Source organism: Pistacia vera, unplaced genomic scaffold (genome assembly GCF_008641045.1).
Source record: "Pistacia vera cultivar Batoury unplaced genomic scaffold, PisVer_v2 Contig62, whole genome shotgun sequence".
In the NCBI taxonomy this organism is placed as follows: domain Eukaryota; kingdom Viridiplantae; phylum Streptophyta; class Magnoliopsida; order Sapindales; family Anacardiaceae; genus Pistacia; species Pistacia vera.
This window is the reverse complement of record NW_022196468.1, coordinates 1,937-66,606: the sequence shown is the minus strand read 5'-3', so window position 1 is coordinate 66,606 and position 64,670 is coordinate 1,937. Positions and strand designations below refer to the sequence as shown.

General features: G+C 35.3%; 5 protein-coding genes and 2 long non-coding RNA genes across 9 annotated transcripts in view; all 7 read left to right on the top strand.

The window, feature by feature from the left end:
- LOC116110917 (lipid phosphate phosphatase gamma) overlaps positions 1-1,213 on the top strand; it is a 3,715-nt gene extending 2,502 nt beyond the window's left edge. For both annotated transcript variants that reach the window (XR_004124983.1, XM_031397137.1), the window contains one exon: positions 864-1,213. The gene's annotated coding sequence lies outside the window, so the exon portion shown is untranslated. The remainder of the gene's footprint in view (positions 1-863) is intronic.
- Positions 1,214-15,672: 14,459 nt separating this feature from the next.
- LOC116110920 lies at positions 15,673-19,718 on the top strand. 2 transcript variants are annotated; one of them, XM_031397140.1, is made up of 4 exons: positions 15,673-16,500; positions 17,908-18,368; positions 18,947-19,166; positions 19,448-19,718. In XM_031397140.1, the coding sequence occupies exons 1-4, from the start codon at positions 16,080-16,082 to the stop codon at positions 19,582-19,584; spliced, it is 1,239 nt and encodes a 412-aa protein (XP_031253000.1). In that variant the 5' UTR covers positions 15,673-16,079; the 3' UTR covers positions 19,585-19,718. The 2 variants fall into 2 exon arrangements, with proteins under 2 accessions (XP_031253000.1, XP_031252999.1); XM_031397139.1 differs by having other exon boundaries at positions 18,911-19,166.
- Positions 19,719-22,283: 2,565 nt separating this feature from the next.
- On the top strand, positions 22,284-23,706 carry LOC116110914. The gene has a single exon (XM_031397132.1). The coding sequence runs from the start codon at positions 22,512-22,514 to the stop codon at positions 23,463-23,465; it is 954 nt and encodes a 317-aa protein (XP_031252992.1). The 5' UTR covers positions 22,284-22,511; the 3' UTR covers positions 23,466-23,706.
- Positions 23,707-33,266: 9,560 nt separating this feature from the next.
- Positions 33,267-34,103, top strand: LOC116110881. Its single transcript, XM_031397095.1, has 3 exons — positions 33,267-33,563; positions 33,645-33,832; positions 33,980-34,103. The coding sequence occupies exons 1-3, from the start codon at positions 33,482-33,484 to the stop codon at positions 33,998-34,000; spliced, it is 291 nt and encodes a 96-aa protein (XP_031252955.1). The 5' UTR covers positions 33,267-33,481; the 3' UTR covers positions 34,001-34,103.
- Positions 34,104-50,433: 16,330 nt separating this feature from the next.
- LOC116110902 (cell number regulator 8-like) lies at positions 50,434-52,470 on the top strand. The gene is made up of 2 exons (XM_031397113.1): positions 50,434-50,933; positions 51,637-52,470. The coding sequence occupies exons 1-2, from the start codon at positions 50,618-50,620 to the stop codon at positions 51,951-51,953; spliced, it is 633 nt and encodes a 210-aa protein (XP_031252973.1). The 5' UTR covers positions 50,434-50,617; the 3' UTR covers positions 51,954-52,470.
- Positions 52,471-52,553: 83 nt separating this feature from the next.
- On the top strand, positions 52,554-55,852 carry LOC116110888. The gene is made up of 3 exons (XR_004124981.1): positions 52,554-54,694; positions 54,960-55,105; positions 55,539-55,852. It is a non-coding gene; the product is annotated as an uncharacterized LOC116110888 (long non-coding RNA).
- A 1,431-nt stretch (positions 55,853-57,283) lies between these two features.
- LOC116110889 lies at positions 57,284-58,777 on the top strand. Its single transcript, XR_004124982.1, has 3 exons — positions 57,284-57,619; positions 57,885-58,030; positions 58,464-58,777. It is a non-coding gene; the product is annotated as an uncharacterized LOC116110889 (long non-coding RNA).
- The last annotated feature ends 5,893 nt before the right edge of the window (positions 58,778-64,670 follow it).

Below are 64,670 nucleotides of genomic sequence, written 5' to 3'. Positions count from 1 at the left end.
CTACTTTCAACCAAACAAGGTAGGTACTTATAATCTCTGAGCATTCTTTTTATCTCTTTCTCCGTTCTTCAACTTTCTTCATACCAAACAAAATAATAGAATTGCATACAGCGGATGGAGTACTTTTGTAGGTTATATGTGAATTTGATTAATGTGTTATAAACTAAAGGAAAAGAAGGAAACTTATCAAAATATGTATAGAAGGACTATTTAATGTTTATGGACCTCAGTACATATAGTTAGGTGGCTAATAAATGGCATTTATATATGATGAGTGTAGTTTAAAATATGTCGAGATAGGTGTGCTAAAAGTAAATGGAATATCTAAAATGAACATTTTTAATGTCATTTATATAGAAATCATTTCTAGAATGGTTAATTACTTTGATTATCTGAGTTACTTTTTCCTTTCCAATGTCAATTGTACAACATATGGTTGTTTGGTGAGATCAGAGCAATTCATTTTTCTGTTTCTTTTGCTAGAACGAATATCACTTTTGACAGGGGTTAATTCATTTTTGTTTCTTTGGTTAGAATGTATATCACTTGTGATAGATATTATTGAAAACATTGTTATGTGACCTTCAATTTATAGCTTTAGTCAGAGATCTCGCTCTGTGCTGATGTTGGTATTGCCTTTATTGCGAACATTGTTTACTTTTCCTCATTGTCCATTGTTTTTCTCTGTAAATTGTAAAAGACATCCTTACAGAATTGCTCTTACAAACTTTAATTTGCAAATTTTGATTAGTTACTTTTCCCTCTTCCTAGCATATTTGTGCACATGAACAAAATGATTTCCGTTTTGAAGGTGATATTGGAGATACCCTTTGATACTTAATTGCTTCTGTTTCTGTTGGCAGGTTGATCGCTGCAAATTTGTGTTATGGATCCTACTATCGTTTGTACGGATGATCTGATTAGGCGATAGTCCTTGTTTGGATTACTTGACCCTGGAAATTGTATGCAAATGAGCTTGAGAACAGGCTTCGGAGACTAGACTGTGATACAGTAGCAAAGGCAGCAGATTATAATCGTTGCGGTGGTTTCTATGTGAAAGATGGAAGAACAGTTATAGAAAACGATGATTTAAACTGCTTTTACAAATATATATGACACTATATTTAGTGATAACTTCAGCATCTTATAAATAGTTCAAAAATTAATTCCTTGGAAGAAGAGTTGGCAATATTAGTCATAACGTTTCTTTAAAGTTCGAATCTTCGATGCTTGTTGGAGTTACCGATTTTTTTCTCCTGAAACTATCTTGGATGACCTGATGGTAAAAAAAGAAAAAGAAAAGGTTTTATGAGCTTTTTTGAGTTTAGGTACCCATAGGCCCTAATAAGGGTAACCATTGAGAGGTTTACTTGATCGTTAATTTTTGGGTACTGAAAAATTAATTAAGGTACGTGCAAGTTGGTTCAAACACTTTAGATGACCAGGAAAAGAAAAAATTTCTAAACGTGTAAATACAATACAATTTTCTTTCTGATTTTTAGCTGCTTGACATTTTACTGTTACGAGTGCTAAAACTGTTTTGTCTTTTATGTTTTGGGAAAACCTTTTTTTCTTCTTCTTCTTCTAATTATTTTGTCAAAACAATATGAAAAATGAAACACTTTGTGATGTAGTTAGAGAAAATTAAAATGATCCAAAAATAAGGTTTTTAATCTTCTTATAGGATTTCCATTGAGTTATTATGGGTATATTAGATTTTATAACTTGAAACTAAGATGTGTAATGTTAATAATTTATTATTAGAGAAAGGGTACAATATAAGTCCTTTTGAATCTTGGTATAATTTTTATTTTCCTTTTCTGAACAATCTCAAATTATGACTTAAATGCATGAATTTTATTGTGAAGATATAAATGACTCATAATATAACATTTGTCTTACCAAATCGTTGTTTTTATTTTTATTTTTAATCAGATATTATTGTAACAATTTATCTTTTACCCTAAATTACTGTATAAGAAATCTTTGAAAATGAAAACGCGAATGTATCATTTTCTTAAGATAATATATATATATATATATATATGTCTAAAAAATCAGGGCTAACGTTAGCCTATGTTAGTAAGCACCAATTAAAGTTCAGGTTGGCTTTGCAAAGTCTAGAAACTACCACGTTACTCCATGACAAAAAGAATATGGTTGTCACCAACTTAGCAGATTCAGGTTTTGTCTATGAATGATTGAGGACCGCACACCTGTCCAAGCCCTAGATAATTTGACGATATTTCCTAAGTTATCAGCCAATGAGAGGCAAAGAAGGACTTGCACGACACCTACCCACTTGCAGATTTGTAATCATTACCTTGAATTCTTTTACTATAAATAAAGGACTCCGCCTCTCATTTTGGGGATTCTGATACTAAACCTTCATTCTGATTGTAATCTTTATTTTCAAAACAAAAATAACCTACGAGAAAGAGATTGACTTGATATTCTCTCTGAATAATCAGTTATTATACCTCTATTCACTATTCGTTTTACACGACCTCTTGTAATCTCTCATATATAAAAGGATACATTTTAAGCATCCGAACCACTTTAAAAATCATATCTCTCATTTATTACTCAAGTCTTTGTATCTAATTATAACAGTTCACGTGTAATTTCTAAGAACAGATTAGCATTTTGCACGTGCAAGTCATTGGTGTCAAAATCACGCATCAACAGTTTGGCGCTAGAAGGAGGGCACATTTTATATTTGCTCTTCATTCAAAATCATTGACCAATCAGTTCTACTTGTGAACAAATGGCTCGTGGTCTTGAAACCGAGCGAACTAGCACCAACAACGAGGAAATCCCTTAGGTACAGGATGTTACTTCTCCTGAAGTGTCTTCAATTCCTCAAGGTACCGCGACGAACATTCCCTCGACCTCTCAACTCGATCCAGTTGTGATGAATTACTTGGAGAGGTTCAATAATACCCTTAAAACGGTTAACCAAAGGTTAGATCATTTGGATCAGGTCATACCACCCAATTCTGACAAGACGGTACTACCTCCAAAAACGTTTTTAGGTCGCGCTAAAGCGTGGAAACGGGCGAAAGCTCATACCACGCGCACTATAGGATGTAAAAATAAGGGAAAGCAGGTGGCTTACAATGGGCCAAAAGCTCAAAGGGGCCAGTGAATACCTGTAGTGAGGCAAGTAGAATACCTGTGGCTTTGGCGGTATGTCACATCATGAATCGTCTCACGCCACATCGCATGGGCACCCCCACAAGAGAGCACGACATGGAGATTCTCACTATCCCCGGAATGATGGTTCTAACCATCACTGGGAGGGAAATACCCATCGAACACGGGTCAGTTCTGACCACCACGGAGGTAAGGATAACTCCCCCAGCTATTTAGTGCCTTTACATGGCTCCAGCCAGCATGTGTTAAGGTATGTCAGAGGCTTTGGCCGAGGCAAGGAAGAGTCCGATCTGCGGTCTTTCCTCAATCACAATCGTGGGGAGCGAACCCACATTATAGAAAGTGATCCTCATGTGGCTCTACTTCCTCAAATTGGGGAGTTGCAACGAGCTCTAAATCAACTTAGAACTCAACAGAAAGAGCGTCGGCAGGTGTTGAGGCATCTCCCTATTCTCTAACAGTTTTGACTGCTCCTCTCTCGTCAAGATTTAGAATGCCCGATATGTGAGCATTTGATGGGAATTCTGATATGTAGGATCATCTCTATGAGTTTAATGACCTCATGGAGTTTCACCAAGTTTTCAACTTGGCGAAATGTCGCTGCTTAGTAGTGACTTTGACGGCCCATGCTAAGCGTTAATTTAAATCTCTTCCGCCAAGATCTATCAACTCATGGTAGCAGATGAGTTGGTCGTTTTTGAGGCACTTCCAAGCTAATAGGAAGTTCTCAATGCCATTGAGTTATCTGAGTAACATACGACATGAAAGGAATGAATACCTTCAGTCCTATATTGACAGGTTCCACAAGAAGCTAAACAAGGTGGCTAATACCCCTGAAGATTCAATTCGAACTCTTATTATTGCGGGAGTTCGCATGCAACCGACCTATGGAAGAAACTAAGGACTATAATTCCCTCACCCGCTTCTACAACCTCACTAAGAAATATCTTAGAATTGAAAATTCAGTGGTTGCTTTGAATTGCCACGACCTCAGTCCTTCGACCAGCGTTCCCAGTCAGAAGGAGGAAAACCGAGGAGAGAGTAGTAGAAGGCCTGATCGCAAACGGGCTAATGACGATCAAAGAGAGGGAAAAAAACAGCGGTTTGAGCCCAAGAAATCTTATGCCCAAGTTTCTCATCGCGATCGCGACAAGAATCAGTACACTCCATTGAATGCATCAGTATTAGCTATTCTGGATAAATCAAAAGAAGCTAATCTACTCGAAGAGCCAGAGCCCATGAAAAATCCCACTTCAATAAGAAATAACAAGAAATATTGCCATTATCATCTGGACAATAGGCACCATACCGAAAATGTCGAGCTCTTAAGCAGGCTATTGAAGACCTCATTAAAAAGAAACACTTCAAAGAGTATGTTGATGGTTCAACTCCCATTTGGGAGAAGGGTTAAAAGGACGATGGGAAGAAGCATCGTGGTTGCAAGGGTCTTCATTTTGTAAGGATTATATTTGGAGGACCACACCTCGTGGCGAATTCTTGAGGCGTTCAGGAGAAATAAGCTTGGGAAGCTCGCCATGACCCTATGAGTGTGTTAAACATGGCACAACGATCTACTAAGGTATGCAGAAAGAAGAAGATTACTTTCTCAGAGAAAGATCGATTGCATCACCCTCATGAGGATGCACTCGTCATTGCTGCTGAAATAAGTTGGTGCGAAGTCCACAAAATGTTCGTGGATAATGGAAACGTTGTGAACATCTTATTTCAGCGAGAATTCGAGGAAATGAAATTAAAAGAGGCAAATCTGAAACTTGCCTCTATCCCCTTTTATGGCTTTACAGGGGATCATCTGATTCCCAAGGGAATGATTGCAGTTCCTATCACTTTAGGTGAGACCTATGTGACCAAGATGACAGAATTTCTAGTGGTAGACTGTCTATCTGCTTTCAATGGCATATTGAGACTTTAGAACTTCAAAGTTGTCACCTTCATCTATCATCTGAAGATGAAACTTCCCACTCCAACAGGGTGTGGGGAGGTCAAAGGGTCAGCATGAATCTCGTAACTGTTATGTAAGAGCAGTGTAGATGACATACAGGGAAAGGGAAGCCAGTAAGGTTTCTCGAGCAAGCTATGGCGATCAACAGGATCGAACCACAACCAGGTCTAGTGGAAGACAACATAAATCCTTGTGTGCAAGAGGAGTATTCCCACAGTGGGCATATTGAGACTCTATTTGAGGTATCAGTTGACCAAAATGAGTCGACTCGTGTATTGAGAATCGGAAGTAATCTTAGCATTCAACTCGCTACCGACCTAATGAGCTTGCTTAGGCATAATATAGATATTTTTGCATGGATTCATGCTGACATGATCGGGATTAGCCCAACCCAAATGTAATATGTCATGCATTTAACATCGATAGTGAGGTCAAACCAGTTTGCCAGAAAAGAAAAGTCATGGACCCAAAGCGTTATGCTGCTCTTAAGGTTGAGGTGGATAAGTGTCACAGCCCCATCTTACCGGAGGCACGGTCGGGTGGAGTTCACACAGCACCAACCCACTCTTTGTGACTCACTAGGAATATCTTCCCCCCCCCCCCCCCCCCCCCCCCCTCCCTTAAGAGCTAGCCTGATGGTACTCACCATGCTTCCCAATTGACTATAGCCCCTTGGTCTTGGGTTCGAGTGGTGGGGGACGCGAAAGGGGGGAGATATTCCTAGTGAGTCACGAAGAGTGGGTTGGTGCTGTGTGAACTCCACCTGGCCATGCCTTTGATAAGATGGGGCCGTGACAATAAGCTCCTCTCAATTGGGAGGCTCATTACCCGAGTTGGGTTGTCAATCCTGTTTTGGTGAAAAAACCCAACGACAAATGACGAACATATGTTGATTTCACGGATCTCAACAAAGCTTGTCCACTGCCACTTCTGTGCACGAGTTGTTAAGCTTCATGGATGCCTACTCGGGGTATAATTAGATCTCAATGTACACGTCTGATGAGGAGCATACCTCGTTTATCATAGATCGAGGACTGTACTACTATAAAGTCATGCCCTTCGGTTTGAAAAATGCTGGGGCAACCTACCATCATCTGGTTAACTGTATGTTTTTTGAGTAGATCAGAAAGTCAATGGAGGTCTATGTTGATGACATACTGGTCAAGTCGCATGTCATTTCCGATCACATAGCTAACCTCACAGAAATGTTTGATATACTCCAAAGGTATAGAATGAAACTTAATCCTCTTAAATGTTCATTCAGATTATCTTCAAGGAAATTCCTAAGGTATATGGTTAACCATCGAGGAATTGAAGTCAACCCCGAGAAAATCCAAGCTCTCTTAGATATGAAAAGTCCCGCAAATCAAAAGCAAGTTCAGAGCTTGAATGGGAGAATAACAGCTCTTAGTCGCTTCATATCGAGAGCAACAGATCGTTGTTTGCCATTCTTCAATATACTTAATACCAACAAGATATTTGAATGGACTCCAGAGTGTGAGCGAGCCTTCCAGAGCATAAAAGAGCATCTCGAAAAGCCACCTCTTCTGTCCAAGCCCCTTCCTAAGGAAATTTTATTTCTCTAGCTATCCGTTTCTCAGTATGTAGTCAGTGCAACTCTCATTCGAGAAAGGGCAGAATTCAGTGGTGTGACGCCCACTTTGAGGTACATAGCTTATCCATGTTTACTTGCCTTTAAATGTTGTTGGTTAGCCCTTAGTTAAGTTGGTAGGGTGATATTGTAGTGTGGTTGCCCTGCATTTGGTGAAGACTTGGCGAAGTAGAGAATTATAGACTTTGCCGGGGCAATATACGCTCTGTATTTTTTCACCGAGGTGAAGAAAAATCTTTGTTGGGGTAAAGAGTCGGCTGAATTTTATGTGAAGTTTCTAGAGGGATTTTCCATAGGGGTAAAGTGACCATTCTACCCCTAATTAGCAGGAAAAGTAAGGAGTGAAATGTACAAAAATTTTATGGAGAATGCATTGGAGATGGGGTTGTATTTGTAAAGAATTAAAGGGTAAAGATGGAATTTTCAAGAAAGTGTAAGGGCAAAATGGGAAAGAGTGCTTATTTATATGAGCTAGTAAGGGTTTAGCCTTACAAACCCTCCCATTCTCTACACCCTATACACCACTTCCACTCTCCATTCCTCTCATCTCTCCACCAATTTTCTAAGGGAAGTTGAGGGCTTTTGGTTTGATTTTGATAAGGATTTGATCCTAAGCATTAAAAGGTAAGGATTCTTGCCCTAGTTATGAGATTAATTTATGTTAGTATGGAATTCTTATAGAGTTTATGCTTAGGGTCTGAGAGAAAGAACAAATTACCAAAGATCAAGAGCTTTTCGTGGAACTACTCAAGCATAAGGTAAGTAAATCCAACCTAAGCTAAGATTTAAGTAATCAAATGATTTGATATGCATGTATATGCTTATGAGTTTGAGATTGATTGTTGAGAATGATGCTATTGTTAAGTATATGGCTTTTGATGAGTAGATTTAATCCATGAGAAGTGGAGTTGGTATGATGGTGACCAAGTGAAACTTGGTTGAATTTAGAAAGAATTTGAGTAGAATATTTGAAGTGTATTTTGTTGGCCAGGATTTGTGATGACTCAAGGGAGTTTTACTCCAATTATGGATGGTTTAAGAAAGAAGGAGAATTATAGTTAAAGTAGAATTTAAGTATGCATGATTTAAGTATGCATGCTTGTTGTTTGATGAAATGCCTAAGAGAAACATATGCATGAGTAGAGAAAACTTAATTTTGTGCAACATTGCATATTTGCATTACATGCTTGCACTTAAGAAAGAATTATGAGCATGAGTCATCCACATGCATATATTTGCATATGCATAAGAATTTAAAGAAGAACAAAGAGAAAGAAAGAAAATCACTAAAGAATTAAAGAAAGAAAAGTGCTAAAGAAGAGAAAAGAATAGGTTGTTACGATGGGGAACCCGTGGGTGACAAGAAGAAGAATTCCCATATACACGCCGCCTTAAGTGAGCGACATAAGAAGAAAAAGAATTTGTACGGCCCGTAAGAGTGTATGTGGATGAGGGCTATATTAAGAAGAATTTTCTGCATGCACGTCACCTTAATTGAGTGGCCTAAGAAGAAGAAAGAATTTGTACAATCCGTAAGAGTGCATGTAGATGAGGACTGTACTCACTCACACGGCCAGGGTTCCAAATCCATGCATTAATCGAGTCTGATCGACAAAGAATAAGAAAGAAGAAGAAGAAGAAGAAAGAATGAGAAAGCTTGAGCAAGAAAGAAAAAAAAAAAAAAAGAGCTTGAACAAGTAAGAAAAGAAAAAGAAAGAAAAGAATAGAAAGAAAAGAAAAGAAATAGAAAAGAAGAAAGAAAATGCATTCCTATGAATTACTGCTTGTGCATTTCATTCATGCATGTTACCATGATTTCCATCATGGTTAGTGAGAATAAGAAAGAAAGAACAGAGAGAAAGAAAGAACAGAAAGAAAGAAAGAAAGAACAGTGAGAACACGAAGAGAGAATGAAGAAGAGAAAGAATAGAGTAAGGAAAGAATTCAAGTGAAAATCACGGGGATGGAAGAGTAGAGGATTTACTAACTAAGCAAGTTTGTGCTTACCCCGTTATTTTTCCATGTTTTGCAGGAAATAGGTAAGAAGCGGTCGGATGGACGTCGAGAAGTGAAGAGAAATGGTACCACTGTCCACCGTTGCTAAAGCTTTTGTATATGCTATTTTGTATTATGTAAAGAATTATATGCTAAGTAAAGAGAAAATTTTGGGCCCATATACTTTTCATTCAATAAGTATGCATGTTTTCATAGTATATTTTCTAAGTATACTAGTAGAACAGAAGCTATTACAAGTGACCAGTGTATTACACGAGCAAATGACTGCCAGACGCCAAGACTCGGTATCTAGAGATGGAACGATTAATATATGCTCTACTGATCGCTTTGAGGAAGCTGCAACCTTACTTCCATGCCCACACCATCCATGTTTTAACCAACTACCCACTCGGCCAGGTCCTTTAGAAGCTAGAGGCTTCGGGTAAGTTACTTAAGTGGGCTATGGAACTGAGTCAATTCAATATGCTTTACATATCGAAAATAGCAATTAAAGGGAAGTCTCTTGTTGACTTTATTTCAAAGTTCTCTCATCAACCAAATCGGGAATCCGAAAAGCCAGCTAGTGAAGTTGTCCAAGAAATTGTTCAAAACTTGTCAACCTGGAGGTTTTTACATTGATGGGTCTTCGAATAGGAGAAGAGTCAGAGCTAGTCTTCTGCTTATTAGTCTTGAGGGAACTTGCATTTATAGAGCCCTTAGGTTTGGATTCAAAGCTATGAATAATGAGATCGAATATGAGGCGCTATTTGTTGGTCTACGACTAGCAAGAGAAATGGGATCAGATATGATCGACATTAATAGTGACTCACCGCTGGTTGTCAATAAGATTCTAGGAGAGTATCAAGCCAACAAAGAGAATATGATTAGTTACTTGAAGAAAGCCAAGGTCGTACTTAAGCCCTTCAAGCACTGTACGATCAAGCAAATCTAGAGAGATAGTAATTCTATCGTGGATGCTTTGGTAAAGATAGCCTCATCGCTGGACTCCGATGCTCTGGACAATATTCTAGTCAAGTACATCGAAGCTTCCAACATCAGCTCACCTAATCATGTCGTAGCCACAATTGAATCTGTTTCCTAGATGACTTCGATTATTCAATATCTCAGAGATGGGGTTCTTCCTAACAGCAAGACTAAGGCAAGACTGCTGCGAACTAGAGCTGTTCGTTACACTCTTATTGGAGATTAGTTGTATAAGCGAGGGTTTAGCACTTCCCTCCCTCATGTGTAACGGATGATGAGGCAGACTATATCATGAGATAGATACATGAAGGGATCTGTGGTAATCACACTGCCGTACGATCTCTCGCCAATAAAATTATCTACCAAGGATATTATTGGCCCCTAGCCCCCTACTTCATGAAGATGCCTTCAACTTTGTGAAAAAGTGTGATAAGTGCCAAAGATTCGCGAGCATTCTGCGAGTTCCTTCCCACCAATTAACAACGATAACCAGTCCTTAGCTATTCTCTATGTGGGGAATTAATCTCATCGGACCCATGCCAGCTGGTAAAGGTGGCGTCAACTATGCAGTGGTCGCAATGGATTATTTCACTAAGTAGGTTTAAGCAGAGTCTTTGGCTGCGATCATTACAAGGAAGCTTAAAGACTTCGTCTTCAAGAACATAGTGTGTCGCTATAGGATTCCTCACACACTCATCTTTGATAACAGGAAATAGTTTGATAATGAAGAATTCAAGCAATTTTGCGAAGAGCTGGGGATTCATAAGAAGTTCACCTCAGTAGCAAGACCGTAAGCTAATGGTCAAGTTGAAGCTGTCAACAAGACTATCAAGCACACATTGAAGGTCAACCTTGGCGCAGCCAAGGGTAATTAGGCCGATGATCTCCCAGAAGTTCTATGGGCATATAGAACGACTCTAAGAACCTCTACTTTGGAAACACCCTTCTCGCTAGCATATGGCTGCGAGCCAATGGTCCTAGTGGACGTGAGAGATGGTTCACTTCGGAGAGAGTCCTACAATGAAATAGACAATGAAGCACTCGTACATGCAAGTCTGGACTTAGTTGAAAAAAACCGCGACAAGGCTCGATTAAGGATAGCTTCCTACCAGTAGCCGGCAAAAAGATTCTTTGACTCTAAAGTCAAGAGAAGAGACTTCAGGGTTGGCAACCTGATGTTAAAAGAAGTCATTCTCAGTACAAGAGAACCAAGTGCGGGGGTATTGGGACCAATTGGGAAAGCCTATATCATGTCGCTAAGGTGATACAACTTGGAACGTATCACCTCAAAAGACTTAATGGTTTTGAAGTACTGTGAGCTTGGAATGCTGAGCATCTTCAACCTTATTATCAGCAATTCCGAACTCGTTTATAGCTTGATCATTTTTTACTTGTAAAGTTTTCATTGTTGTAAATTCTATGAATAAGATTATTCCAATTCTTCTTAAAGAATTACTTGTGTCGTAATCTCAAGTTTGTAATAATCTTGTTATTTATAACGTTTTACAAGTTTTATGATTAGATATGCTATATCTATTTTGTGAAGGACTTGAGTTATAAAAGTGCTATCACAAGTGGTCAAAAGTTCCTTTTGCATATTTGAAAATTATTTACAAGGGACAACCAGGAGCTATATCAGAAAAAACAACAAGCACCAAAGACTCTATTCGAGCAGAGGAGAAAACGATCACTGGTCTTGATCACCAGGATCCCTGACTTTAGCCACCTCAACCTCTGGGTCGTCCGACTGATCGCCGACCTCTGGTTCGTCCGCTTGATCTTCAAGGACTTTTGTTTCTTACTGATCATCCTTTGGGGCAGGCTCTTACCCTTCTTGCTCATCGGCCTCAACCATAGAAGCAAGGGCAACTTGGTATTCTTCGGGGAGATCAGAGATATCCATGTTAGGATTGTTCAACCGTAAGTTATAAATAGCTTGCAACGCCCAGTGAGCAACCTTCCTCTCCATTTCGAGGTTCTGTTGCTTCATTTGCTCAATCAACGAAGTGATTCGCTCATAAGCCAACTCAAGATCTGTCTGCAGTGCTCTCTTCTCTTTCTCTAAGTTTTCCCATAACTCAATTCAAGTCTTTTTTGCTGCCTTTTTGCGCTTTGAGCCTGCTTGCAGCTCTTTTTCTCTTTGGCCCAACTCTTTAGTGAACTTCGCTATTGTTTGTTAGGGCTCCTTATTGTCGTTCTTTTTCTTCTTGAGCTCGATCTTCTAGAAGTCTGCTGCTCCCAGAGCAAAATTCCTTTCAGTCATGTACACATTCGCCTGAATGTGAGCAGCCTTTGCCTCTGCATTTGAAGGCGCAAGATCTTGCTTCAGTTTGGCAATTTCCTCCTTTATCTCGTGGAGTTTGCCAATAGAGTTGATCTTCATCTTGTTATGGGCCACATCCAGGGGGAGCAAAGACTACATGGAAAGGAGTAAAGAGATAGATTTTTTCTTAAAAAGCTAAAATATCAAATTATATGAAAGAGTTCTCGAAGAAAACAAGTTATTTTACCTGACTTTGCATCTGAACTGTGGTGGCCACCAAGTTGGTAGGTCGAGAGGCCACGTACCTCTCAAAGGTTATGGTGAGTTGGCATTCTAAAAGGATGTAAACCACCAGTCGTAAATGGTTTGGTAGTTGCCCTAGAAGATCCAATACAGACAGGTTAAGCCTTGTAGCGGCGTGAACCCCTTCGACCTATTGCTCGCCTACGTCTTGTTCGCTTGCTTCTCCTTGAGCGGCTGTAGTCCATCCCTTTTTCCCTTACGAGCTCCTGGGGGCAATCGAGGGCCCAGAGCGTCCCTTGAGATCATCCCCGTAGAGAAGAGTTGATAGGACTATAGCCTATCTGGCAATATCCCAAAACCTTCTAGCTCAGATTTGGTTTCCTCTTCAGTGGGTATTGTCTTCCTCTTCTTTGACTTCTGGTCCATGTTTTCTTCCTCGGCGGACGAGCAGCAATAGGCCAGGGAGCTTTTTCATGTCGCTTAGTGGTTTGTTGCCTTTCGGCACCAATTTGTATCCCTTTTACAAGGATATCGCTGGAGGTCGCTCCAGCTGGTCCAATTGGATTAATCCCAGGGAATGCAAACCCCTTAGGCTTCTTCGTCGTCTTTGCAACCTTCGGTGGCATAGTTGCTGCATGGCATAAAGATGCGTCAACAAAGAGAGTTTTCTTTTGTTAAAAAAGATTTAGAGTTTTTCTGTGTAAGAAATACTTATGAGTTGGATCGTCCAAAGATGCGTCAAGATTGAAAAACCTGTACTTCCAAAGGTTGGCAGTAGTCACAAGTAGCCTTGCGTTGCGACTCTAGTCGAGCAATCAACCAAATGCTTCAATGCGGCTGCGATCAACTAGTGCCGACAATCTGGTCGTTTTGTTTCCTGCAAGAAAGCAAAAGATTCGTTAGCCTAATGTATTAAGGAAAAGTTAAAGTTAAAAGATAAGCGATCTGGAAATTAGAAGGAAAATCTATTCGGCTCCTTAAATTTATAGACTCCATTGTACTCGAAGAAAAAATACTTGGTTTCATAAGCCCCAACGTTGCTGGGCTAATCAAATATCCCTCCCTCGATCGTTGATCGCTTGGAAAGGTAGTACAAATCTTTGTCTTTACTCCTTTTTAAGTAATAGGCATGACCGAGTTCCTCTGTTGTTGGCTCGCCGAGGTTGTGTTCGCCAAATACGATTTACATAGCGACCACTATCATATATGCATTTGACATCAACTAGAATGGCACGATCTGGAAGTGGTCGAGGATTGACCTAATGTAAAGGTGAAACGATATCCTCACTCCACATTTAAAGATTACTTTCGAGATTGCGGCCAATCCCTTGGGAGGATCCTGAGCAGTGTGCGACTTGTGTTGGAACACGTTTACGTTGATCGCATATTGGTCAATTGCTCTTTGGATTTTGTCATTTGAAACTGTTGATCGTATCACTTTCTGGGACCCGTCGAGGTGCCCAGTGGTTACGAGCTTCCCTCTCCTGCTATTCTTGCCTCAGGGATGTCCATTGCTCTTAGAGTCTGTAAAGGGGCGACATGTAGAGGTGACTTAAACTCCGTATAAGTTACCTCTTACGACGACTTAGAAGAGTAGAATAACCCTGGTTCCTCTTCCATATTTGCCAAAACCCTAAAAATTCTTAAGAAAGATTTTATGAAGATCTGTGTCCTAAGTTTTGACTCTTAAAAGTGTTTCTTTTCAAACACTACCTAAGAATGTTCATCATCTAAGCCTACCAGACGTTCACACCCACCATTACTGTAAAAACTAAGTTTTTTGACAGGAATGAAAAAGAGAAGAAATTTCTTTACCTCTTAATTGCTGGGAATGAATATTCAGTCATAGTGTTGAGTGCGCATCAACCAGGAAAAGGATGAACTAATCTTTTGAGTGTAAAAACGTTGTTTTTCTCTTTGAAAGTTTGAGTTTTGTGAAAAAAACTTAGAATGGGCTTTGGGTTTTATAAGGTGGAAGACGGCGCTTGTTATAAGCGACGTTTGGGCACGAACGCGTTTCCAGCGATTGATTGTGACCACGTGTCACTAATTTACGCAAAGAGTAACCTTCAATCTTTGCGAAGATCAACTAGCGTTTCTCTTTATTGAAATCACCAAACGCCGGCGTGATTATCTCTTCCACATTAAATGCGCCCTCATCCGCATTTAATGCTTCAAAAGGGAATGTCGTTTCAGCATGGCTTGCATTTAATACTCATGGCTGGCACTTATTGCGCATAGACTGTCTGTCAAATAAAGCTTATTTTATTGACCAAGACAGCTGTCAAACTCAACAGATAACATCTGAGGAGGTTGTTCAAATAAGATATTTTTTTCCACATGTCAAATTCGAATACCAAGCAAAATGATTCTCAATTGTCGACAGCAAAATGTTCTAAGTGTTTTCAGGTCGTGAATGACTGGTAGAGTACGAAACACATTTTCATAGCACTGATTATGATTTGGATCAGGTTACCAGACCTTTGTGAACGATCACGTCCGGTCGCTTGTGTAGTTCTTGAGACCCATGTCACGATCTACACTCAGTTCGTTGGTCGAGTCAAACTATCAGCCTCATGTCGTTTGCAACAATGTGGTTGTTCTCAACTGCTAATTCGGGCTAACACTCCTAGAAACAAGTCAGGTCGTGACATATTCATGAAGTTCTCAAGATTCAATATTTAAACCTTAAGAATTGGGGAACTTTTGTTATACCTAAAAAATCAGGGTTGACGTTGGCCTACGTCAGCAAGCACCAATTAGAGTTTAGGAAGGCTTTGCACCATCCAGGTGCTACCACGTTGCTCCATGACAGAAATAATATGGCTATCACCAACTAACCAGATTCAGGTTTTGCCTATGAGTGACCGAGGACCGCACACATATCCAAGGCCTAGATAATTTGAGGATATTTCCTAAGTTATTAGCCAATGGGAGGCAATAAAGGACTTGCACGACACCTATCCACTTGCAGATTTATAATCATTATCTTGAATTCCTTTACTATAAACAAATGACTCACCCTCTCATTTTGGGGATTCTGATACTGAACCCTCATTCTGATTGTAATATTTATTTTCAAAGCAAAGATAACTTACGAGAAAGAGACTAACTTGATATTCTCTTTGACTAATTAATTATTGTATATTTGTTCGTTATTCGCTTTACGTGACCTCTTGTAATCTCTCATGAATAAAAGAAACAGTGGACGTATACTTCACTTTAAGCATCCGAACCACTTTAAAAATCATATCTCTCATTTATTATTTAGTTTTGTATCTGATTATAATAATTCACATGTAATTTCTAAGAACAGCTTAACACTTTACACGTATGAGTCGTTAGTGTCAAAATCATATATAAAAAATATATATTATTTAGAAATGAAAATGATAAGTATAAAGTGTTACAATTTTTTACGAGATTGAATACAAAAGAAACAAAAACAAGAGGGAACTCAGGCAAATACTGGTGATAATAATAATGGAGAGAAATTCAAGATTAAATTTCCAGTGAAGCTCGGCCGGTGAATCGACAAGCACGTGACGTTGACAATCCACAAGGAAAAATCCCAGATAGAGCCAAAGACCATTCATCCATTCATGGCAGTAAATTTTCCAAATTGGAAATTGAAGCAAAGCGGGAAACATGTGACCTGTACTAACCATATCTGACAACAAAACTAAAACCCAAAATTAAAATTATGGAAAGGTGGCTGCCTCTTTCTTCTACCTAACGCTCTTCACTCTCTCCCACGTACTCTTTAATGTAGTCTCAGTGTCTCACTCTTCAACAGTGTCCACTTCCACAATTCTTTCACTCACCAAACTCCCAAAGTTTTCTCATTTTTTGATCTCAATAACTAAATGTGGCAACTTCTATTGGCTGCAGCAGCAGCTGCAGGATCCACCGGCCTTTTGGCTAAACATCTGTTCAGCCCTAGCGCCAAAACTTGCAAAGAAGATGATCAAAATGAAAAACAAACGAACCCTTTTGATGATGATGTGAAATATCAGTCGCCTGCGGTGGCAAGTGGTGGAAATGTATGTGGGTATGAGAGTAATCGCGAGAAAGAAGAAGGGATCTTTAGGTTTTCGAGCTCGGAGTCTGGGGGCAAAAGCGGGTGTCGAAGTGAGTCAAAAAACGTTAAGAAGAAAGGCGGAGGGAGGGCTAAGAAGAATATAGAGAATGAGAAAAGATCTGGCGGTGTTGATGTAAGTAAAAGGAGAGTTGCTGTTTGCTTGAAGAAGGGGAGGACTACCAAGAATGGATCTTGTTCTACTAAAGGTTAGATTTTTTTTTTTTTTTTTCTTTTGGTTTGGTTGCTGAGAAAAGTGTAAAATTTGATAGATTTTTAGTGTAGATCATTTTATATCTTTTCATTGAGAACTGAAAAAGTTATATTATTTACCAACAGAGTATTAATGGTCTTTTCTTTTAATTTTCCCCTGTTACCAAGCAAAATCTTAGGCTTCCCATGTATAAAAAATGGCTCTTGCTCTGAGATTTATAGCTTTAAATGTCGTAATATTAGTTTAATATGTGAAGCAATGACATCTTTGCTATAAGTTGCCGAGAGAAAGCCAATTTAAACATTTCATGGTGGTTCTAACTGTGTATATCACACCCATATATATAATAATTGAAAACTTTTGGGAGATGGGCCAAAGTTTCATGAGGAGTTCATAGTTTATGGTTAAATTTAAGAATATAGGTAATAATGCTTGTCTCAAAGAAATTCTTGACTTCTAAAATGAAAAAGTTATAAAGAACGACTCTTTATAGATAATATTAAAAAAGATGATACCTATGGCCATTTCCATCTGTCTTAGTTTAGACATGGAGGTCCCTCAAGTGAAAGTTTGATTGGAAAGGTGTTCTTGTTCTTATACAAATAAAACATCTTTCAAACCATTGATAATAATTAAAACCTGAAATATTGATCTTAATAATGTGAACTTTTGATGTATTCATTCTTATATTATGTTTGATTAATTTTTCATGAAGAAAATTTTTATGTATGTATTGATATACTGGGTCATTGTTTCTGACCTCATAAGGAAGCAGTTATCTCCATTATCTCACATTTGTTCTTCAAAGTCACATCTGGTTAGATTGTTGGAGAATTCAAATTTCATCCATAAGATTGTTGGAATTACTTTTAATATTAGGTCATTTATTTGTTAATTTTATCTCAGCATAGACTCTAACATTGTCATAGATTTTAACCTTATCATATTTTTTTCTGGACAAAGAACCTTTCGTAATAAGAATTATGGTTGTAAAAAGAAACATACTTGATCATAATAGTTCAGCCCTTATTGTTTGGTGTCATCAAATGGCCTAATTTAAGATCATAATCATTAGTTTTGATGGTTTTGTGATGCTAGATAGTATTTCAACTGAAAAAGTTCGTGTTAAATGAAAACAGCCTGACTAGTAATAAGCATATGATGCTTTCCTCCTGAGTCTTACAAATTCCAAAAATATTGAAAAAAAATTGATAGCTGTCACCATTTTTATTATCTAATAAGAAATACTTGTTTACGGTTTCAGTGACTGGTGCTGATTTCAGTTTGGTAATTTGGAGTTAATAAATGGAATGGTCTTTAATTTTTTGTCCGTTGTTAGATATACTTAATGTATTTGTGTAATTTTTGGTTATCATTGTAATTTGTCATGCTATACTTTCAGATAGCTCTTCGTTTAATTGGGGACTTGGTGTCGGAATCATGTACATGATGTCAGCTGGGAAATCTGAGATAACTAAGCTGAACATAGCAATGGATGAGACTGCCAAAGTTGTCCAGGAATTAAAATCTGAGCTAAGTAGAAGAAAATCATCACGCAGAGTGGAAGGTTTGAGTTCTGAAAATGAATCAGCTGCAATCTCAGAGAACACAAGCAGCAAGCACACTCAGAAAGTGTTCGATAAGTCAGGTACTGAGAGCAGAGATGCTAATGATATTAAGGTGTTTGGTTTTCCTTCAGTTGATGATGGTGAATGTGGAAGTAGTATTCTTACTGATGATCGAGATCCAGAGGTGCGGGAAATGGACCAACTGGAAGCAGAACTTGAGTCTGAACTTCAGAAATTACCTTGGTGCATCCCAGAAGCTTCTTGCCATGAAGACATGAAAGTGAACATGCAAGAGGTAAGTTTTTTCTAGTATATCTGGATACTTCCTGTAGATGTAAATTGTATTTACCACTCGAATGTTTGCCTGCCCCTCGTGCTGGCGCATTTTTCCTACTCCTATTAAGATTTGAGTTATGTATAGATGAGATTAGTGGAAATATTATCACTTTTTATATTTTGTCTGATCCATATGGATCTGAGTTATCTATTTACACTAGTACTAGTTAGTGTATACTATATTCTGTATACCTATCATCATATAATATTGGGTTCACACTTTCCGAATGTGATTAGAAGTAGGATTGTTGACATCATTATTGGTAGATAGAAAAGAAAAAGGCAGAGAAATGTAACAATTGTAACCAGATTATGAGTTCTATGATTATTCCATGTGTATGGTTGTTAGAGAAGGACTAGATGCACCAACTATATGGCAAATGTTGATGGACAGGGCCAATAATTTGCCCCGGATTGCCTTTGCTCTGATCAATTCTAACAACTATTTTTCCATTGACATTACCAAATTGTCTCACATTAACTATAGCAATTTTTCTGCAGACTAGGATTTCAACTAAAGGGTTACATGAACTGCAGGGGCAGAGTTCTGATTGTTTCCAAACTCAAGGAGTATCACCATCTGAACTGGATCAGAAACTGTCCCGTTTGCTCATTGAACAGCAGGGAAACCAAATCGTGGGCCTGGAATCTGAATTGCACGTGGCTCAATGCAAACTTCATGAGAAGGAAGCTGAACTTCAGACACTGAAGGACTGTGTTAGACGCCTGACCAAATTCTCTCTCTCAACTGTCCCAGGTAGGATTGATCACCTCCTCAACCCAGAAAAAGTTTCCCTACACCATTTACCAATACAACCAACCGGCTATGAGATGTTATATCCGTGTGTGACATACGTTTCATGATTATTTGGGTGTCATTTAACTATTGTAAAGAAGACTTTCTCCCTTAGTGTTGCTCTTAATTTTTTTTATTTTTTATTTTTTTTGGCTGCAACTACTGGAGTCTGTGCATAATGCTAAATTATTGTAATTTTTACATACTAATTTCTTCTTCTTTTTTTTTTTTTTTGGTTTCAGATGATGAAGCTGAGGCACAAGAGGAGCAGGAGTGTAGAAATGAATGGAACTGCAATAATGAGGTAGAATTTGAATCAAGGCAGGTGGTTGGGATGAAAAGACATATTGAAACTGAATCTTGTTATTATGTAGAATGAACATTATATATGGAGGCTGAGAATGTAATTATAAATGTAGAATGACATTATATCTCCAGGGTGAGAATGTAATTTAGTATGCAATCATAAAATGCCTCCAGATAAATGCCATGGATGCCCACATCAGGAAGAGTAAAGGGCTTTTTCCTACCCAAGGTTTGCCTTAACAACACTTTCCTACCCAAAAAATTTCAAAATATCATTTTCTCATTCAAAGTTTATATTCCAGTAATACCTATAGCCAATTCCGACGGCAAAAATTTTCTCCGTCACCACCATCATAACCTCCAGTCTCTCCTCTATAAAATCTCTTTTATTTTGGCATTTGATTTTTCAATGATTATCAGCCACCGTAAATTTAGGGTATTCGACCAACTTATTTTTGGCGGCGAATATTAAATTGATCACTATCATTTGATCGATCATCCTCCATTTTATGAAACATTTTTTATCCTAGTTTCTAGTAACTCTTTGAACGGCAGTTGAAAAATTAAGATGTATTTTGAATATTAATAGAATATAATCTTTGGGTGAGAAAGTGATATTTTAAAATTTTATTTAGAAACTGTCATTAAGGCAACCCTTGGGTGTGGAAAAAGTCGCTTACTCCGTCAGTAAATATTACAAGTCCCCTTAAATGCACATTGCTTGTCTACTCATTAAATTAGTTATGATTTTTTTTTTTCATTTATATTCCTAGTGTCCGGCGGTGGACTCTGTAGACCCAGCGATTCTGATTTCTGATTGACTATTTGACTTAGCTGGTCTGATTGCTTCATAGTCAAGCTCTTTTATGAGTGCCAGCAAAGCCCCCTGATATTTTAGTTGACTTTTTGTTCTCTTGTTGTGAAATGATATTACTTATTAGTCCCTTGGTATTGAGGGAAATTACCAAAATAAATTGTGAACAGTTCTTGTATTGATATGAATCTGTGGGGATAATGTTGGAAAAGGATGTGGTCGGTACTTATACAGACACGAGTTTTAAGTTGGGTGGAGCCACGATGATGAGAGTTGTGGAAAAAAGATTGCTTTTATTTTTTTTTTCTCATCCTATGATGAGGATGCAAATGCAGTCCTATTTCTGCATAATTTTACCCATGAAAGTTCAAGAAATGATAGCTCCTTGAACCCTTCTGTTAAAAGTCCAAAAAGCTGAGAAACTTCACAGAATTATGTATCAGAGGAAAGGGCTTGTTATGAATGTCAAATGAGTTAAGAAAAGCTTGTGTCAAATCCCGGTCCAATTAAGTAGAAAATTGTTTACTTTGAAGTTTGAACTTGACAGTGCATGTTTGTTTTTGGTTTCACAGAAGTCTAATAGTATAGATATAAATTTCTTCTTGATGGGTTGATCTTATGATATACAAAAGTCATTTCTTCTTACTTTGAAACAAGCTTTAGTGCTAATGGTAAGCTGCAGCCTATGTTGCTTCATACCAAAAGAGAGAATGTTGTAATGAGAAGTCAAAAATGGTGATGTCTCCTTATCTCAAAGATCGAACATAGCAACATATAACCTGATTTTGCTGAAGGAAAAGCCTCAACTTGACTCAAAACTAGATCAGTTTCTTGCACCATGATTATGGGAAAATCTACAGTTGACTCAAAGTTAGGTGGGTTAATTTCATTGTTTCAAGACTAAGGATCTAACAGCAGGTTAATTAAGGCAAGTACTGATCGAATGATTTCTGTATTCTTTTCTTATTGTTCAAGACAATTGTTTTATGTTTCAGAAATTTGCTTCAAGTATGAATTTAGCTGTTGATTCACTTGAGTTTACTTGCCCAAATTAGGTAAAGAAAAAAGTTGTTGATATCATTAATTTTTTACTTATGTATTCATTCTGTAAAGCAACTATGAGTAACCATTTGATGGGAAAAGAACAAATGAGGATTTAATATGGTTTCCTAAGTTCGAGTTCCTTTAATGGTAAAAGAGTAAGAGAAGGATCTAATATGGTCTCCTAAATTCGAGTCCCCTTGAGGGTAGAAGAGTAAGAGGAGGATCTAACATAGTTTCTCAAGTTCAAATTCTCACAATTACTAAAATGGTGGCCATTAGAACTTTTGCTTAGCCGGTAGTTTTAAAGTCCCGAGTGATTAGCTGAGGTGCATGTAAACTAGTCCGGACACCCCCAGTCATTAAACAAAAAAAAAAAAACTATTTATATTTTGAGAGAGAATTGAAACACTTGGAAATCCCAAGTTTTAAGTTAAGATTTTTTTATGACCTTTCTTTTTCTTGTTTAATCAATTCAAAGCCTTAACAGTGAACAACAACTAGTTGATGGCCGTCGTCCCCACAACCAAAATGACAAGGTGGGTTCATTTGAATTTTCAAATAATAATTAGCTTTGATTTCTATGAATTAAATAAATGAATGTTACTTGATTTCAGTAAAACAATCATCTTGTAAACAACCTTTCCCTCCTTTATTTAAACTCATTAAAAATCAAATATTTTTATGAAAATTTGTGAGCACAGAATCATAGAATATACAATATTTCATTATTTTTCAATCATATAATAAAAGATAGAAGGCCTCAAATTGAAACACATGCAGTGACAGTCCAACTAAAACCCAAAAAATATCAGACGGCTGTGGTTGCTCCAAATGCACTGTTTAGTTATGATACGCATGTTGCTTAAGAAAAAATAAAAACTGGACAGGCCAAGCCAAACACAACCCTACAAGAGTTTTGAATAGAAAAATCTTGACAAAGGATTCACCCATCCGTGCGAAGATAAAATAAACCAGTCACTGAAACGCAGAAACAAAAACAAATAAAAGCGAAACAAAACAAAAAAACAACTACAACAAAGGGGTGACCCCATAACTACTTCTTCTTCTTCATTTCTCTGCAAAACAAAGAACAAAATAAAACTACCCAGAAAGACAAGCGAGAGGAGCGAGATTAATAAAAGATGAAGGTCTTGACAAAGCCCATGTCGAGTCCGGGTCGGGCTGAGAAGTATCCGCCACCGTTGATGCGGTTCTTGAGAAGCAATGTTGGGAGCAGAAGCAGAGGGAGGTCACGTTCAAGTCCAATGTTTGTGCTCCGAAGGAAGACTGCCGCCATTGAAACTCAAGAACCCACTTCGCCGAAGGTCACATGCATGGGACAGGTCCGGGTCAGACGGTCAAAACAACCCGGGAAACGAACCGGAGCCCCGACGACTAAACGCCGGTGTAAGTGGATAAAAAAAGCCTTCTTTTGCCGCCATTTCGATGGGAAAGTTAAGCCCAAGTCATTGAGACCCGTTTGGCGCAAGTGGGTAATGTTCTGTCGAATGAGTTTCCGAAGTAAAAGTAAAATTAGAGAAGAATCGTCGAAAACAGAATCGAAATTTGGCAGTAAAAGTGAAGGTTTTGTTCAAGAAGAAGCTGAAGAAGAAGAAGAAGAAGAAGCTAAAGTGTTCGTGTCAACTTCTTCTTCACCGCCAAGAAACGCTTTGTTGTTAACAAGGTGTAGATCTGCACCGTACAGGTCATCATCGTTAGCCAGTAGATTTTGGGGGTCGCCATTAGCGAGTGAAGAAACAGAGCAAGAAGAGGCAAGAACAACAACAAAAACAGAGTCACAAAACAGAGGAGACGAGAATCCCACATCGGGAAGAGAGTCCATTTGCAGAGATTCGGATCAAGAATCGAGAATGGATCCAGAAACTCAGGAAAAGTTGGGAGTTTGCAAAGAATTTGATGCTCCAATTAATAAAATTAGAGAAAGGTTTATGAAATCTGAAGAAGTGAAAACAGAGGAAATGGTAACTGTACACCCTTTGATACTCACTAGGTGTAAATCCGAACCGGCGAGAACCGGAGAGAGGCTGGACCCAGATATGATTTTTTTAAAGAAAAGAAGGTTGGGTTTCTCATGAATTAGTTAATTAATTAAATTTTAATTTGTTTTTACTCAATTTCTTTTCTATATGTTTGGATTTTTTGGCAACTTAACTGAATATAGTTTTTCTTTTTTTGTTTTGTATTGTATTGTTTTGTATTTGATTACTCTGTATTTTCATCTCTGGAGCTGTACAGATAATCTCTATGGCTCTATGGTAAAATATAAAATAGCCATAAAGATGGAGCAGTGGCTGGCAGTGTACAAAACAATGAAATTTTGTACACTGCCAGCCACTGCTCATGGGCACTTGTATTTATTAGTCTTCTTGTGCTGTCAAATTTTTGTTTTGTTTTTGTTGTTTTGGTTTTACTGTTTTTCATCCTTTTTACTATACTGTTTATTTTGCTTTATGGGTTCTTTGAGTTATGGCACTTTTATTTTTATTTATTTATCCGTTCATCTTTGGATACTCTGACCAACTTTTTCTCTTGCTAGAAAGTTTATACAATATCTTCTTGAGGTGACCCACTTCTTATTTTTATCTGCTCAAGTAGCCTAGAAAATTTTTAGTAGACGTTGTTTATAGTGAATGAAGTCGGAGTATCTCTATAGCAGCCTATAGGCTTTGTTTGCCTTTTTCTTTATTCTTGTTTTCGAGATGCAGCTGGGACCTCGTATTATTTAACCTATCAAGATCAATTGCTTAAATGATAGTCAAAAGAATCTGCAATCATGTGCATCTCACGTTTTGTTTTGTGATTGCTAATTGACCTCATTAAAGTTTGAAAAGACCATTTTTATTAAGAAACCTAACTCTTTTATCAGTACTTTCTGGATAAGAAACATGAGGATGAAGATTCTAGTTGGATTGAAACTTCTTGTTTCCGGCAAAAGAAAAAAGAAAATCTGGGTTAAGATTATCAGATTGAAAGCCTCTTTTGGACAGATATATTGCAATACTCTTTTTTCTGCAGTTGGCTGTTACTGTCAACCCCATAATATCAGAGCATAATTTGGCCATACTCAATCTTGGCTTTTTTCATTGTGATTTAATTTAGCCTTGATTATCTTTTATATCTCATAAAGTTCTTGTAAAAGAACTGTAAAATTGTTGACTGATTGTGTCTTTATAAATTATTTGAAGTATAACTCCAAACAATAAAGTAGATCAGAGATCTGCTGTGGGGTACCAATTATGATCTGCTAATAGGAGAAATGGCAACTCATATCAGTACTTGGCGGGTTATGGCATTCATTGATTTCTTGTCAAATGAAATGTACTCTTTCATTCTTTCGTTATGATGAATTAAAACCTGAAATAATACATCATTTTGACAACAGAAAATATGTGATCAAAACAATTCCCCCAGTGTCTCAAAAGAGAAGGTTAAACGCCCATTGGTGCATCCAAAACGTAGCAGGTAGGGGAAAAATAATTGAGTTAATTTCTTTGTTTCACTAGTTCAAAAACAAAAACAAAAAACGAAAAAAAGACCCCAAAAGCATAATATTGCAGAGATTATGTTTGGTACCGACTGTCTGCCACTAGATTGGAAAGCTTATTGCAGAGTTCATAAGTTCAGTGCATGTCTCAGTAGAGCAGAAAATGCAGCAATGTCAATGCATTTGGATATTGGATTTGGCAATTTTCATTGATGCAGCCAATAAAAAACAACCAAAAGAAGTAAAAGGAAACAAAATTCACAGCTTTCTGCAGCTGCAAAACTTTTATGTGTTCTACCAGCTGCAGTCCAATGTTTTCACAGATCACTAATCCATTATTGGACCTCTATGGGGATAGTCATGAAGCAATTATAAGCAACTTGGCCACCCCATTTCCCTAAAGCTTTATTGTCAAACATTTCAATGGAAAATTAGAGAACAGGACATTATCACATCCACAGAACATGGGATTCGTTTCCATATCACAAAAAAAAATTTAATTTCCTCATAAAAATGATGATGAACTTTATGTCTCATCTTCTTCTCCTTCCTTCTCCATTTTTATGCCACTTTCTAATATTGGGCCGCTGTACATGATTACATCCACTAATCTTTAAGGTTTCTCATCAGCATGTTAAATGCGAAAAATACTGAGCACAAAATAAAGACACCAAATTTGAAATGATAAGAAATAGAACTTGTAAACCAGAAAATGTCGAGGGTGTTTTGTTTTATTATTCCTATCCTATCATATTCAAAATATATATTTGTTTAACTATTTTCAAAATCAAATTTTATCTTACTTAACTTAAAATATTTAGATTTTTTTAACCTTTAGGTTTGTTAATTTAACTAAACACTCCCAATAATAAAAGTTAATAAATTGACAAAAACACCCCCACTTATCCATATATTTACGGCAGCCGGGCATTTAATGGATGGGTGGAGGTGTTTTTTTTAATTTTAAAACTTTTATTGTAAGGGGTGCTTAACTAAATTAATAAATATAAGGGATTGAAAAGCAATTTTACCAAACAAATTTTCAAATTCAAATCATAACTTCGTAATAATAAGTAATAACCCAACTCAACTTTTTCAAAAATAATAAAACGCCCTTATATTTGTACTGTTCCTTCACGAGTTAGTTCAACCAATAAATTCACATTCTCTAACAAGCTGGATATTAAAGGGTCCGTTTGTTTTATTATTTTGTATAGAATTTTGGGAATAATATAGGTAGTTGAATAAGGGGGTATTACGAGGTAAAATTTAAAAATTTATAAAAAAAACCCCCCTAGGTTTGCTAATTTAACTAAACACCCAATATATAAAATTTTTGTAAAATAAAAAAAACACCCTCACCACCCGCAGTGCCAGATTCCGGCCACCACCGTCGGAATCTAGTCGAAAAATTGCGTAACGACACATACTGGTCGGATCTAGTGGGTATGGCATTGATATGGCCTTTTCCGGTCAAATCCACCACGGATCTGGCCGGAAAAGGCTAGATGTGGCCATCAACGGTCGCAAAAGTCCATATTTGGCCGTCAATGATGGCCAAAGATATGGCCGTTGTTGTCGGTCAACGACGACCATTTCTTTGGCCTTCAAATCAATGAATTACCGGCTAGTTCCGATCATGGTATAGGCTGTTGTGACAGATTCCAGCTACCACCGATGGTGGTTGCTGGAATCTGACAAGTATGGGTCGGTGGGAGTGTTTTTGTTAATTTTTAAACTTTTTTTGGGGGTATTTATGAAATTAATAAACTTAAGGGGTCTGAAGTAATTAAAAAAATATAGTAATATTTCTCATATGATGTTTCAAACAATATTTGGAGAATATGATTGAGAATATTGTTAGAAATATGGACCAAACCTCCCAAAAGATGGCTGCAATCCATTGAGAAAATGTTGCATCATATGAATACAAAAATACAAAAACCTCCACCATCTTCTTCATCTGGGTCCTGCCCAGTTATCATTATTTTGCCCTGAAAATGTTTATGTACCCAGCACCTGCATTTACTGTTTGGCTGGATTTGGTAACCTTCTCAAAATCCGGCATCAGGACTATCCATCTATTCGCTGTATATGGAAGTGATATGAATGTATAGGTTCATTCAGAATCTATTCTTTTTGATGCCCTAAATTGATGCGTGCACATCTTCAAGAATATGTGAATAAATTCTTCTGACACAATCAAGGTATGGGAAACTGAAGTTTCCTCTCTCTCTTCAAGCACTATTGTGAGTCAATAATTTCATGTGAATTTCGAAGGGACATTGAAGTTAATGTCTCCAATCAACAATTAAAAAGCATTCATGCAGGTGGTAGCATCCTGGATGCAGCTACTGATATGCAGAAGGCAATACCCATTCCCATCCAGCCTTATCCAGATCACACCATGCCATAGCTGCTAATGTTGGACCAAACTCAACATTAATTCGAAGCCATATGGGTATATACAGGGGCGGATTCAGCCCCTTTGAGGCCTACCCACATATTTGAAAAAAAATTTATTAATATACATGCCATAAAAAATTGTTAATTAACATATATATCCAGACGCACCTTCAAATTTTTAAAAAATAAAAATTATTATACATATTGTATATCTATGTCTACAAAAAAATTTGTTATTAATATATATATATTCCAAGCTCATATTATATTAAAAGTTTAAAATTCTCTCCAGTGTTTTTCTACACAGCTTTACCTGTTTTTTTATGATTTTATCCATAAATTCTTTACTCTCTCTTTCTCTTTCTCATGTTATTCTCTTTTAAAATTTTTTAATACTGAAATTGTTAAATTTTCGCTACTCAAGGTGTCATAATTAGCTCCATTTTCTGTTTTATAGATTTTAGGTATGTGTATTATTCATTTTAATTTAGTTTATTTAAGGATTGAATCATTTTTTTTCTTTTTGAGGTTTTTATTCTAATTTGAGAGAAAAATATATTAATCTTGTGAGTTTTTTTTGTATTTTTTGTCTAAGAATGAACTTGCTTTCTCAAATTAAAACTTTAACAATATTTTAAAGGACGTTATTCTCCATCCTTCACCCACCACTTTTCTATATTTTAAACGTCACTGTTCAGTTGTTTAAAATTATTAAAGAAATTTGAGTTACTATCTATGTTTATACTAAAAAAAATTCACCTCTTTTATTAATTCATATTAAAAGTCAACGTAACGTTGACTTGGTTTAAGTTTTGGTTAACTTTAGTTTAATTAGGTTATGTTTGAACAACGCTATGAAAATTTATATTATTATATTTGAAAGTTAAAAATAAAAATATTAAAAGAAGGTTTTGTGCAAGGTTTACTCAACACTTTTACTCAAATTTTGCTTCTCATAGATTTATTCAAGTAAGAAAATATTGTGTTAATGTATATTCTTTTTTCTCAGGTTCTTAATATTGTATTTTTTTTTTTTTTTTGTTAAGGTTTGGTGATTTTTTAAAGTTTTCACTAATTATTTGGCAAATAATGGCCGAGCCACGGAGGCCCCCCCTCGACAAAAATCATGGCTCCGCCACTGGGTATATAGCAATTCCATCTAATCAAAAGCGATAATCGAAAGGCACATTATGTGACAATCACAAGTTAGGAGCTCTGTTTGTTTGTTTAAGTTTTTAGAATAGTATTCTATTCCGAATATGATTTAATCAAATAGGATAAGATTTTGAAAATATGTTTGTTATATTGTTGGAAAATATTTTTTGAAAGTATTTATTTTTTAACTCCTTATATTTGTTAATTTAATTAAACACCCCTTATAATAAAGGTTTATAAATTAATAAAAACACTCCTACTCATCCAACAACTATTGGTGGTTCGCCAACACCGCTGAACGGTAACCGGAAGTTTTTAAAATAGTACACAATCAGCGGTCGATCGTGCGTTGATTTAACCTTTTTCAAATCAAATCAATCATGGATCTGATCGAAAATAGTCAGATCTACGGTCAAATTTGGTGTTAACAACGGCCAAACAACAGTCACGATATGTTCGCCACCTTCTTGAGAAGAGTTTTGTTCTCTCCACGTCAATTGTCATATCAGTTGTGCCTAGAGACGGACCTACGCTTTAATGTCAGAGAAGATATGTTCAAAATAAAATATTAAAAGACACAAAAAATATTCTATTTACCTTTTTTTTTTTTTTTTTTTACTTGTAATAAAATATATTTAAGTAGTAAAAGATTTATCATCTTAAACAAACGAAACCTTATTGGTTTAATAAGCAATAAAAAAAAAAAAATTGGTTCTATTTTTACATGAATGGGGTTATTTTGAAAAGTAAATTAATTCTATAAAAGTTAAAAAATAAGGAAAATACAAGATACATTAAATTAAAAAAAAAAAATGAGTGGGATCAACAGCCCCCACTGATCTCTTTATATGTGTGCCCATGACTCCACCTCACTTAAAAGATACATAAAAAGAAAAAGATATCAAAAAATCAAAATTTTAATTAAATAGAAGGTTTTTTTAATGAATTTCAAAAAAATAAAAAACGTTTCACTTAATCCCTCCATTCTTTGGATTCTCCATATTTGTTCTTGTTTTCTTTCTTGTCACAACCAAATTAATTGAAAAAATATAAAAAAATGTAGTGGCAATCATATTCTGTCATTTACACACTCTTTTGTCTTATAGTTTTTAAATCTAGAAATGTGAAGTTTTTGGCCTTATACAATTTACTTTCAAGAAATGAAACCATAATTGACAAGGTTTTGGTCCCATTAGTTTTATTTAAATTATTACATTCTTCAAGTCAAGTAATGGGCTCTAATCAATAAAATAAAGCATGTTAATAATAATAAATTATAATGGCATAAGTTGATTGAGTGATTAGATTAGATTAGGTATAAATAATTTTATTATAAAATAACTTACATAAATTTCATGTTTGTTGCCTCTTTCTCTTTTGAGTTTATTAAATAATATCTTCTGTTATTATTAAGCTCCCTTACACCCCACTCAAATATAAAAACTATACAGTTACCCCCACTGTTAATGGAGTCCTAATAGAAGTTATTAGAGTGGAGTGTAATATCGAAACTCTTCCATACAAACTAATGAAATAATACTAGGCATCGAAACTTCAGGAGAGGTTAGTGTAATTAACTCATAAATTTATAATAAATAATACTAGGTATAGAAACTCTTCCATACAAACTAATGTTTCATGAGGCGAATGGGTGAATGCATTTAAAACGTCAACTCATTAAATGCTTATAAATATAAATATGTGACGTGTTATTGAAAGAGCATTACCACGTTGGTTTGTATACATTAGTTTGTATATTTAGGGTATGTTTGATACGACTTCTTTGAGTCGAGCTTAAGGAAGAAAAGCTTATTAGAGTAGAGTTTTTATGAAAGTTTTGTTAGTTGTTTGACTAGGAAATGTAAAAGAACTTTCTAATATTAATTTATCGGTTTTAATATACAAGAATAGACTAAGAAAAAATTAAAAGATTGAACAGGGATATTTTTGACATTTCAATATTTTTAATAAGCTCAAATTTTGTGCTTCTCCTAGAAGCCATAGAATAGATTTTTTTATAATCATATAAACACTTTTCAAATGCAACCAAACAACCTAAAAAAAAAAAAAATCAAAAGTACTTATAGGATTAAAAAAGCTTTGAGAATGCATGATAGCCTTGAGAATGAGGAAATATATATAAAACAGATGCTTTTTGTTTTTGATAATTTGATTGGGTTTGTTGGGAGGCATGTGAATAAATAGTGATACATTTTTATTTTGTTGTTTGCTTTATATTTCAAATATACTTAAATATTTGGAATATACTTTTCCTTCAAACATCTCTATCCGCTCAGTCAGCCCCACCAATAATTCCCTTCAATTCATTTCTTCTTTATTATGCCACATTTAAAACTTTTAATCTCAACTTCTCTTAATCTTCAAACTATTATTACTCTTTATATCATTTCATTAAGGTTGTGATTAGATCGGACCATATAAGATAACGGGGTAATCTTTATTTATTTTACAAGATTTCGATGTTTGGTTTGTAAATAATAAAATATTATCGGAATCTTTTATTGCAAATAGTATTTACTGTTGATAATGTAAGGGGTAATCCGATACCCTCTCACAAGAGTGTTATTAAAACTTTAACTGGTAATCTGATTTTTATACCTGTTTTGAACTTAATTAAATATCATTTCGGACACAATTATCCTTAAATGTCTACCAAATAACAATTACCTAGCCCCGCTATATTTGAGAAATTAGCTAAAACACCCCAGTCACAAAAAAAAGTTTAAAAATTAACAAAATACCCTTAGCCACCCAAGACCACCATCGGCCATTACTCACCACTACCGGCCGTCAACGTCAGTCATCGTAATGGCACACGACTGGCGGGATCTAGCCGGTCGTGTGCCGATAATGCCTTTTTCGGCCATGGATCACAGAAACGATCAGATCTGGCCGTTTCACGTCCAAAAATGTGGTTGTGAAATGGCCATAGATTTGGTTGTCTCACAGCCAAAAATTTTTCCTTTTTATGGCCACATATTTGGTCGTGAAAATGTCATAGATCTGGCCAGAAATGGCTTTGCCGATGCACGGCCGGCCATATACGGCCAATCTTACGCCATTGCATCGATTGCCAGCAGTAGCCGACGGTGGTGGTTGGTTGCTGGTAGTGGCTTGGGGTGGTGTGATTTTGCTATAAATTAAAGTTTTATATGACTGGGGTGTTTTAGCAAAATTTCAAATATAGAGGGTTAAAAAATGATTTAAAAATTAATAATAATAAATAATATTATATTAATATTTAAAAAGATGTCAATTTAGTAATCTATATAATATACTCATCCATTTATTCTTCCAACCAAACATATTATTCACCAATTTGTTCGAACCAATCAAACACATTTCTTAAACATTTCCAATAGTTTTCAAAGTGATCTATCTTTCCGTTAATATAACACCCTCCTATAATAAAACATTATATGATCCAAACGCCCCCTAAAGGTTTATTGCTAGACCCCCTTGAAGTTTGATAGAAAATTCCTCCTGAAATTTTAGAAATAATATAAATTCTATGATGAGTTAATGAACATTCATTTAATCGTCTTATTATCGTTTATTTTAAAACAAAAAACTTAATATCCAACCCCAACTCGCCCCATTGACATCCTTATTGAAACTTCATATCTAGGTTTGAAGAATGAGAATAGCTTTTGAATTTAAAGTAATATACATTATTGTTGAAAGTAGATATAAGGATATAATCCTAGAAAGTAGAAACTAGCAAGTTGGCCTATACCCAAGTTTAACTTATGTATTAATTACATGATCTTTATAGTTTATTCATCCCAACTTGTTCTTGAGCATACTAATATTAGCTTATTATTCTTGCATTAAAATGTTCAAGGCATTCTTTTTAGAATCAATTTAAAACTTGAATAACACATAAAATGAAGTGACCCTTTTAAATTGAAGTGTAATCCTAATTTTATAATATGATAAGCTTGCTTTTCAAGCCAACCAATTTGTAGGCTCCAGCGATATAGCACAAATGCCCATCAATTTACCATTTATGATACATTTATTTTCCAGCAACACACTATTTTTGACACATTGATTATCATTTCAGTATGTGTTTAGGACAATCAAAACACCTATCAAATAGTTCTAAGAGTTAATTTAGTATGTATATTTAGTTCGAGTTAATTAACAAAATTAAACTTCTAGAAAAGGTTAAAAATACACTTAGAATACTTAACAAAGAAGTATCTAAATATAACTATTGCGTTGGAGGAATACCACTACCTGATGCCACCAATATTGGGTTATTGTGTATATACACAAACGTTTTAAAGACGTCGACGTATTAACTATACCAATGAACTACCTCTAGGTGGTGGGGTGGTTCGATAAAGACTCTTGAGTGTATTATTCAAAAGGTCTTGAGTTAGAATCTCTTCTTGATTACTACTAGGGATAACCACTAAAGTTCTTACCCAACCAGTAGTTTCAGAGTCCCGAAAGATTAGTTGAAGTACACATAAGTCGACCCGAACGCCCTCGGTCATTAAAAAAAAAAAAACTACGCCAATGCTAGGTCTCGACGTTTGGCTAGACATAAATGCATATAAGTTTGCTGTAGTGATTATTTCATAATAATATCAAAGAAAAGAGGAGAGAGGAATGTGAAGTCAAAGCCAGGCAAGTAAGGAAATAGTGTGTCCCAGTTCTTCAATAGGACATTTCAATAATACACACATGGTCCTGTCCAGCAGACAAAATTTAATTTAAAATAAAAACCATATAATAAAAAATAAATGAATGAAAATGAGCAAGGGTATTATTTTAGGTACAGAGTATGGTCACACTTCATAAATGTTCCAACTCAACCTATCTCAATCTTTGCCTCATAACTTATTGCTGTGTCGATCATGACCGTTTCAATTTCATTCCCTAAAAAACCTGATCCTCGCTTTGCCTTCTCCTCCTGTGCTTCTTCCGTGAATGAATGAAACTTTTTTTTTTTTTATAAATAAATCAACAAACAATCCCAAACTCATTTCATCAACCTAATTTGCTTCTTCTTCCATGGACTTCAAGCCTTCGTTCATCAATCTCTTTCTTCTTCTTCTTCTTCTCGTCTTCCTCGCTCAGCCTCGCTTTTCAATAGGTAATTTGAAGTGCGTGTTGTTACTTTTATTGCATGGTTTCGGAATACATAAATATAATATGGTGATGTTTTTTAATGAAGGTGGGTCGATGGAGATGGGTTCAACATCAGAATCAGATGTTTATGAGATTGATTATAAAGGACCAGAGACACACTCTTCAATTCCTCCACCGGATCATTCTTATCGTAAGAAGCCTATGATTCATCGTGAAAGGGCGGTGGCGTTTCCCAAATCCAACGGCGCAAAGGGTGGCAACACACTAGCAAATGTAAAACTCTTTCACGTAAAATTACTAAAAATTCATGCGTAATTTTTAGGAATTGAAATCATTTGTTTTGAAAGAAGGTTGGCAATTTGAGATTGAGTAATTTGGTTGTTTATTTTTAGAGTTCAATATTTTGTTTTTGTTTTGCAGGGAAGGAAAATTCATGGGTAGACAAGTTTTGGAAGCGAATTTGATTTTAATTTTTGTTAAAATTAATTTATATAATTCAGTTATCCTCTTTATAGATATCTAAGATAAAATGTAAATGCTAGAGATTTTTCAGCAATTTGTCTTTTTTTTTTTTGGTGACGGGGGACATCTTGGTCAACTTGTGTGCACCTCAACTAATCTCTCCAAACCTTGAAGTGAACGACCGGATAAATCTTCTCAGTGGTCACCCCTATTAGTAGAGCAATTTGTTAGTGTCTGTAAATGTGAATTAATGGTGTGATATTGTATTTGGAGTTGGAGCAATATAGTAATATTTAATTCGATTATTGTCCATAGTTTTATAACAGATATCTATATATATAAATTGAAATAGCCCTTGTTAGTTGTTATAAAATGTAAATTATACGCCATGAATTTACCTTATTTGGCAATTGAAAAAATAATCTACTCCTTTTATTCTATTATTCTCTTGATTAATCCTTTTTAATTTGTAGGAGAACACCTGTCTAAATTGTCGGATGATATAGGCTCCGTTTGGTTAGTTTTTTAGAATAGCATTCTATACTAAATAGCATTTTGGAAAATATGATAGGATTCTGAAAAGTTTTTGGTACATTTCTGAATAGTATTTTATGAAAAAAAAATTTTAACCTCTTAGGTGTGTTAATTTAACTAAACACCCCACACAATAAAAGTTTATAATTGACAAAAACACCCTTATCCGCCCACATATTGCCGGCAGCTGGCCACCACCACCGGAAGGTAATCGAAATCTGCCAGAATGGTGCACGACTGGTCGATCTGGCATTTTCTAGCCAGATCCACTGTGGATCTGATCAGAAATGATCAGATCTATGGCCACAAATTTGGCCATTATCGGCCATAACTTGGTCATCGTCAAAGGCCATTTTCGGTGAAATTCATGGTGAATCTGGTCAAAAACGGATAGATCAGTGCACGACTGACCAGATCTAACCGATCGTGCGTTGTTACGGCGACAATGGCTGCTGAAGGGTGATACTAGCTTAGGTGGGTGCAGATGTTTTTGTTAATTTTAAAACTTTTATTGAGAAAGATAATTGTTAATATTTTAAGTTGAATAAAATATGATTGGATTTTGAAGAATATTATAACAAATGCATTTTTGGGTTTTTAAGATAGGATAGTGGGAAAAAAGTGTGGCAATTGGAGGGAATGTCTCTCTCATTATGCTTTTAAATTTACGGTTGAGCAAAATTCATTTGTTTGTGTATGATTTGATTAGACTATAGGGTTGATTTGGCTCAAACTGATATGCCCAATGTCGGTTTACTCAATCAGTAATAGATGGGATTATTCATTATTGAATTCATAGGAATATTACAAAAATTAATAAAGATTTAGAGTGATGGAGGTTACACATGTAATGTAATGTGTGATTAAGGCATATATGAAAGTAACATCGTAAATCTAAAGGAAAAGATATTGGAGGCAGTTGAGGGAACAAAAAACAAAAGATGGTCCTCCTATGAATTAATGCCTCTGAATTTGTTATTAATAATTTTAACTACTTGAGAGAGAAAGAAATCATATAACATTAACCAATTCAAAAACCCCATTCTGATTATGTTAATCATACTCGGGAAAAGTCATTATAAAAATAATCAATGTTTTAATAATCAACCCAGAATCCAGCAAAGTTTTCGGATCCCGGTCTAATCTGCCGGTCAAACTAGGTGTCCAAAAGCTTAAAATTTAGTAACTACACCCTTACAAATTACAGTTAAGTCCTTATAAGTTTGAAATTTAGCAAACACACCACAAATACATATCAGCGATCGACTGGTTGGCAGCAGCGACACACCATGTGCAATCTCAATCATCCTTTGAGCCATTCTCCAAAATAACTACCCAAGATCTGGCCGAAATTTGTTCAATTTTGACCATATCTCACTACCACCGGCGTTGACAACCTAGACCAGATCTCACCACCATCAACGTCGACAACCCTTCCTATCACCACGAAAATACTCCCCTTAGCCTCCTGACCAAAACCCATCTCACCCCACCCCCGTTCGCCTCGCCAATCAATGACAACAGGTGGTTGTTGCCATCGCAAGTTTTTTTCGATTTTCAATCGATTCACTCACTAGAAATTACCTGCGTCGCCACCATTGCACTCACCGGTCCTTCCTCTTCAAAACCCCTAACATCCTGGTCTTCAATTGTTGGCCGATCATCATCCCAATTTCTAGGGTTTTCGGTGAATAGGGAAATTAGTAACCCAACCCGGTGCCTAGTTCAACTGGCTAGGCCAGGCCAGGTTTTAAAACATTGAAAATAACCTCTTATTCTCCATCAATCAAATTAATTAAACCAAATGTTTGTCAACTATATTCAGATAATCTATTTTAGGAAATTGAATACTTGGAGACGATAAAAATCTATGATTACAAAACGAATTAATCCTATGAGGTTAAGGCCACTGATGATCTTCTAAACCTACACACACAAAGAAAAAAGCATGAAACTTACGATAAACATCGGTGTGGTGTATGTCATAGACACTTCGACACTTAAATCAATGAGGTTGAAAGAGACTATTTAGTGAGGGCTAAGGGGAGGAAGAATCCAATCAGAGACTAGAAGTATGATGAAGGTGCTAGTCCTTAAGAGCAAGAACTTTAGGAGTTAGTAGGTGTTATTAAATAATGGATCATTAATGAGAGGTTAGATTTTTGTTTATATAGTGAACATAGGATCTTCGAATCCTAGTAGGACTCTGAGTTCATAATGGAAAAGTTTGGGTAAATAAGAAAGTCTTGATTTATTTGCCATCGTAGGAGTATGAGTCCTAATTCATATAAGATTTAGGATCTTAGAGGAATTAGGATGTAGATGTTAGGAAACGATCCAATTACGCAGCGGAAAACAAAAAATATTTACGACATGGATCTTTCCTTAGAACCAATATCAGGGCACAAATTTACAGTTTATATATAAAGTAAGAATCTGCAGAAAATCAGTTTAGAGTTTAAGAAATCATACGCACATTTGGAGGCTTCTCCAACTTGTCTCTGAGCATATTTCGCTACCGACCCAAGTGTAGGATTGAACTGGTGTGGTCCATATGAAGATAACCTCAAGGAAATAAAGAGTGATTTGCTAGATCCTCTTTAGCCTTTAAGAACCAAGAAGAAAACAAAGTGTATTTGATTTTTTTTTTTTTTTGCAAAAACCAAAACTGGCGTAAGAGTGTTTCAAGGGGCTGGAGTGTTTTTTCTTTTCAATGAATCAAATGAGTAAATGAATATCTCTATCAATTCACAAAAAAACTTACACTTATATAGTGCAAGTGTAATTGCCCTATTCCCTTATGGAATAGGCTTGGGCTCCAACCCAAACACCCCTTGTATCCAAACATTCCCATTTAGATATTTTAATTTTAATTTATCATTATCTCAATTAAATTCAATCTATATATTTATATAATGCTGAAGCATACTGCTTCTTCTGACGCCATGTAGGATTGATATATGGTCGACATGTAGGATGTCGTTAATTGGTCCACATATTTGCTGTTTATTGGGCTTGCTATAATAGGGATTATTCACATGCATTCAATTAATGTATTCAATACAAATCTTTCACATTCCTCTTTTAATTTGATAAATTACTAATGATTCGCTTGTGTGTTATTGATTTCCATGAATATTAAGAGATTGTTATAATAGAAATTATTCACATGCATTCAATTAATGTATTCAATACAAATCTTTCACATTCCTCTTTTAAATATATTTATATAATGTTGAAGTATACTGCTTCTTCTGACGCCACGTAGGATTGATATATGATCGCTATGTAGGATGTCATTAATTGGTCCACGTATTTGCTGTTTATTAGGCTTGTTATATGGTAGCGTGCCGAATGCACCAAATTAATTAACCTTACTAACCTAACAACTAAATTGTATATAGGGTGAGCAAGGGTTGATCCCACAGGGAATGATTCGATTAAATCCTATATTTTATGCCAATAGCCACAACGAAAACAACATAATAAAACCCTAAACAGTGAATAGGACAACACAACAGAGTAACGAAAGGGGGTGTGATCAATGCAATCTAAACTGAAAACAAAGAAATCTCTAATGGTAGAAAATATCAGGTTAAAAGCAATCAATTCTCGGTTCAAGATCCACCTAAACATGCATTGGTCATGAACTAACCGTAACACTATTCTATCTCGTTATTATGGAACTACTGACCCTAGGAAACAACAAGCTCTGTTAACCGAATCTTTCCTTAATTGTCACTACTGAAATAAGCTCTCCAAGTAGATCCCAACCCTTGAACAACCTAGAATAAACTCTCTAAGTTTAATTCAATGGCAACCTTAAGAATTAGGAAAATAGATCAATCTAAGCAACAATCTCGCAAGCTCGGATTATTTAACTTAGGTTATGTTATTCAAGACGACAGATTGAAAACTTGTCCATAATCATCTATCATCATGTGTTACTCATTGAATAGAAATAGGACAATTACGTATCACAATTCCTAATTCTATCAGATAAAATTCCGATTAAACAATTCAGCAAGCCATTACTAAATCACTCAAACAGAAAATTATAAACAATTAAAACAGAATAACATAAACAATTCCAATAAAAACAAGATTGAGAACAATGTTACTGAACACCAATGACATGAATTTAGGCTTCAAAATCCCCTTGAACTGAAGAAGAAAGATCAGCCACACATCTTGACGTAGAAAGTAAAAGAAAACCAAAAAAACTAAAAACCACTGCTGTTCTCTTCTCTCCCCATTTTTAACCTAACAACTCATCAATAAATAGCATGTGTTTTCCTTAATTCTACCCCAAGAATCACGGAAATTACTTTCCTAGATCTTTGCTAAAAGATAGACTTCCAAAATTGTCAAAATCTTATTAGATATGGAAAACATAATTCATCTCCAACTTGCACCAGGATTCTCGCAACGTCAAAGATCTTTTCTGAGCTTGGTCACTTCATAAAAATTGCCCAGGATGTGTAGATGAATCTGGGCTTTTGAATCACCCGCTTTCGATATCTGACGCTCCAGTTAGGCCCATTCGAAGATTCAATACTCAGCCAGAAAATCCTTCCGCAACTAGGATTCCAGGTCCGGTTTTGCAACAACTAATGAAGACACAAACGAACTCAAATTCTCGTCCATAATACCTTCCTGGAAAGCTTGATTTGTCTACTTTACTTTTTCTGAAGAACACTTTTGCAATAGAGAAATCTGACTCCATGAAAAACCTAAAAAACGCAGCACTGGTCAGAATAACAAAAATCTGGAATTTCCTATTCTTTTCTCACTTATTTCATAAAGTCTATCCAACTATGCCAAACTCACAAAATAAACTCTAATCAACTCAAATAGGCATAAAACATAACAAAAAACATAGTATGGAAGGAATAAAAATATATAAATTACACTCTTATCACTATAATAGGGATTATTCACATGCATTCAATTAATGTATTCAATACAAATCTTTCACATTCCTCTTTTAATTTGAGATCTTTCACATTTCTCTTTTAATTTGATAAATTACTAATGATTCGCTTGTATGTTATTGATTTCCATGAATATTAAGAGATTGCTATAATAGAAATTATTCACATGCATTCAATTAATGTATTCAATACAAATCGTTCACATTCCTCTTTACTTTGAGATCTTTCACATTCCTCTTTTAATTTGATAAAGATACAACATATCTTTTCACATTCATGAAATTCAATAATACACTTTACTAATCCATTAATATTCAACGTTCATTCATGCATATTATTTATTATTATTAATTAATATTAATATTTTTGTACCCCTTCACATTCAATTAATTATTATTAATATTAATATATCTTTGCCCCTTCACATTCAATTAAATGTTTTTTATAAAACGTATTATCATTTAACATCTAATATAAATCTAAAAATTTTAAACTCATCCAATAACAATAAAACATTTAAATCAAAATAACCATAACCAATAACATGCAAACACTTGCTAAAAAATATCAAAAATCATATTAATTAGCAATAATCCAATTACATTGAACATAACACAAATAGTTGTTGTAATCATTAATTATCATATAATATTACTTAATGAAATTTAAAGCTATATAAGAGTAGAGAATTCAACAATCGATACACCTTCAAATATTTCTTTCATTTCACACAGATACCATTAACAAATGGAAGACATAACACAAACAGTTGTTGTAATCATTAATTATCATACAATATTACTTAATGAAATTTAAAGCTATATAAGAGTAGAGAATTCAACAATCGATACACCTTCAAATATATCTTTCATTTCACACAGATACCATTAACAAATGGAAGACAAAAGACCAACTATTGTCAATCCAAACAAACAGAAGCGTGCGGTAAATAACATCAACTGATTACTCTTATATTCCTTCTACATATCTACTTTTACATGTCCATTTTTTTATTTTTAGCAGGTCAAGCAGCAACGTCAAATGATTTGCCTGAACTGGAAGGTATTCTACAAAACCTTAAAGTCAAGCTGGACAAACTCAACACTGCCAGAGTGATGAACAGGGATATAATGAATGCTTTGTTAGAAATAACAAGCTCAACCATACATGTAATATTCGATTTGTGGAGACGTGAATCCTTGATTATTGCTAAAGAAAAGGAACTTGGTATTCCTCAAGGAAAAAAATAGAACTATATATACAAAACAATTCTATTATCAATAAAATCAATAAAAGATTCACAGTTTATTGTTCTCACTGAATGATGATACCAGAAGCTAATATAAATACTGTTTATTCTACAGTTAATGCATAATTCTACATTACTATTTTACACCTTTTAATCCATTTCTTAAAGATTCCATTTCATTGTATAACTTAATGGGTTGGATTTAAATTTTAAAAGTTTTTTAATTAAGTAGTGAATAAGTTTCTCAACAATTGAACTTAAACTTATTCTATATGTGTTGAATGATTAATTTCTATATATAATTCAATGACTTAGATTTAAATATTGATTTTTTTTATATGTTCCTTAAAATGACATGAGAACTAAATGTCTACAGTTGTTTTTGTTCTCAAAATAATCCAAAATTGTCTTTTTGCATATTGGCTATCTGGCGATATGTGGGATTGGTTCCAGTCCGGGTTTGGAGGGTGTTGAGAGATGGACTTTAAGAGGGAATTTGTCAATAAGGTTGATTAGTAGGTAGTTTGTGGGAAGTCAAAGTCATGTGTGATGTTTCAGAGGAGAAGTTTTAGAGTTCAGTGTTCATCTTCGAGGAAGGCTGTTTCTCGAGTTGAATCTGAGGTTGTTTCTATGGAGGAAGAAGAGTCAGGGCATGTTATAAGGTTCAAGATGTCTGATTTCAAGATTCTTGATCGTGTTGGCCTTGGCCTTGCTAGGCGGGTATGTTTGTGTGAAGAATTCAAATGTTTATTGGAAATTTGATGGCGGTGTTTGATTGTTTTTGTGATTTAATTGAATTGGGATTTCCTATAGGTTGATGAGGTTGTTTTGAAGCCATTGTGAATGATTCTAATAGGTTTCATTTCTTTTTTGTTTCCTTCTCATTATTTTCTTATGATATGTTAGACTAAGGCAGGAGCTTATGATGTTTGTATTGTGAGATTGCAGCCCTTTTATAACACAAGAGTTGTGCTAGAAAACTAGATGAAACGTAAGATCAATTGAGGAGTGAGTAACTTCTATTGCTACTAGTAGTGCTTTTGGGAACCGGCATGGTTATTGGTGATGGCATTTTAACTCTGTCAATGTCTGGTATTATTTCTTTCATACATTACATGTATTTTCCATGTGAAGTTATAGATTGATTATGGTAAACAGCATAATGATATGGTTTTGTCCATAGATCTCCATCAAATTGGATATGATATGTTTTAGCTACTACACAATGTATTAGCTTCCAAGAATTGCACAACTTTCTCTTACTTTGTCACATTTAATGCATATACAGTATGTGTTTATGTGTGTGCATGTGCATGTGTGTGTGATGGGATAAATGAGTAACATCCTTTTAATTGTTTTTTTTTTTTTTTTTAATCATAAATGAAATTGATTAGCTCTCAAACCCAGCAGCTAACATGATGGAAAGCAGAGACCATATTCAAAAGGTAATCTTCTCTTTTATAGAGTAAAAATTTGATGATTTATGTGTCAACTTAGTGTAATCTTAAAAGCACTTACTCTTTAAGTTTTCTCTTTAAGTTTTCTTAATGTCTAAATGCAGTTGAAATTGTTTTTTCTTGGTGCTTTTATGCAAACAGACTAAATTTAGTAACCCGTTATTTTCTTTGAGTATAAACTCAAACTTCTTGCTGAATAGTTTTTAGTGAACTTTTGTGTAGAACTTAAGTTTGGATTAAAACATATGCGGATGTTTGACAAATTCTTGGATATTCATATTCATATTTAGCTAATTTGACTAACCTCTTGACTTGAGGACAAACTAAGCTCCAACATCAAGCTTTTTGGAGAATCAATGATGCATATTTCATTATCAGTTTTTGATATATTCATGAAGCTTGGAACTACAGTTCCCATCTTTCTCTCTGTGCTTGACTAAGAGTTGTTCCACCTATAACAACAACCTATACACCATCTGTTGAGCAACCGGAAGTGGTCATTCCAAGTGTAGCCAGCCATTGCCCCACTCACAGGTGCTTACTTTAAACCATTGTTTGTTTATGAAATTTCATATTATTACTGATTTATTTATAAACATAAATTAATTCAGTTTTGATTCCTTTATTATGCAGCCAACCTTTGGCAGTGATGGTCACAGTGAGCATTGATGGGGGTGACATTCGGAATAATTTAATGAACACTTCTTTTTTGGCATAGACACAGTATGAACCATTTAAAAAAATATATATATTGTCCATTTATTTTGTTTTTCTGTGTCTTATAAACAACGTTATATTGCAAAGTGTTTATCAATAAAGCATATTTTATTATCAAAAAGTTGCAAACTTACATTCTTAGATAGGTTATACATATTTTTGTTATGGACTCTGTAGCCAATAATAGTTTGTGTTTTGTGGCGAATAGAGTTCGTGTTGGATGATGAAGGATGACAAGTTTTTTTTTTTTTTTTTTTTTGCTCATTTCATGGTGTTGGGCAGCCTTTTAAAATGGTGAAAGATTAATTGTTGGACCTCAAAGCAATGGTTATATTCCATGTAGGAACTATTAATTTTAAGAAGGGCAAAATTGTCATTTCAATTATATTATTATGTACCAAATTGTTGTAAGAAAAGTATTGCAACTCTTCTTTTGCTTTGAAAAGGGAATATATTCCTATCATTAAAATATTCCAGTATTATTTCGTTCTTCAATTAATTAATTTATTTGTGTCAAAACCACTTTCATAAGTTGCGGGACTTTCAACTTCTATGTATTGAATTCAATTAATTCAATTCCTGCTGAATTACAAACTGACCATTTCAATCTTCCATCACTTGCATTTTATCAAACTAAAAGAGGAGTGTGAAAGATCTATACTGCATACATTAATTGAATGCATGTGAATCATCCCTATTTTATCAACACGAATAAGCAGCAAATACGGGGACCAATTAACGACATCCTAAATGGCAATCATATAACGATTCTCAGCAATCTTTAAACATAAAAACCCGATTAAAAAAAAAAAAAGAACAATAACAAAATATTCTATTATAATCAACATTTGACATTTTTTTTGTGAAACAATAGTCGTTTACAATTTCTTAAAATATAAAAATTCGATAATAAAATAAAAACAATAAAATAAATAAACCCGCGCAATGCGCGGGCGTGCCATCTAGTATATCTATAATCCTAAAGCATAGCGTGATTGATTGACACATAGGATTTTCAAAGCTCTAGAATTGCCCCATCTTGTCATCCAAAAGCTCTAGAATTACTCCATTTTGACATGTTGGATGTGTGGTTGACACGTGGCTATATGTGATTAGTGATGATCTAGTGTTTGATATGTTTTAGTATTAATTAATAGAACATATTGGGCATCCAAGGTCTAATTAAAACTTGATTAATTTCACATAAACACAGACGCTTCACATTCACATTCACATACAAACGCCTCAAATTGGCTAATAAAGGACTCGTCGTTCTTTCTACCTTTGCTTATCCACGTCTAAACTAAATCAGAGAGCTGTAAGTTTTCTCAATTTCTCTTTGCTTTTTTTCTTATTTTACTTGGTTTTTATTCGTATTGAAAGCTTAGGGTTTCTTTGATAAATGAGTTGATTGAATTGAATTGGATGCGTAGTTATCGCAATGAGGATGGAAAGCTGATGACATGCAATCAGACCGAGAGCCATCTCCCGAGTATTTGTTTATTTGTGTTTTGTCGTGGATTTTTTGGGTNGCTCCGGTGATCTCAAGTCTAAGGATCACATGCACCACCATTCGTTAGAGGATTTGTTCCATAGACACTATGGTTACCATCCATATGGAATCATCTAGTGGGTCAGTCAAGTGAACTTGCCTACAGCAAGCACCCATGTGTTGCACCAAGTTGTCACCAAACAACCTTGACAAGTGAGATCAGTCACTGCCTTTCGACAGGGTCGTTCAACACTATGATGCCTTACCGTATTATATGTGCCCTTACTTCATAATAATACTAGAGCTACAGACGTTTCTAGAATGGCCACCATATGTGCTCATAGGGTTCTCACTATCAAGATTTAAAACAGTTGATACCCTCGTCACTGTTCTACCATTCTAAGGACATATATCAATACATACAATGATGATTTACGCGATATAGTATAAATTGCCTTTTATTGATCAATGAACATTATTGCAAAGAGTCAATTCTACAATAATTGATTAGCTCTAGGGCACCTACTCTAACAGTAGATGAATTAGGATATGAATAGAACTTTGGATTCCTTGGAGTAATCCTAGACCGATGGGCCTAGGCCCAAGTGGAATAGTAGGGAGGCCCAATTTGGATGATCCTACCCATGAGAAGCTTGATTGGTGTAATGGATCGGCCCATGGCATGGATCTTAAAGTAGGCCCAACCAAAATTGGGCCATGGCATTGGGCCACACAGTAGATGTTTTGAGTTTGGGCCTAATTAGGCCCAAGACAATTTTTGGCCCATACAATGATACAATACTTATTCTTTTTCAAATAGGGATAAATTTAGCACATAAAATAGCATTCAACCAATTTTAGAATCAATAAAGTAAAAATCAAATAATTGTTAAAATTAGCTCAAAAATTGAAGGCTCGTCAATTTTATGGAAAGCACCATAATGAAAACCCACAAATTTAATGGTGAAGTTTGTGTTTTTTTGTATACGAGGGTAAAAATTTATTAGTAAAGTTTACAGAGAAGTTAAAAAAGATTTATGTAACATTTTAATAATATTATTGATACTTAAATAGTATTTTTGTACCCAGGTATTGTAATTACATGATATCTTTAAAGGTGCGTTTGATTCATATAATGTTTTATTATAGGGAATGTTATATTAAAGGAGCGTTTGGATCATATAATATTTTATTATAAGAGTACATTATATTAACAGAAAGAAAGATCACTTTGAAGATTACTGAGAATGTTTAGAAAATGTGTTTGATTGGTTCGAATAAATTGGTGAATAATATATTTGGTTGGGAGGATAAATAAATGGGTATGTTATATAGATTACTAAATTGCCCTCCTTTTTCAATATTAATATAATAATATTTTTTATTATTTATTTTTTGAATTACTAAAACACCCCACCCCAGCAATCGACGGAATGGCACATGACTGGTTGTATATGGCCAACCGTGAGCCGGTAAAGCTAGAAATGGCCATGGATCACAAATCCATGGCCGAAAAATGACAAGATCTATGGCCATTTCACGACCATAGAAACGCCAGATCTGGCCATTTGCGGCCATGGATTTGTCCTTACCGGTGCGTGATAGGCCAGATCCCACCTGCCGTGCACCATTTTGGCAACTAACGCAGACGATCAACGGTGGTGAGTCACGACCAATGGTGGTCTTGGGTGCCTGGGGGTATTTTGTTAACTTTTAAACTTTTTTTATGACTGAAGTGTTTTAGCTAATTTCTCAAATGTAGGGGGGCTGGGTAATTGTTATTTGGTAGACATTTGAGGGCAATTGTATCTGAAATTGTTTTTAATTAAGGGGAAAATGGGAATAAAAATCATATTACCCCGGTAATGTTTTAATAACACCCCTTAGCAAGGTAATAAGATTATCTCCCACATTACCAACGATAACCACTATTTGCAATAAAAGATTACTGTAATATTTTATTACTTGCAAACCAAACATAAGAATCTTGCAAAATAAACAAATACTACCATCGTTATCTTATTTACCCCCGATCCAAACGACCTCTAATAGAAAGACAGATTACCTTGAAGATTACTAAGAATGTTTAGGGAAATGTGTTTGGTTAGTTTGGAATAAATTGGTGGCTATGTTATATAGATTACTAAAGTACCTTCCTTTTAAAATATTAATATAATATTATTTTTTAAATTATTTTGTTTAAACCCCTAGATTTGAAATTTTGCTAAAACACCCCAACTATATAAAACTTTAATTTGTAGCAAAATCACCCCCACCCGCTCCAAGCCACTACCGACAGCCAGCCACTACCATTAGCATGTAACGCCCACATTGAGGTACGTAACTTATTTTATGCTTGTTTGCCCTTAGTTAAGCTTATATGCCGTTAGTTTTGCTTGGTTTAAGGTAGAGGATTGGCGAAGTTGGGAATTGCAGACTTCGCCATGGCGACGTATGCTCTGGAATTTTTTGCCGTGGCAAAGAGCTGGATGGAATTCTTGAGAAGATTCTAGAGAAAATTTCCTTAAGGGAGAAATGACCATTATACCCCTAATTAGTTGAAAATGTGGGGAGTGAAAAGTAAGAAAATTTTATGGAGAATGCAATGGTGATAAGGGCATTGTTGTAATTGACTAAAGGACAAAGATTGAATTCCAAGAAAGTGTAAGGGCAAAATGGGAAAGTATGAGTATTAATATGAGATATTAAGGGTTCAAGTACACAAACCCTACCATTCTCTACACCCCACACGCCACTTACATTCTCAATTCTCTCAATCTCTTCATCAATTTTCAAGGCATTTTAGAGAACTTTTGGTTGGATTTTGGGTAGATCTTTCTTCCTAAGCATTCCAAGGTAAGAATTCTTTCAAATAGATGTTGAATTCTTATAGTGTATATGCTTGGGGTTTTAGAGAAAGAGGAAGTCTACCGAAGAGAGAGCGAGGTTCAAGTGAAATTATTCAAGTTCAAGGTAAGTAAATCCAACTCAAGTTATGATTTGAGAAATCAAGTGAGTAAAGAATTTTTATATGTATGTATGTGTTTATTTTTTTGAGAATTGTTGATCAGATTGACTGTTGTGGATGGGTAGAATTTAGCCATGAGAAGTGGAAGTTGTTGTGTGGTGATTAATAGAAGTTGGGTTGAATTTAGGAAGAGTTTGAGAAGAATTATGAAGTGTATTTTCCTGGCCAGGTTTAGTGTTGATTTAAGGGAGTTTTACTCCAAATATTGGTGGCTTAAGAAAGAAGTAGAAGTATAGCTAAAATAGAAGTGAGTATGCATGCATTATGTTTGATGAAATGTCTAAGAGATGTGTATGCATGAGAGTATGTATTCATGACCTTGATATGACTTGTAGATGATAAAGGAAAACTTATTTTTATGCTACATGGCATTCTTACATTAAATATTTGCATTTAGAAAGAATATTAAGCATGAATCATCTACATGCAAACATATGCATATGCATGAGAATTTTAAAGACTAAAGAATAAAAAGAATAAAAAGAAAGAAAGAAAGAAGAAGCTAGAATGCTTTAAAAGAAGAAAGAACAGGTTGTTGCGATGGGGAACCCGTGGGTGACAAGAAGAAGAAGATTCTCACATGCACGCCGCCTTCAGTGAGCGGCCTAAGAATAAGAAGAAGAATTTGTACGGCTCGTAAGAGTGCATGTGGATAAAGGTTGTACCCAGAAGAAATACCTACATGCACGCCACCTTAAATGAGTGGCCTAAGAAGAAAAGAATTTGTACAGTCCGTAAGAGTGTATGTAGATGCAGACTGTACTCACTCACACGGCCAGGGTTCTGAATCCATGCATCAACCAAGTCCGATCGGCAAAAAAAAAGAAAAAATAAGCAAGCAAGAAAGAAAAGAAAAGAAGAGAAGAAGAAAGAAAAGAATAGAAAGAAATATAGAAAAGAGAGAAGAAAACAAAATAAGAAACAGAAAAGAAGAGAGAGAATGCATCTCTATGTATTTGTGCATTTGCATCTCATCCATGCATGATACCATGATTCCTATCATGGATAGTGAGAAATTAGAAGAAAGAAAGAACAGAAAGAACAAAGAAAATTAGAACAAAAGAACAGTGAGAACTAGAAATAGTGAAAGGGAAGAGAAAGAACAAAGAGAGAATGAAGAAGAAGAAAAAGAATAAAGTAAGGAAAGAATTCAAAATATGAGCAACGGAGATAGAAGATTAGTATAGCGGATTTACTTACTGAGCAATTAGTGCTCACTCCGTTGATTTCTATGTTTTTTGCAGGAAATAGGTGAGAAGCGATCGAATAGACGTCAAGAAGCAAAGAGAAATGGTACTATTGTCCACTGTTTTTAAGCTATTGTATATGTTACCTTTGTTTATGTACATAATTAAATATACAATAAAGAAATTTTTGGGCCCATTTATTTTCATTTTATGTTTATGTAATTTTTATTATAGTAGATTTTTCCAAGTATATTAGCTAGAAAGAGTCATTACACGGCACCACCAGAAATCACTGTAATGGTGCGCGATCGACGGGACATGGTCAGTCATACGACAGTAAGGCCATTTCACAGCCATAAAAACAGTCTTACTGGTGCACTGGCTAGATCCCGTTGGCCGTGCGCCATTACGGTGACTATTGCCGGCGGCTGACGGTGGTCTTAAGTGGCTGGGGGTATTTTATTAACTTTTAAACTTTTTTGTGGCTGGGAAGTTTTAGCTAAATTCTCAAATATAAGGGGTCTGGGTAATGGTTATTTGGTAGACATTTAAAGGCAATTGTGATCGGAATGTTATTTAATTAAAGACAAAATAGGTATAAAAATCATATTATCCAGTAATCTTCTAATAACACCCCTTAGGAGGTTATCTGATTACCAACAGTAAATACTATTTGCAACAAAAGTTATAATATTTTATTACTTGTAAACTAAACAAGGGAATCTTGAAAATTAAATGAAGATTACTCCCGTAATCTTATATTAACCTGAACCAAACGGACCCTAAGGATGATGAATTATTATGAATTTTTATATTGTGATTAGAAAACGGGTACGTTCAATTATTATACAACAGTACATATAAATCTTATTAATGCTAGAAATAATCTTTACAGTTGGTAAACATTATCAAAAAAAGTTCTATTATAAGGTGGTCATTAACAAAAGAAATTATCCTTTTAAAAAAAAAATAGTAAACAACATTTTACCACCCAAGGTTTGTCCTAATGACACTTTTTCACCCAAAAAGTTTCAAAATACCAAGTTCCCAAAGTTTACATTCCATTAATACCCAAAATACACTTTATTTTGTCAACTAGTGTTTAACGAGTTTCCAAGAGCCAAGATAAGAGGGTTTTCATAGAGTGAAGACCAATTGATAGAATGGTGGTCACCGATTGAATATTCCTCATCGGAATCAACTGAAAATTAGCCAAGAACAAAAAATCATAACTTTGTGATAGCTGATAATCAGTGAGAAATCAGGTGTCGGAATGAGAGGGGTTTTGTAGAGAAGAGACTGGAGGTTCACATGCTGGTAGTGAAGAGAATTTTTATCACCAGAATCGGCTTTGGGTATTAACGAAATATAAACCTTTGGTAAGGCAGCCATATTTTGAAACTTTTTGGGTGGTAAATGTTATTAAAGCAAATCTTGGGTGGGAAAATGGTTTACACAAAAAATAAAATATTTTTAAACAATATCCCCGGATATTCAAAATATTCTTTAAATCTCAAAAATAAAATTGTTTTTTGGGTACAATAATGCATTGCGCCGTAAGCTTCCTGGAAATTATAAGTAGAATATAACGTGTTATTAATTTTCGAGGTCAAAACCATCATATGATTATTGCCACCCCCAATCGGACGCTACTAAAGCGCATTTAAATTCAACAAACCGCGACGAATACGTTTTGCTTTTGTCTCCACATAAACTAAGATCAATTTTCTTTCAAACATTAAAAAATAATAATAATAATAATAATAATAATTCAATTTCTCATCAGATCCATCAAATACGAAATCAAGACAACAGAAAATGGCTAAGACAAAGCGCGTTTAAATTCAACAAACCGCGACGAACACGCTTTGCTTTTGTCTCCTCATCAACTAAGATAAATTTTCTTTCAAACATTAAAAAAAAAAAAAAAATCATTTCATTTCATTCCATTCCATTTCTCATCAGATCCATCAAATACAAAATCAAAACAAACAGAAAATGGCTAACAATAACAAGAACAGCAACAGCAATGATAACGGCACCGTTGATTCAGAGTCCAGTCCTCTTTTGGAGAAGCAGGTGGTAGAAGAAGAAACCAAGAATGAGAAGAAATCGAACGTTCATACCAATCCGCAAGCTGAGAAATCTGAATCTCTGGCGCCGGAATTCGGTGTATATGGTTTGACCGCGAATGGGCTGCCGTTGACTCACGGGAGTGTGATGGGTGAGCCCATGGGCCGAACCCAGTGGGACTCCTCTCTCTGCGCTTGCCTTGGTCGTAATGATGAATTCTGCAGCAGCGATCTTGAAGTTTGTGAGTGATTCTTTATTGGGTTGATTTTGATTTTAATTGTGAATTTGGAAACTTTGTTGACATGATTTTTTAATATTAGGGTTTTTGATTAATTAGATTTTGGGAAAAAAATGGATATCAGTCTTTTTAAAAATGTGTCATTGTAGATTGTACTTATCAAATACAAAGAAATGAAAGAATACCACTCAAGAAGAAGGGAAAGTAAAATTGGCGTTAGAGAAGCTGATGCGAATGAGGTTTGTTAAGACAAATAGCTTGCTTAAAACCAGAATGCTCAGTTACATTCTTGAATGCGTGACGATGATTAACGGTCAAATTATGATTATCTGCAATTTTGATTTTGTTAATTGCGGTAACAGGAGAAGAAATTATTTGTTTCGCATATTCTTCGTGATCTATTTTTGGGTCTTTGTTTGATTATAATCTGGGTTTAATTTGAAAATGGTAATAAATATGAGTTATTTGCTATGTGCAAGGCTTAAATTTAGAGCTTTTAGTATGAATTTGATTGCTTTAGTTCCTATGGCTTTTGTTCCTCTCATTTATACAAGCATTTTGTTCTTAAGAAATTTTATAGCAAATGAATTTAGAATTTGGGTATACAAAGTTTTGAGTCTGGAGATGTAATTTATTTACAAATTTCCAATCCCTAAATGTTTCTTGGTTTCATTTCTTTTGACGGTTAATCTTGATAACTGGTTAGGTCTTCTTGGAAGCATGGCTCCATGTGTGCTGTATGGAAGCAATGTGGAGAGGCTTGGTTCTGCTCCTGGGACCTTTGCAAATCACTGTCTCCCTTACACTTGTCTGTACCTGATTGGAAATGCCGTCTTGCGTTGTAATTTCCTTGCACCTTGTTTTTCATATCCTAGCCGTACAGCTATTCGTAAGAAATTTAACCTGGAGGCAAGTTACTTTTTTATCTCTCCTTCACCTGAGTTTCTATCTACTTGGATGTCTTTTGATCTTTCTGAGATTTTCATAAATTGTTCATTCTTCTTTGCTACATGTTCATCTTAAGAATAATTACATTTTCATTCTTATTTTCCTTTTGCATGTAAACTCAATCTTCTTGTCTCAAATTACTTTAGGCCATAATTTTCTTCAAAACTTTAACTGATTGATTGAAATGGGTCATGGGTTGCTTTTATTCTTCGTACAAATATTTCTCTTTAAATTTAGGGTACAGCTTTGTTGAGTTTGTTTGTTTCAGATAAAAGTGATGCAGTTTTACAGCCTATTGTGCTTTATTACTTGTGTTAACATTTTCTTCATTGTCAGTGTACCATTTTCTATACACTCCTATGAAATTTGATAATTGGTTTGATAATGTTGTGGGCTTGGCATTTTTTGCAATATTTAGTTCTAATTCAGATGATTTAACTTATTTAAGTAAGTACTTGAGCTACAACACTAATTTTCCTTTCAGTACTCTAGATCATTGTTGTCTGTAAATGATTTGTTTTTTAAGTGCCAACATCACTTTGTTCTGAGTTTTCTTTATTTTGCGTTGTGAGAATATGGGACTTCATTACTTGAATCTTTTTCTTAAAATCATTTTGTGTGTGTATATATATATATATATATATTTTTTTTTTTTTTTNATGCTCAGAATTTTTTATCTTTTTTGGGTGGGGTTTAATTATCCTTAGTTTTCTATCAGTTTTTGGGTGTCTCAGATGAAATCAGGATTTTGAAGGGCTTCAAGTATGTTGTGTATCCTTTATTTTTTCATGGAACATTGTATTCGTCTTTGTTTTTAATTTACTTCATTGAATCACTTTTCTAATTTGTTGTCCTTGGACCAGCTAACTTGTTTTTGTGCATTCATATGTGGGTAGCTTTTTGTTTTTTCCAATATTTTACAAGGTATGGGTCACATTTCTTGATATCTTAATTGCATGTCAAACATCTAAACGAGTAAGATTAGTGATGATGTCAGTTATGCTGTGTCAATACGACAAGTAGGATAGAGGATAAAGTAAAAGTAAATTACTTCCTAAAATAACCACTAAAAATGTATTCTAGATTCTCCATGCTTACACTAACATGTGCATGAAGATACACACACTTGAATAGTTGCCTATAAGTTGATGAGCTATTTCTTTGAAGTTCAAAAGGAGTCATTACCTTCCATGCTAGAAATGATAGTGCTGGGGTGGTATAATTGCTTGCAGCTCATGCTTTTTCTAATTCACCCACGCAAAATTGTTAGCATTTTGATTGGTTATTCACTACTTTATTCTTGTATTCATCATCATCATTATGATCATCAGCTAATTATGGGTCACCATTGACAGAAGATCTTATGTAGCCAATCCTGAGAAAGGGACAGTGTTGGTATATAGAGCTGTATAGGAATCTGTATTTTTTGGGGGCTGACCAAACATGCCCGTGCTAATCACTTCCCTTAGCAGGATAAGCTAAGATTTGTGTCTGATTGATATTGTTTGGGTCGTTCTGAGGTCTGAGCTAATAATATATAGACCTTGAGGTCTTCGCAACATTAGTTGCACCACATTTGAGAACCAAAAGTTAAAAACAAATAAAGATGAAGTAGATGTTGTAGTTCAGAAATTAATGCCTTAAGCATTTGGCTCTGTTGGGTTTGGGCTATCATTTCTTCCTAGGTTCAGGCATGGGCTGGGAGTCTCCAGTCTGAGTTGTATATTGCTGAATTTGTCAGCAATCTGAATAGATAATACATCATATTGACCTGGTCCGTGTCCAGCCCTACTTTGCGACTGTTCTAGAGGTCATTGTCTTCTATGACAGTTGCATATTTACAAAAGGCTTCTCCTATAACGAGTGAACAATTGCCTAATCAACCCTGAGAATTGAAGTCATTTGTTACTCCTGAAAAAGTCATTTTGTATATCCAGATTAATTCCAGAAGAGTCAGATGAGACGGTGAATTTGTGGGGCAATTTGCTAAGACATTGTTGTAAATTTGATACTGGTACTTCCTCCCGCAAGAATAATATTCTTCACCTTGCTTTCAAACAGAAACATTTTTCTTTGAACACACTTCACCTTGCTTAAAATATCCTTTTCAGTCCTGGTTACTGTATATTCTTGGAGTTCTCTATATGTAAATCCTTGTTCAATAATCAACTACTATTTGGAGTTAAAAATGGTGTCAATTCGAAATCTCTAGTAGTTCTGATTTTTAAAATTTGATGGATCACCTCTCAGGCTCTTCTGTGCACGTATCATGCGTGGAGGTTGAATATATATTTTCTGGGGCCTAAGACGCAGAAAATAAATTGGGTTTAAATTGTATATATTGTTGCCCCCAGATCTCACTGTTGTAATATTCTTGAAAGTTCCTACACTTGGGTAATATAATCTACCTACTATATTATGAAAATAAATATAAGAAAATATATATGTTGTAATAGAAAATTTCTTTTAGTTTTATCTCATGTGATAGCCTTCAGTTGAGGGTTTGTGTAATATGTATATGTATGCTCCAGGAGCATCAGAGCATGCATGTCAACAAGCCTGTCCAATTGATCAGAAGACACAAACACTTGCCTTGAGAAATTTAACTGTTTACGATTTTGTTGCTACTTCCTGTTTGATTTGTTATTTTATTGCATATGTTTCTGGAGTTAAAAGGCCCCTGCAGCAGAACTGGGTCTGGGAGTTGATGTGTTCTGTAGATGAATATTACATGTTTGCTATAGTTTTCGTACTCTATCAGCAATCCTGCAGAGGTTCTTGGAATATATTCTACCTGGATTGGTGCTTTTTAGTTGGTAAGAAGAAAATGACTTTACTTGGAGCCAGTGCTTGATTTTCTTGTTCTATAGCTTTTAGATTTAATGTTGTAGTTTTATCTCATGGACCCTTGTAGCGATGTGGTTTCTGTCAATGTGACAATATATGTTATGTTGTAGAGGATGTTGCCTGTTCATGGTAGTGTTGCCCCAGATGGTTTGACATTTTCTCCGCCTGTGTTCTGACAATAGTAATTTTGCTAATTTTATAAGTCTTATTAAAGTTTACTGTTTTGTTTTGTAGGCTGCGGAGCTCATTATGGCTTCAGTTTAAACCCCATCATATTGCTGCTGGTGCTGCCTACCTTGCTGCTAAGTTTCTAAATTTGGATCTTGCTGCTCATCAGAATATCTGGCAGGAGTTCCAGACCACACCGGCAATTCTTCAAGGTATTGTTTTCAGTATTTTTATAATATTTTAATGTTGTATTTGTATGGATACTAACCACTGATAATAACGCGAAATGAGCTTTACAATCATCCGAAGTTTGGATTTCTATAAACATGAGAAGTGGTAGTTAAGAAGCTTCGAGACATTTTCTTCTTTTAATTAAAAACTATGACGCACTTCCATATTTCATCTTTTTTGTAAAAACTTGTCTTCCGGGATTAAATTTTATACTTGTGTCTTGATAAAGTTGTTCAACAATAAATGCATGCACACGGGTTAACTGTCTACTCCCTCATTCTCAGTAAGAACGAGACATAAATTTGTTTAATTTCCACTTTCAAATTTTTGTGCAGAAAATTATTTATTTTCTTTTTAAGTTCTATTTCCCCACATTATGTCTAAATTGTTTGAACTTGTGAATGTTTGATGCAGATGTTTCACAGCAGTTGATGGAGCTCTTCTGATAGAATATTACTTTTTAGTCATAAGGATAAAGGTCAATGATACCCTTTTGCTATGTGGTATATATAATATATATATATATATATATATATATATGTGCATTCTTTTACCAAATCAGGATATGCTTATCAGTAGAATGTAGAATGAGAAGACTTGTGTCTTGAAAGGATTGGATATGTTCATATCGTCTTTCTGAACTGGCTGCAAAGATATTTTGTTACAGGTATCAACTTGTCGGAGCAATGACAAAATGAAATGATGATTAATTTGCCAAATTCTACTCTTTCAGTTTAAAATTGTCTGCATGGTTAGGTAAATATTTCGCAAAATCTTTTAGTATTTGAAGGCCGTTTACGCAAATCATTTCCAGTTTCCTTATAACAAAATTTTGAATAGATCGACTGTATAGCTGATCTGTCTTTTTGCTCAGCCTAAACAAGTATTTTGTTTAGTTTTTCCTTTGAGATTTGAGGGATATTTTATCCACTTTTGTATCCCGCTCTTCGCACAAAAATGATTTTTTTTTTTGTATTAAATAATAATAATAATAATAGTCATTTTAGCTTAGTCGAGCTCAAGCTGGCTTGATAACGAGCTCACGAGCCTGATATTGAGCTCGAGCTCGATACACTGCTGAAGCTGCAGAAAAAATCAGTTTTTAGATGTTGAACAACACGGCACAAGTTGCAAAAATGCAAACAATTGAGTTGCAACTCTAGAAAAAACACTCTCGGAAACTGCAAGTCTTGAACAGCTGGGAACATCCAAGTAGCCTCCCCAGGATGAGCTTCACTTCTAGCTAACAAGAAATTGCAAAACCTGTAGAACTGTCCATGGAACAACAAAAAAATGCAGCAATTAAGTTACAGCTCCACAGCCAGCACCTTCACAAAATTCTCCTCTAAAAACACCGCACACACACAAAAGAAAGCAACTTTCTGTTGCAGCAACTTCAACATGCCCACACTTCACAACCAGCCAACCAAGCATTGCAATCACTGCATATAGGGATGTATACGAGCTGAGTTGAGCTGAGTATCTTGGTACTCGAGCTCGTCTCGTGATGAACAGTATCGAGCTCGAGTTCAAGCTTAATCGAGCTTCAGTATTCGTGTTCGAGCTCGAGCTTGCGAGTGTGAAGGTGTACTCGAGCTCGAGCTCGAGCCTTATTAAAGTTCATAAAAGGACAAACGCAAACTGCCATTAATGGATGAAGTAAGAGAAGATAACGCAAACGCAAACTGACAGAGCAAATGTTTGTAAGAGAAGATAACTCACTTCACTGTCATTAATGTAAAGTCATTGTAGACATAAAGATGAATGTATCCAAAGACTAATAAATAAAATTTCTTACCTGGAAGGCTGGATTGCTGTAACGAACTCACTGGTCTGCAGAGAACAGAGATGATGGTGACTCGGTAAGTCAATGACAGCGAATGACACCAGAGAAGTTGTCCATGACGGCGGCGTGACTCGTGAATCGTGAGTGATTGATTTACGACGAATGGCAGCAGAGAGTTAAGACTTAGGGTTGAACGAAAAATCGCAAATGGGTTTTGACTTTTTGAGTTTTTGTTTCAGCTTTGAAATGGGTTCTGCGTTTTTGTGTATGAATGGGTTATGGGTGCTATTTGCAATTTTGACAACTTAAAAACAAAAAAACTTTTGAAATCTTGCAAATTGGCCCCTAAGCTCGTTAGAACAAGACGATCTCATGTGATAGCCTTCAGTTGAGGGTTTGTGTAATATGTATATGTATGCTCCAGGAGCATCAGAGCATGCATGTCAACAAGCCTGTCCAATTGATCAGAAGACACAAACACTTGCCTTGAGAAATTTAACTGTTTACGATTTTGTTGCTACTTCCTGTTTGATTTGTTATTTTATTGCATATGTTTCTGGAGTTAAAAGGCCCCTGCAGCAGAACTGGGTCTGGGAGTTGATGTGTTCTGTAGATGAATATTACATGTTTGCTATAGTTTTCGTACTCTATCAGCAATCCTGCAGAGGTTCTTGGAATATATTCTACCTGGATTGGTGCTTTTTAGTTGGTAAGAAGAAAATGACTTTACTTGGAGCCAGTGCTTGATTTTCTTGTTCTATAGCTTTTAGATTTAATGTTGTAGTTTTATCTCATGGACCCTTGTAGCGATGTGGTTTCTGTCAATGTGACAATATATGTTATGTTGTAGAGGATGTTGCCTGTTCATGGTAGTGTTGCCCCAGATGGTTTGACATTTTCTCCGCCTGTGTTCTGACAATAGTAATTTTGCTAATTTTATAAGTCTTATTAAAGTTTACTGTTTTGTTTTGTAGGCTGCGGAGCTCATTATGGCTTCAGTTTAAACCCCATCATATTGCTGCTGGTGCTGCCTACCTTGCTGCTAAGTTTCTAAATTTGGATCTTGCTGCTCATCAGAATATCTGGCAGGAGTTCCAGACCACACCGGCAATTCTTCAAGGTATTGTTTTCAGTATTTTTATAATATTTTAATGTTGTATTTGTATGGATACTAACCACTGATAATAACGCGAAATGAGCTTTACAATCATCCGAAGTTTGGATTTCTATAAACATGAGAAGTGGTAGTTAAGAAGCTTCGAGACATTTTCTTCTTTTAATTAAAAACTATGACGCACTTCCATATTTCATCTTTTTTGTAAAAACTTGTCTTCCGGGATTAAATTTTATACTTGTGTCTTGATAAAGTTGTTCAACAATAAATGCATGCACACGGGTTAACTGTCTACTCCCTCATTCTCAGTAAGAACGAGACATAAATTTGTTTAATTTCCACTTTCAAATTTTTGTGCAGAAAATTATTTATTTTCTTTTTAAGTTCTATTTCCCCACATTATGTCTAAATTGTTTGAACTTGTGAATGTTTGATGCAGATGTTTCACAGCAGTTGATGGAGCTCTTCTGATAGAATATTACTTTTTAGTCATAAGGATAAAGGTCAATGATACCCTTTTGCTATGTGGTATATATAATATATATATATATATATATATATATATGTGCATTCTTTTACCAAATCAGGATATGCTTATCAGTAGAATGTAGAATGAGAAGACTTGTGTCTTGAAAGGATTGGATATGTTCATATCGTCTTTCTGAACTGGCTGCAAAGATATTTTGTTACAGGTATCAACTTGTCGGAGCAATGACAAAATGAAATGATGATTAATTTGCCAAATTCTACTCTTTCAGTTTAAAATTGTCTGCATGGTTAGGTAAATATTTCGCAAAATCTTTTAGTATTTGAAGGCCGTTTACGCAAATCATTTCCAGTTTCCTTATAACAAAATTTTGAATAGATCGACTGTATAGCTGATCTGTCTTTTTGCTCAGCCTAAACAAGTATTTTGTTTAGTTTTTCCTTTGAGATTTGAGGGATATTTTATCCACTTTTGTATCCCGCTCTTCGCACAAAAATGATTTTTTTTTTTGTATTAAATAATAATAATAATAATAGTCATTTTAGCTTAGTCGAGCTCAAGCTGGCTTGATAACGAGCTCACGAGCCTGATATTGAGCTCGAGCTCGATACACTGCTGAAGCTGCAGAAAAAATCAGTTTTTAGATGTTGAACAACACGGCACAAGTTGCAAAAATGCAAACAATTGAGTTGCAACTCTAGAAAAAACACTCTCGGAAACTGCAAGTCTTGAACAGCTGGGAACATCCAAGTAGCCTCCCCAGGATGAGCTTCACTTCTAGCTAACAAGAAATTGCAAAACCTGTAGAACTGTCCATGGAACAACAAAAAAATGCAGCAATTAAGTTACAGCTCCACAGCCAGCACCTTCACAAAATTCTCCTCTAAAAACACCGCACACACACAAAAGAAAGCAACTTTCTGTTGCAGCAACTTCAACATGCCCACACTTCACAACCAGCCAACCAAGCATTGCAATCACTGCATATAGGGATGTATACGAGCTGAGTTGAGCTGAGTATCTTGGTACTCGAGCTCGTCTCGTGATGAACAGTATCGAGCTCGAGTTCAAGCTTAATCGAGCTTCAGTATTCGTGTTCGAGCTCGAGCTTGCGAGTGTGAAGGTGTACTCGAGCTCGAGCTCGAGCCTTATTAAAGTTCATAAAAGGACAAACGCAAACTGCCATTAATGGATGAAGTAAGAGAAGATAACGCAAACGCAAACTGACAGAGCAAATGTTTGTAAGAGAAGATAACTCACTTCACTGTCATTAATGTAAAGTCATTGTAGACATAAAGATGAATGTATCCAAAGACTAATAAATAAAATTTCTTACCTGGAAGGCTGGATTGCTGTAACGAACTCACTGGTCTGCAGAGAACAGAGATGATGGTGACTCGGTAAGTCAATGACAGCGAATGACACCAGAGAAGTTGTCCATGACGGCGGCGTGACTCGTGAATCGTGAGTGATTGATTTACGACGAATGGCAGCAGAGAGTTAAGACTTAGGGTTGAACGAAAAATCGCAAATGGGTTTTGACTTTTTGAGTTTTTGTTTCAGCTTTGAAATGGGTTCTGCGTTTTTGTGTATGAATGGGTTATGGGTGCTATTTGCAATTTTGACAACTTAAAAACAAAAAAACTTTTGAAATCTTGCAAATTGGCCCCTAAGCTCGTTTAAGCTCGCGAGTCTGATGAGCCGAGCTTGGCCCGGATCGAACTCGGCTCGTCACTGTTCACGAGCTCGAGCTTAGAACGAGCCGAGCTCGAGTAGCTCGCGAGCTACTCGGCTCGAGTCTCATCCCTAAGACTGCATAACACTCCTGGAAACTCAAAAAAAAAAAAAAAAAAATGCCCAAGCTTCACAACAACAAAAAGAACCATACAAACTGCAAAGTTCTTCCCCGCCCCCCCCCCCCCCCCCCCAAAAAAAAAAAAAACATAAACTGCAAAAACTAAACCTGGAAGTTTAAGAGATTTTCAAAGTGTTTACGATTTCGGGCCTCTTTTTCTGGGTGTTGAGATCGGAGATGGCAACGGGAGATTACCGATTTCACAGCAAGGAATTGTGTCTGGTTCGCGATTTGGGGGTCTTTTGTGGATTTGGGATTAGGGTAACTGGGAACTGAAATTGATTTGGTGTATCATGTTATACGAATTTGCACTTTGGGGGGAAAACTATCATTTTTTCAAACTTTTTTCACTGGAAAATATCAGTTTAATACCTAATGGTTTAAAAAATCACCAAAGCACCCTACGTAAGTGCACAGTATTTAGCGAGCTGGACCAGGCTGCGAGCCCACGAGCCAAGCTCAGTGTTCGAACGACGATCGATTAATAAACCGAGTTCGAGCCGAGTTGACTCGATAATAATCGAGTCGAGCCAAGAGCCGGCTCGGCTCGCTTATAGTCCTAGGGATAGTATGAGATATTGAGGTGATATCATTTATATTACTTGATTATTATGGTAAGTTGTCCAATATATAAGATTTCAGTAATCTTCTAAAATTAGTAGTAAGTACAGTTGGTAATACAAGAGATAATTTATTACCTCCATTTTAGGTATTTTAAAATTATTTAGTAGTAATTTTTGTTACAATTTATTATTATTAATAAAATTTTTGGTAAAAAATGCCCTTGTTATTGAAATAATTTACAATAATTTATGGATAAGTTTAACCATACTAAAGATTTAAGACAAAATTACCCTTGAACTTTAACAAAATTACCTAAGACCACGACCACACTAGGCACCCAAGAGACTACGGGCTGTCGGTCACCACCGTTGGCAACCATTAGCACTGTTTTAAAAACCAGATTAGGGGGACGGTTGAAACGTCGGTTGGACCGGTGATGTCATCACACAGCATGATGATGTCAGCACATTACAAGTCTGATTTATTTTCTAATTAGTCACCACCTTGCTTGGCCTTCACAAGTCTTGTTTATTATTTATGCAACCATTTTTAAAATGATAATGGTGGATCACACATTTTCAGCAAATTATAATCACTGTTCTTTGGTTAAGTCGAATATTATTAACTAGATCCCATGTTTAAATCTAAACTAACAAACCCTAATTCAGAATTCATCCAAAAAATAGCCTCCATATATATGTATACTAGCTGTCATCATGACTTTGGTGATACAGGAAAATAACCTCCACATTTGGGATCAAATTTAGTTTAATACTGGCAAAATAAACTCAGAAAAATGCAAGCATTTCGGTGATATAACCAAGTAAATATAAGGGATTCTATTCATTGAGCACCACATTCTTTGGAACAAACTACCTTCAGCAAAATGCAAATACGCAGAAAAAGTTCATCAACATTTAATTCAGCAAGCAAGCATTCCTCCTGCTAGATGGTTGAACCAGAGTTTCTCCAAAATTCTAATACGTATTAGAGATGAACCTGTGAATGGCGTGTAACTGGTTCAATTGTTGTTGCCGGTTAATAGTAAAAATTTTTGCAAACAAAAGAATCACATTTAAGCATTAAAAACGAAATCATTATTGAAGATGACTGTAAATGGCGTGTTTATTACCTGGATCGTCGAGGAATAGAGCTGTCGTCGTCGATTTCCAACAAGGAACATAACTGTCATCATCCAAGAATAGAGCTGTCATCGTCCAGGAATGGAGCTGCCGTCGTCGTCGATTTCTAGCGAGGAATGGAGCAACTGTCGTCGTCATTGATTTCCAGCAGGGAATGGAGTTGTAGTCATCGATTTCTGGCGAGGGAGGAACGCGTCGAGGTCGATTTGAGAGAGTTCAGTTGGGAACTTGCGATTTGGTGAATGGTTGCGATTTGAGTGTGATTTCAAAGAGGAATTTTCATAGGAGGTGAAGCTGAGAAATCTGAGAAACAAAGATGAAATTAGAGAAACAGAGATGAAATCAGATTCAGATTTAGAATGAATGGGCTTGCGATTGCGATTGCGATTGCGTAAATTTAGGGCTTTTTCACATTCGACTGGTTTTCACTCATTTTATTCAGTTTTCAAACGGTTTAAAGTGGGTTAATGTGTAATTACGGGTTTGATGGTGACTCGAACCGGACACGTGACCGGGTCCCGATCCAACCAGTTGGACTGACCGGTCTGGTCCAGTTTTTAAAACAGTGGCCATTGGTAGTCATTGGAACGACGTATGACTATCAGATCTGGCTGGTCGTGCGTTGAAAACGGCCAAATCTAGCGGTCGTGAAACGATCGGTGTTTCGCGACAGGTGAGGGTGATTTTGTTACAAATTGAAGTTTTATATAAGTTGGGGTGTTTTAGCAAAATTTTAAATGTATTGGGGTAAACGAATTCAAATAATAGTAATAATAATATTATATTAATATTAAAAAAGAGGACAATTTAGTAATCTTTTTTTTAAACATACCCATCAATTTATTTCAATCTAACCAAACACATTTCTCTAAATATTCTCAGTAATCTTTAAGGTAATCTATCTTTTTATATGGGTATAACATTCTCAATAAAACAATATTTCTTGAATCAAATACACCCTCAAGGTATAAATAAATAGAAGAAAAGTGCCTCTTTAAAATATTGTTTTGATACAAATAATGTTATACATTTTAGATAATATCCCAAATTTTCATATTAAATAATGTATTCTTTTATGTGGTATTATTAATAAATAAGTACATTGATGATTTGGAACATGATATCATCACTTTAAATAAAATGACACCTTAATTTAGACAGAGAATTTAAGGGTGCGTTTGGTTTATTATTTTGGATAGGATTATTATCACAAGATAAAATTTAAAAATTTATTAAAAAAAAAAAAAAAACCCTTAAGTTTACTAATTTAACTAAATACCCTAATATATAATTTTTTTGTAAAATGACAAAAACACCCTCACCTACCCACAGTGCCAGATTTCGGCCACCACCGCCGGAATCTGGCGTTATGACTCAGATCGGTCGGATTTGGCCGTACGTACATCGATCTAGCCGTCGTTGTTGGTCAACGATAGCAATCTGACCTTTTTCGGCGACTTACCAGCCAGTTCCAGTGGTTTGTAGGCCGTTGTGACAGATTCCAGCTACCACTGACGGTGGTTGCCGCAGAGTGGGGGTGTTTTTGTTAATTTTTAAACTTTTTTCTGGGGGTATTTAATGAAATTAAGAAACTTAAGGGGTCTAAAAATAATTAAAAAATATAATAATATTTCCCAAATAATTGAACAAACAAATATTTTGGGAATAGGATTGAGAATATGGATATGAATAATAAACCAAACTTACCCTAAGATATCACTTAGAAAGTAAAACATCACTTTTTGATTGAGTTGTGGCTATAATAGAAGTCATGTATAAGTGCATATTACAAGTGTTACATTCTTAGTTTACAAGTTTTACCTTATAAGTTTCACATTGATGCATTATAGGAAAACCCTTTTGATTATTAAATAAAATATAATTAAACAAGCATGTAACACACAAATATTCATCTACATTGTAAAGAACATTATTTGACAAATCAATAATTTTACCTCTCTTAACTAGTGTTTCAAAACCTGGACTGGTCCGACTGGGAACCAATTGTCTCTTTGGTATGGTTCAAGTTTCAGGTGTTTTTTACAATATTTCAAATTTATAGAGACTAATTCGTAATTTTTAGAGGTATTTTTGTAATTTTCAAATATTAGGGACTAATTGAATTATTTGGTCATTTTTGCAATAAATTAATTTTTTTGGATTACTCTGCAATTTGTATGGGTATTTTTGCAACATACTAATATTTAAGGGACTAATTTAATTTTTTTAAAATATTTTTGTTACTGACATCATTGGTCCAACCATTGGTCCAACTGGGTGGACTGATCAATCCAAGACCCTGTCAGTTGATTGGGTCACCCTTGGACGGGGTTTTAAAACAGTGCTTATGACTTATCAATAAGACGGTTGAGAATTATTATTATTACTTTTGTCATTTTTATCAGAAAAATCAAATAAAACTTTTATCAAAAAAACAGCTTTGGGTGAGTAATACTACACTTACAAAGAAATTTTATAAAGATCTCCATACAAAGTGATGTGGCAAAAAATGAATGAAAGAGTGAATTTAATGTGTTTGACTTTTTGTTTCACTCTTTCATTCATTTTTTGTCACCCCACTTTGTATGCAAATTTTTG

What these genes read in the sequence shown, in the direction of transcription:
- LOC116110914 (XM_031397132.1), top strand. Translation starts at nt 22,512, where the DNA reads ATGAAGGTCTTGACAAAGCCCATGTCGAGTCCGGGTCGGGCTGAGAAG.
- LOC116110920 (XM_031397139.1), top strand. Translation starts at nt 16,080, where the DNA reads ATGTGGCAACTTCTATTGGCTGCAGCAGCAGCTGCAGGATCCACCGGC. An exon ending in TGGATCTTGTTCTACTAAAG is followed by an intron (nt 16,501 to 17,907) that starts GTTAGATTTTTT and finishes CTATACTTTCAG; the next exon opens with ATAGCTCTTCGTTTAATTGG. An exon ending in TGAAAGTGAACATGCAAGAG is followed by an intron (nt 18,369 to 18,910) that starts GTAAGTTTTTTC and finishes ATTTTTCTGCAG; the next exon opens with ACTAGGATTTCAACTAAAGG.
- LOC116110902 (XM_031397113.1), top strand. Translation starts at nt 50,618, where the DNA reads ATGGCTAACAATAACAAGAACAGCAACAGCAATGATAACGGCACCGTT. An exon ending in CAGCAGCGATCTTGAAGTTT is followed by an intron (nt 50,934 to 51,636) that starts GTGAGTGATTCT and finishes ATAACTGGTTAG; the next exon opens with GTCTTCTTGGAAGCATGGCT.
- LOC116110881 (XM_031397095.1), top strand. Translation starts at nt 33,482, where the DNA reads ATGGACTTCAAGCCTTCGTTCATCAATCTCTTTCTTCTTCTTCTTCTT. An exon ending in TCAGCCTCGCTTTTCAATAG is followed by an intron (nt 33,564 to 33,644) that starts GTAATTTGAAGT and finishes TTTTTAATGAAG; the next exon opens with GTGGGTCGATGGAGATGGGT. An exon ending in GTGGCAACACACTAGCAAAT is followed by an intron (nt 33,833 to 33,979) that starts GTAAAACTCTTT and finishes TTTGTTTTGCAG; the next exon opens with GGAAGGAAAATTCATGGGTA.